At 40.1% G+C, this 72,089-nt stretch overlaps 1 protein-coding gene across 1 annotated transcript; it reads right to left on the reverse strand.

Moving 5' to 3' along the window:
* Positions 1–7,932: 7,932 nt before the first annotated feature.
* Positions 7,933–51,886, reverse strand: CT55 (cancer/testis antigen 55). Its single transcript, XM_053580123.1, has 7 exons — positions 51,827–51,886; positions 20,069–20,218; positions 18,379–18,563; positions 11,435–11,579; positions 9,360–9,472; positions 8,508–8,692; positions 7,933–8,223 (listed from the first exon to the last, which is right to left on the reverse strand). The coding sequence occupies exons 2-7, from the start codon at positions 20,160–20,162 to the stop codon at positions 8,184–8,186; spliced, it is 762 nt and encodes a 253-aa protein (XP_053436098.1). The 5' UTR covers positions 20,163–20,218; positions 51,827–51,886; the 3' UTR covers positions 7,933–8,183.
* Between the last annotated feature and the right edge of the window lie 20,203 nt (positions 51,887–72,089).

The following is a 72,089-nucleotide window of genomic DNA, read 5'->3' on the forward strand; positions in this document are numbered from 1 at the left end:
AGGATCGATCCAACACTGCCAAGGGAGTGTTGAAATCTCCAACGATTATGGAGCTGGAGGAAATCAAGTTACTCATGTCTGTTAGAGTTTCTCTTATAAATTGAGGTGCATTCTGGTTGGGTGCATAGATATTAATAATTGAGATCTCGTCATATTGAGTATTACCCTTAACAAATATGAAGTGACCATTCTTGTCCTTTCTTACTTTTGATGGTTTAAAGCCTACTGTATCTGCAAATAAAATTGCAACACCTGCCTTTTTCTGATTACCATTTGCCTGAAATATGGATGACCATCCTTTCACCCTGAGTCTGTATTTGTCTTTTAAGTTGAGATGTGACTCTTGTATGCAACAAATATCTGGCTTGAGTTTTTGTATCCAGTCAGCTAACCTATGCCTCTTTAGAGGACAGTTTAAGCCATTCACATTAATGGAGAGTATTGATAAGTCTGGTGGAATTTTGGGTATCGAGTTTTTCAAAGGTCCAGTGGACATTTTTAATCCTTTCGCCATTGTGGAAGTTGGAGTTTGATCCGAAGTTTCTGAGTGAGTTTACTTTTGTGGTATAGGATTGGGTTGGTCATTGTGGAGGATAGGTCTGAGAACATCCTGAAGAGCTGGTTTACTTATGGCAAATTTTTTCAACATATGAATGTCATTGAAGTATTTAATTTCTCCATCATAGATGAAACTCAGTTTAGCTGGATACAAGATCCTGGGTTGAAAGTTTTTTTGCTTTAGGAGATTAAAAGTTGATGACCAGCCTCTTCTTGCTTGAAAAGTTTCAGCAGAGAGATCTGCAGTTATTCTAATATTCTTACCTTTGTACGTTATAGTTTTCTTTCGCCGGGCTGCTTTGAGAATCTTCTCTTTCATGTTAACTTTAGTGAAGCTAATTATGATATGTCTGGGAGATGGCTTATTGGGGTTGAATCGTGCTGGGGTTCTGAAGCTGTCTGCTATCTGAATTTCAGATTCTCTAGGCATGTCTGGAAAATTTTCTTTCATAATTTCATGTAGAAGGGCCTCTGTGTCCTTGGCAGCCACTTCATCATTCTCCGATATTCCTATAACCCTTATGTTGTTTTTTTTTCGAATTATCTGAGAGCTCTCTGAGTGAGTGATCCGTTTTTGCTCTCCATTTCTCTTCCTCTTTGAGAGATTGGGAGCGTTCGAAGACTTTATCTTCAATGTCAGAAATCCTTTCTTCTGCTTGCTCCATTCTGTTACTGAGGGATTCTACTGTATTTTTCATATCTTTGAGTGCTGTAAGTTCTTGTTTCAGTGTGTCTAAGTCTTTGGTGGTTTTGTCTTTAAATTCGTTAAATTCTTGAGACAATTTTTGAATTTCTCCTCGAATTCCTAATTCCATTTTATTAATCTTGTCTGCAAACCAAATTCTGAATTCGACTTCTGACATCTCAGCCAGTTGTTTATGAATGGGATCTTCGATCACATCTGCCGTATCTTTTCTTGGGGGGGTTGATCTATTCTGGTTATTCATGTTACCAGAGTTTTTCCGCTGATTCCGCCCCATGGTTTACTCCTTTTGGTTTTTCCCCTGGGGTTTTATCGAGGGCCCGTACAGTGTTGTGGCCTGAGAAACTGGGGCCCTGTCTGGTGTGGTGGAGCAAAGTGGTTCTGTCTTGTTTTCAGCTGGTTTCTGTTCGATCCTATTGCAACTTCTACTCTGGCTTGAAGTCTCAGCTGTGTGGAAAAATCAGCAATTAAGTCACCCCGCCTGCCCACCTCTGGCCCCAGTTGGAAAAGGAGAATCAAACCTTCCTACAATCGCACACCCAGGGCACCGCCTGAAGAGTCCTCAGTCTATTAGCCCAGTTCAAAAGGTCCGAATCAACTGTCTCAATTGGCACTTGTCTCGGGTGGAAGGGTTCAAGAGGTCTCTGGGAACTGGATCACAGGGGCCTGGTGACTCCTCTGACACAGCTCACCCCAGTGCAGCGTGGAGTCAGGAGGAGCCACCCAGCAAACAGAGCAGTCTGGGAAGGTTGACGTCTCCTTCCCCACTTTGCCCCTCCGTCGGACCCAGTCACTGGTATCTCTGCAGATGGCTAACCCAGTTGCCTGCAGTGAACAGACACTCCAGGAGTTTGCACCTGCCTGAATCGCAAGGAAGTCTGCCAGGCCCCCGCAGACTGCCGCTATCTAGCAGGAGGAGATGGGGCCTGACATCTTTGAGTGTTTGATGCAGGTGATGGGAAGGAGGTGTTCACTCAGGCTTAGCCCCGTCCCTGATGCATGCTGCTAACAGAACAGAACAGAACAGACAACTTTGTGAGGTTCTGTCTCTGTTCCTGTCGTCGCCTACAGGAGACGGGCTGTTTTGAGTTCAAACGTCTTTGCTGCTGGAGAATTGCGTCTGAACACCTCTCTGGGTCGGCCCCGCCCTGGAGGCTTCCGGGTTTGTGAGCCGCGTCACCGGTGGCCTCCTCTGGTTGCCCAGGGAGACAGGGGGTGTGGCCTCAGAATATCCAGAAGTGAGCGTTCTGCCGTTAAAGAAAAAACGGCTGTTGATCTACCTCCAGGGAACTGCTGCTCTGGTGTGGGCACTCAGGCGACCCTTTTCTCCTCTGTCCCGCGCCCCAGAGTCAGCACTGAGCGGCCGCAGTTTGTGCTGGGTCCACACCCCTTAAGAGATCCCCCAAGAATCAGAACTCTTGGGGGATGGGCCCCCAGACCCCGATTGGGAGTGGGGCGGGGGGAAGCTAGAGTTTCATTCAGTTTCACGCAATACTACGGTCCGGGAGGGCTCCTGCACTGCACCGCAGGGAAGTGCCGCCAAGGCTTGATTTCCCCTCAGCAGAGTGCCCTCTCCTCACTCACGTATCCCAGAGTCGGCGCTGACCTGACGCAGCTCAGGCACAGTGCACTCCCCTCGAGAAATCACCCAAGGAGCCGAACTCCTGGGGGATAGGCCCTCAGACCCCGAGTGAGAGCAGGGGTTCTCAGCTCTCAGCGGGGAGGCCAGAGTCTGATTCAGTCTTGGGCCCCTTATGCCCGGGGAGGGTTGGTGCACTGCACCGCAGGGAAGTGCCGCGAGGCGTGACTCCCCCTCAGCCCGGTGCCCTCTCCTCACTCGGCGCGCCCCAGAGTCAATGCTGACCAGTCGCAACTCGGGGACTGTCCACTCCCCTTGAGAAATCACCCAAGGATCCGAAGTCCTGGGGGACAGGCCTCCAGACCTCAGTGGGCGGGAGGGGAGCGGCGGGGATTCAGGGTTGCCGGCAAAGGATTCCCAAAGTTTTATTCAGCCCTATGTCCGGCAGGAGAACGCCACGGCACCCCAGTAGGGGAGGTAGGTCCAGTTTTTAGAAGGTCTCTCCCGTGGAGTGTAGTGGGAGGGCCTTTAATTTCTGCCCGCTTGTTCAATTGTGGGGCTCTTGAGCCGGTCTCATGGGGGAGGGGGACTCCCGTCCGCTTGGTGGTGGATTTTGTACCTTTTGTTTGCGTCCTTGTGATCACAACTTGCCTCAGCGGTGTTGATGTGCGTTCTTCAGCCTTCTCTCTTGGTGAGGCTCAAGTCCACCAGGATACTTACTAAATTCCTGTCCCTTAACTCTCCTTCTGGACGGGAGCCTTTGTTGAAAGCTGGCTTCAGTCCGCCATCTTGTCTCCCTGTCCTCTCGAGACTAATATTTTGTCAGAAAATGTCAGTGTTAGCTTTTCACCTGCTGTCTTAGCTTGGGGTGCTATAACAAAATACCATAGTATAGGGGTAGTTTAAATAACAGACATTTTTATCTCACAGTTCTGAAGGCTGGAAAATCCAAGATCAAAGTGCTATCTGATTTGGTTCTGGTAATAACACTCTTTCTGGCTTGTAGATGACTCACCTTCTGTCTTCAGATTCAATAGAGAGAACAAATTCTGGCCTCTCTTCCTCTCCTTATAAGGAAACTAATCCCATCATGGCGGTTTCACTCTCATGACTTCATCTAAACCTAATAATATTCCCAAAGCTCCCCTTCCACATATGATCACACTGGGGATTAAGGCTTCAAGATAGGAATTTTAGAGAACCATAGGCATTCAGTTCCTAACCACTATGAAGTATGACCTTTACACTGTCAAAATAACTTTTGACACAAAGTATCTTTTGTGTAGTTTCCCTGGAATTTCCAAAATTAGATTATTCTTTTCACTATTTATATACACAGTAGTCTCTAAGAACACAGAGTAGTTGGGGAATGAAGTTTATAATCGTCATTTATGGTTAATTGGGACAATGCTCTTATAAAGTGAAACCACTCTAGGATGAGGGCCACCCCAGCAAAGTAAACTATCCTCCTTTCTTTCATGAGATCAAAATGATTGCTAACCAATCTGAGTCCTCAGTTGAGGATGTTTAGACCTATAACCCTTGACCAACCTCAAAATTTTACCATCAGCTCTGATGTCAGCTTAAATGCAAAGATGCTCGTGAAGAAAAAACGTCTATGCTCTCCTGAGCAACTATTATGATGTGATGTAGATAATATAAATCAAAGCTTTAAAGGAGTTCAAAAACCAACAGAGAGCCCTTTCTCTCTATCTAGGGGGCAGGGCACCAACAGTAGGAAGCCCTGCCTAGAAATGGTTTCAAGGAGGCCTCCTGGAAGCCAGGATCCATGAGAAGAGAGACTTAGAATATAATGAGAAGGCTGCCTGCAGTGTGACAGTATATATAGCAGGTTATACAAATAAGTAAATATACTGAAGATGAGCTTTGGTGGGTTCTTTCATAGCTGCAAAGAAAGCAGTAAATATGGAAAGGTGGAAAGAGGAAAATCGAATAAACTCTGTTCTTGGACTGTTACTGGGGGTATGAGTGTAAACTCAAGTTTTTAGATAGATTAAGAATAAAGAGCTTGGTTTCTAAACACTATGTTGTACAACACAAAGGAGCAAGAATCTATCTTAGCAAGAATCTAAACTACTATCCTTAGTAGTTATGGCTAATGAAATAGAATTTACATTTCTAATAAAATAAAGAACCACATGTTAAACATGACAAAGAGGAATTGTTCACACTCATGAAACATATCCCTTAGGAAGATGCACAAACTTGTATGCATCTTATAACAGCACTGAAATAACAAACTAGAACCATTTAAAAATATAAGTAGCACTAGATGAAACCACAGTCATGATACCTCTATTATTAACAGCATTCGGAATCATGACAAGAACACTAGGTACAATTGATTGGGGCCTGATTAGGTTCCAGGTATCATAATGGAACTTCATTTTTTAACAATCATTTCAGACAGTAGGCCACAATTGGCCTAAGGGCTAGAGTTTACCAAGCCCTATTCAAGGTCATTGTCATATTTCCTTTTTTACATTTCATGTATCTCTAAATGAGCTGAGAAACATCTGGTATCAGTACATCTGCAACCCTTTCACAGGATGCCTATTGGAAGCTCTACAGAAGGACACTGGAGCTGCAGAAACTCATGGTGGCAGGTCTTTTTATTTTCATACCATTTCTGTCCCACCTACAGAAAACACATTTCTGACAGAGCCCACTACTTCCTAATAGCTGAATCCTTGTGCCAGGATTGTCATCCATTTAAGGAGAGAGATATGTTAATTTGACAAGGGTGAGATGGTAAATAACACTTCCTAAATTGTGGCAGAGACCTGGAGTTGACATATCCCTGGGGCAAGATATTCAAAGTGTACCACTCCCTGCTGGACCTGCCCTATGTTTTTTTTTTTTTTAGAGACAGTCTCATTTTGTCGCCCTCACATCTCACAGCAACCTCCAGCTCTTGGGCTTAGGCAATTCTCTTGCCTCAGTCTCCCACGTAGCTGAACTACAGGTGCCGGCCACAACACCTCGCAATTTTTTTGTTGCAGTTTGGCCAGGCTGGGTTGAAACCCACCACCCTCAGTATATGGGACCAGCACCCTACTCACTGAGCCACAGGCACCACCCCTGCCATATGAAATCAAAGACATTCTGGGGTTTGCCATTTGAAAGGAATGAAGAAAATATATTCACCCCACAAGTGTATCATCCCAAGTGATTATGTGATTTATGTGGTCCAGTGAGGATGCTGGTCAAACAGTGGCTATGATTTCATCACCACCTGATTAAGCTTCCGATAAGCCTCTGTTACTCTCAAAGAACATTCTTTCACATCAACCAAACTAGGAAATTAAATGGGGAGGTGGTAGAATCCATGGCCCAGGCATCTCTCAAGTCCAATGGTGGACTTGAATTCCCACAAGGTGTGGGGCTACTGTTGAATGATGACTTTCACAGGGACCTGGGACTGTAATACCTCTGACTTGCCCCTTTCTATGCTAAGAGCTACTGCTGCATGGGTCAGGAAGTCATGGGGCAGGGGATGAACAAAATGCAAGTTCCTATTAGGGCTCAAAATTTTGTCTTTTCAAGGTTATAAACTTCACTGTCTAGAACAATGCCTGGCATCAAAAGGGATTCAGTGAGTATTTCTGGAGTGAACCATTGAGTGAAATTCTAAACTCTGTAACAGTGATTTTCATCCAATGTGCCAGTGTACTGTGAGAGGATTTTAGGTTGTGCAGTGAAAGTTTTTAAAGATAGTTATTTTTGAAAGAAGTTCAAAGCAAAGTATATTCTTTTTTTGCTCATTTTTATTGATCAACATAATTTATGTGTGCCGCAGAAATTTAACTATAGGTTCAAATGTGCTATGAAACAGAAAAGGTTAAAAAACACTGTCCTAGGGCGGCACCTGTGGCTCAAAGGAGTAGGGCGCCAGCCCCATATGCTGGAGGTGGCGGGTTCAAACCCAGCCCCGGCCAAAAACTGCAAAAAAAAAAAAAACTGTCCTACAGGATGCTCACTCCTCCTATGTTGCTCTAAAGTGGAAAATTAATCACTGGATGATTGGTAGCTTTCACTGGACCTATAAAGCAAACTGAGGACTCAACTCTATTTATTACAGGAAGGGGAGTTATGGTATATTTATGAATCCGGGGACTGGGGGTGAACTCACACCCGCTTTCCGGTGATTCCCAAAGATCTGAATATGTCCCTTCCCCTAGGCCTGTGGTCCCTAAGCCCTGGGCCACAGATGGGTACTTGTCTGTGGTATGTTAGGAACTGGGCCACACAGTAGGAGGTGAGTGATGAGCAAGTGAGCAAAGTGTCATGTTTTTACAGCTGCCCCTGTTACTTACATCACCACCTGAACTCTGCCTGTCACATCAGCAGTGACATTAGTTCTAAGAGGAGCTCAAACCCTACTGTAAACTACACATGTGAGGGATCTATGCTGTGTGGTCCTTCTGAGAGTCTAATGCAGCGGTTCTCAACCTGTGGGTCACGACCCCGTTGTAACAATGAAAATACATCACTACATCACGGCATTAGGAAGATTGAGAACCACTGTGCCTGGTGATGTGAGATGGAGCAGAGGTGGTGATGCTAACACTGGAGAGCGGCTGCAAATACAGATTATCATTAGCAGAGAGGTTTGACTGCACACAGACCATAATAAATCAATTGCTCACAAATTCATATCAAAACCACTCCCCCACCCAGTCCGGTGAGAAAAATTGTCTTCCCTAACACTGGTCCCTGGTGCCAAAAAGGTTGGGGACTGCTACCTTAGCTCAGTTATTTGGTTAAATACTCTGTTAGAGCAAAGCCAGAAGTTTCACGGGTGTACTCCTGAAATTTTAGTACCATCTGTCCCAGTGGATAAGAAGCTTCCCCTTCCTTTGAGGGTTACTATGTTTGACCCTTGTTCATTCTGCAGATGGGCTGCACCTCTCCAACAAAGTGGGTCAAAGAGGCCTATGTATAGCAGATTCGGAGTCTTTGTTTTAATAATTAACTGAAGTGTTAATGAGTTGCCCAACATTTACTCCTAGGGAATGAGTGATCAACAAACCACAGCTAAACATCATTGCTGCTCTGATCATTTATTGAACTGATTAACATTTATTCTTCCCCTAGGATGTGATGGGCACTATTTCAAGTGCATGGTGATGCATTAATGACAAAAAATAGAACAAAAGACATCCTGCTACCTTGGAGATGACATTCAAACATGAGGAAGAATAGTTAAATAATAAACATAACAAATACTGTAGGTAATGCAAACTGTAACTTTAAATCAGTGTCTTTAACATGCTGGTCGTGCTGCCTCCTCAGGTAAATGCTTTGCCTCTGAGGGTCACTCTAAGGACGACCCAGGCCACTGCCATCCCGGAAGCCACTCCTGGGAATGAAAAACAAGGAATTTAAATTAATTTGCAGTGCTGCTTCCAAGAACTCCTCCCTACAGTAACTAGCCAGCTGTAGCATATTTTTTAACTGACAACACACTTTCCTAAAGTGTCTTCATGGTCCCAAGTGAACTAGAGAGTATCTTGATTGGATTTACCAGATAAGTCATATTTAAAATATTGCTTAGGCTTACCAAGCTAAGTTTTGCAATTAAACGAGCCCCTTCAGTGCCCACAGAAGAAAAGATGAACAGAGAATGAAAATGTTCGTTATTACCTTTGCACGGGAGTGACAGAAACTGCTCTCCAAATAAAGCAAGACTGTATGCTCTCCACCATGACTACATTGACAAAGTCTAATCTTTGAGGTACATATCCACAGGGAAGTTTCACAGAATCCAGGGTGAAAAAGATGGTATCATCGATCACCCCATTTCTTCCTTGTAGATTGGTGATACAGACCTATAAGCATAAATAATGATTATGCAATGAATAAATGATTATGAAAAAGCATCATAAAATGTGATAAGTGCTGCACCTACTAACTCTGGCTCCAACCTGGTTATTACATTCAAATTAATGAATCCCAACCTGGTGAGCACATTGGCAACACCAGGAGTGCTTTATAAGAATACCTATCCCCAGACCCCCACCTCAGACTAATTAAGTCAGATGCTCTAGGGATGTGGCCTAGGTCTCTGATGAGTAACTTTGCTATAAATATGGTGATGGACCCATAATTGTCCATTACCTTCTATTTCACTTAATTTCCTATGTATTATGGGACTCAGATACGTAAATAAATAGCCAGTTTGTGGTGGTAAGCTCAAGTCCCACATTTTTCTAGCACTCAAATTGTTTTTCTTCCTATTGTTCTCAGAGCATTCTAATATCAAATCAAATACAAAATTTAGAATGTAATTATATGCTTGTTCTACATTATTTTCTAACTATTTCTTTTCAGAAGGCCTGCCTTTTCAATAAGAAATTAGGTTCCTTTGTGGCAAAGAATATATTTGTTTGTATTTTCTAGATTCCCTACCACTCAAGAGAATCCCAGACACGAAAACTATCACTAAGGGAATGTTTGGCAGAAACTAATGACAAATGCTTCACAGAAACAAATTACCTCATCCACGTGCTTACAGCTCACAGGCCTTACTGAGAATGGCTTGAGTTCTGAGGTATCAGGATCAATGGAACACTCAACTTCTAACCAGTCACCCTTGTAAGGCACAAAACCTAAAACCACCAGGGAGAAATTTGTGTATGATTATCATTTACACAAGTTACTTCGACATTGTAATACCTTAATATAGCTTGTGCTGCATCTAAGGTAAATTTTCAACATGTTTAAACAAATGCACTATAACTCTTTCTGTCAGAAAAGAAGTTTATATAATCTGTTAAGCATTGATGTTCCTCAACTGATTAACAAAGTCAAATGGGAAAAAGCGTCGACTATGCAACGTGGCCAATCTAAGAAAACACCAGCACAGGATTCATTAAATAATTGGTCATAATCACAACTCCTTAGGGTGGCAGTCAAGTGCATATGTAAGAATACAAGTTTGAACCTGGCTGCCTGCATTTAAACCCTGACTCTGCCACTTGCTCATTCCACAATCTTGGTCAAAGTGCTTGTCCTCTCTGTGACTTTGCTTCTTCACCTATAAAATGAGAAGCACAATAAAAGTCTTTGTGATATAGAGTTTCCGTGAGAATTAATTGATGTGTAAAACTCACAGAATAAGGACTATCACAGAATAACCACCACATAAATGTTGACTAGCATTAGTGATAGCAGCAGCACCAGGAAATACTGCTATTCTAAGAATGAATCACTTTCCCCAGGTGTTGTAGTCAGCTGATGGATGCTTAAATATACACCTTACATTTCATGGTTATAAACACAGAGTTTCAAAGGGAATTATACAATAAGCAACAAGTAAGTCATAGGATAACAAAGTTACCTGAACGGATCTGGAGCAACCGGAAATCTCAAACACTCCAAGTGGGAATGTAAATTTGTATGACCACTCCAAACAACTGGCAGTATCAACAAAGTGAAACATTTCTATGCCCTAGGACTCAGCATTGTAGAATGACACAAGACACAGTGCTAGATCTCTTCCCTCTGTGTGTTTATGTGCATGCATTTCTTTGGCGTGGGTCTAGAGCATATCTATGGGCTGATAACTCAGAAATGTGCATACCTCCAGCTCTAACCAATGTCAGATTCAATTATCCACATGTCTACAGCAATTTAACATATATAAAGCTGAGTAACCGCTATTCTTCTCATTCATCACGTAGTGCTTATCTCAGTCATCTACATGTGAAATTGGTAATGCCAGCCCTGGTATTGCTGCTCAAATCAAAACCATTGGGGTTATCTTTTCACTTATCTTTCCTTCACACCAAAGGTCCAATATCTCAGGCACTACTTTCATCTCTTACTTCAAAATACATCAAGGGTATAAAATCAATCCCAAGATCCTCCACTTCTAAAACTTAATTCAAATCTCCATCAGCTCCCACCAGGGATATTACAATGTTCTCCGACCTGAGTTCCTGACTACACCCTTGCCCCACAAAATCTCTTCAAACAGAGTGAACATCTTAAAACAAAAATCATGTCAGAGTTCTGGTTTTACACTCAAGAAAATTAAAAAGCAAGCTGTGTGGTGGAGCTTTAGCTTATCGCCCCTTTTGTAATTGTAATCAAGCTATATGCCAGCTACAATAGATCAAAATAGTAAAAACAAAGTTTGTCTTAGGTACAACTAAGTGTAGGAACATATTTGCTGAATACAAATAAAATTCAGCAATAAAAACACACACAAAGAGAAAGGTACAAGGCTATCTCCCATCTTAATTTTGAAACATTAGGAGTATATAAAACATAATATCCCTGTATACATGTAGGATCTTTTCATTGATTAAAAATCAAAAACTTACATGAACAAAAAACATGACCAGACATTACTGACTTCATTTAACAAATTAACTCATAATAAATGATAGACATTTTGGTAAGCATTACCTATTTGTCACAATATTATATATCATTTTCAATTCTGAAAGCCCACCTCTAATATTGATGAGTCATTGACTGGATCCAAGTACATGATAAGAGCAGCCCTAGTACTAAAATCCCCTCAAAAATTAAGAATTACATTTTTCTGAGAATGCAAATCATACCTTCAGCAACAATGTTAATAGGGAATTCGATGTTCTTATTAAGGTGAATAGTATCTTTCTTTATGCAAGTAACATAACCGATTATAATTCTGGTCTCTGGGTCTGATGAGCTAACTCCACCATGATGATCCGACATAACATCCACCTGGAAGATGAACAAACTGTTACTTCAAAAACAATACAAATTATAAAATGGAAATGTATATGATTAAGTCATTGGTGTTCGAAAAGTCTTTTAAACAACTATTATTACATTAGAAATAGAAATATAAGTCACATGCCAAATGGATGGTAGAGATGAGATAATTGTAAAAATTATGCCTGTTTCCTATATTGTTAAAATGTATTTAAAACATTAATTGTGTACTGAAGTTTAATCCACTAGCAGTATTGGGTTCAAAGATAAAAATATATATATTGTCCTTGTCCTCTAGTAATAAACAATTAAGTGAGAATAAATAAAAAAGGTATCTAGTCATAATCAAGTTGTGATAAAGAATATGTAAACATTTCAAAAATGGTATTTGCAAATCACAGGAGGGAGAAAATTTCAAACTTGGAGAAAATAGGAGCATGACCTGAAAGAAGTCAGACTTGAGGTGGGCTGTGAAATAAGAGAAAGATTTAACCAAGCAAAGGATGGAGGGGTGGGGCAAGATCAGAAAGACAGAAAATGTAACACATGTTAAGAGAACAGAGAACAAAATCGTAACACTGAAAATACAGGCCTGAAGGACAGAAGCATAACACAATGCTTAAAAAAATAGCCTCAACTGAGGTAGGGTTTCTAAAAATACCAAGTCAATTAGGGCTTTAATTTATCTACAATAGAGAGGCATACAAACCTTTTTGCTCACTGGAAGTGTAATATTCCCAATTTTATATATTTTTTTAAATTACACAAATAATATGCATGTTCATTACAGTAAAAGTACCAAAGGAAAAGCACCAAAGCAAAAAGCGAATACCCCTAATTCACATTCCATCACCTCGACACCACCTTGACTACATTTGAGTATTAACCCTGATCCTAAGTTTTTTTCTATGCACAAATTTAAAATAGGTGCCCTATTTTAAAATCAAATTAACATTGCCTTTAGTATTAAAGTTATCACATAATAAATGTGAACATTTTAAATAAATGAGAGATCACTGAAAAAGTAATATGGCATCCCAATGAATGAATATGCCTCAATTTATAGAAAGTTAGCTTATATCCTAACATATTGCCTACTTGCCTATAAGAATAAACACCTAAGATTAGAATTTGTTCTTCAAAGATTTCTGCTGAAAACTTGAGTCACTGAGTTGTAAAGTATTTTTCATGATTTTTTCTTTTGTTTTTGGCCTGAACTGGTGCAGGATTTATTTTATTTTACTTTTGGAGCCACTCATTCTATTTTATTTTATTATTATTACTTTTTGCTTTGCCAATGTATTCAAACCCTAATATTTCTCCTCCATAGTATTTTATTTATCTTTTAATTTTTTTTAATTTCAGAATATTAGGAGGTACACGTTTTGTTTACATACTTTGTTTTTGCACAGATCGAGTCAAAGTTATACGTGTGCCTTTCACTAAGATAGTGTGCACTGTACCTAATAGGTGGTTTTCTAAATAGCTGAGTTCACTGCTATTCCCATTTCTCAACTGGTGTCTTTGCAGTTGATACCAATCTCATGTTTATTTCCTTCTCATTTACTGACATACATGAATGAACACCAACCTCTCATCTGTGTATCTATCACCACTTCTGTCAGTATACAAGTGATAACCCATTGCACCCTCTGATCTGTTTGACTCCTCACTAGCTCACACACATACTGCAGGATAAATCTTTGCCCACTGTTTCCTATCAAACTCCCACTCTCTGATTTTGTTTTTCTTTCTTGTACAAATACCACCACCCAATAACAAGTGAAGACAGATTCCATGCTTGTATGATAGACATAGCATTTCAATACAATAGAAGCAAAGTGGATTATCCAATTAATGGTAAGAGACAACTGGACAGCCATGAATGAAACAAGATATGGATCCTTCTCTCAAGTCTGCACACCTAAATCAAACCCAGGCTGCTTGTTTAGATGTAAGTAAACCAGTAACTTTCAAAAAAGCTAAATGAATAGTATATGTGTATGTAGTAAATTATATATTGGAATTACCTTCTCTAAGGAGTCTTTCTGAACCCAAAAGCCACATGGACAAGATGGGCATATTTATAGTATATAAATATTAAACAGATGGAGAAGGAAATGAGCAAGATGGTGGAACAGGACTTTCATGTGACCATTCCCCCAGCAAAAACATCAATTCGAATAACTATACTTCATAAAAATACTTTCATGAGCCAAAAAAACCAGGTTAGAGTTCACAGTATCTGGTTACAGCACAATAATAAGAAAAGATGCTTTGAAGAGGGTAGAAAGGACAGTTTTCCATAATCCACATCACTCCTCCCTAACCCCCAGCAGCGCAGCAGGGGGAAAGACACCATCCACCCGGAGAAATGACAGAGAAGTTAAATAATAGCCTGAGAACACAATATTTGGCATGTCATTTCAAAACCCAGCACTGCACAAATGCCCGTAACTCCTACCTACAGGAAGGTACCTGTGGACTGAACCTCTAGATTCCTCATGGCACCAGACAGGAATCTTCAGACACAGTTAATAGGACTCGATTCTGGCCCTCATCTGTACTGGGTGGCTCCAGCGGCCTAGTGCTCAGAATAACCACAGTGACAGCAAAACTGATTGATGGGGGGTTGGATTCCAGCCTGGCAAGGTGTCAGTCAGCCTCAATAGCTATGTGATGCAGCATTTGCTGTTGCAATCCTGTGCTTACAGCACCCCCTAGTGCTGCAATGGCTACAGTGTTCACAGGCTTATGGACCACAAAAAAAGACTTTCTTGCCAGGTTTACTGCTGAAGGAGTAAGAAATCAAAACACAGTATTAGAGAAAAATTGTTAACTACAATGAAAGATAGTAAGAGACGAAGAAAGGAAAGGAAGATCTACCAAATAAGTAGAAAACAATTAATGAAATGACGATAATAAACCCTTACCTGTCACTAAATACCTTGAATATAAATGGAGTCAATTCTCTAAAATACAGTGGTTGAATAGATAAGAAAACAAGACCTAGCTTTAAGGTGCCCATAAGAGACAGACTACACCCTAAAGGACACTCATGACTACAGGTGAAGGGGAGAAAAGAGATAGTCCATGTAAATGGAAACCAAAAGAGAAAAGAAATAGGTATATTTACAACACATTTTGCCACATATAATGCGCAGTTTGGGGGTCTGGACTTTTGAGGGAAAAATAAAAATGTGCAGTTTCCATGGGTAGTACTAATTCCCTATCTATATAAATGTTTTTAATTCTTTTATTTATGCTTATGTGTTAAAAATGTAACTCTAGAAAGCAATAATGATATCTGTATGCAAAATAATACCTTGGAATATGTATTTTGTATTGCTGAACTTACAATTAACTTGCAATGAAAACATTTTCAGCCAATGTAGAACAATGTAGTTCTCTTTGTACACTTTAGGTGGGAACTAGCAATCTAATTTATAAAAATTATTGGGAAATCCCTTGGAAAATGTCAAAATGATTTTCATATACTGAAGGCAACAGGTGGAAAAGGTTCTTCAGATGCCACGACAGAAGAAGGCAATGACAGGAAACCTCCAAAGTGGCTGGAGGTGGTGCAGGAAGTGAAGACCTGGATTCTTGAGCAACATCAAACTGGGATCTCTGTTTTGACCAAGATGATAGAAGAAGTGGGTAAAAGGATTGCAGGAGAAAAAGCACTAGAAGAAAAAGTACCGTAAGAAAAAATATTGTTGAAATTTCCATACTCCTAACTTGACCTACAGATTTAATGCAATCCCTATCAAGATACCAATGACATTCTTCACAGAAATAGAAAAAAAACTAAAATTTGTATAAAACCACAGAGATTCCAATTAGACAAAGTAACATTCAGTAAAAAGAACAAAGCTGGAAACATCACACTATCTGACTTCAAATTATACTACAAGGCTATTAACAGCAGACTATTGGAATAAAAACAGACACACCAACCAATGGACGAAAACAGAGAGCCCAGAAATACTCCACGTATTTACAATTGACTGATTTTCAACAAAGGGACCCAGAATACACAATGGGGGAAGAACAGTCTCTTTAATAAACAATGTCAGGATAACTGGATATTCAAATGCAGAAGAATGAAATTAGACCTTTAATCTTTCACTGTATGTCTAATTGGCTCAAAGTGATTTATTGTCTTAAATGTAAGTCCCCGAAGTATGAAACTACTAGAAGTAAACATGGGGGGAAAGCCCTATGGCATTGTTCTGGGCAGTAAGTTTTTGGATGTGACCTCAAAAGGAAAGGTGACAAAAGTAAAAATAGACAAATGAGGGCAGCTCCTGCAGCTCAAGGAGTAGGGCACCAGCCCCGTGTACGGGGGTGGTGGGTTCGAGCCCGGCCCGGACAAAAGTGAAAAAAATAGACAAATGAGACTACATCCAACTAAAAAGCTTCTGCGCAGCAAAGGAAACAAAAAAGTGATGAGAAAAGCTGCAAAGTGGGAGAAAAAGTTTGGAGACCATCTATCCGACAAGTAATTAATATTCAAATATGTAAGGAATTCAAACAATTCAATAGCCAGAAAACTAATAACCCTATAAAAAATAGACAAAAGACCTAAATAGACATTTTTCAAAGAAGACCTAGAAATGTCCAAAATGCATATTAAAAACATGCTTACTATCACTAATCACCAAGGAAATGCAAATCGAAACCACATTGAGATACCATTTCACACCTGTTAGAATAGATACTGTTAAAAACACCAAAGATGACAAGTTTTGATGAAGACAAGTTTTGACGAAGATGTAGAGCGAAGGAAACCCTTATACACTGTTGGTGGGAATGTAAATGTGTACAGACATTATGCAAAACAGCACGGAGGTTCCTCAAAATTTTAAGAAATGAACTATCATATTATCCAGCAATCTTACTACTGAGGATTTATCCAAGGGGAATTAAATCAGTATGTCAAAGAGATACCTGCACTCCCATGCTTATTGCAGGGCTATTCACAATGTCCAAGATATGGAATCAACCTATGTGTCCCTCAACTGATGAATGGATACAGAAAATAAGGTATACATACACAATTGAATATGATTCAGCCATTAAAAAGAACAAAATCCTGTCATTTGCAACAACATGGACAAACTTAGCAAACATTATGTTAAGTGAAATAAGCCAGGCACATAAGAAAAATACTGTATGATCTCACTCCTATGTGGAATCAAAAAGTATTGATCTCATGAATTGACTGGTGGCTACCAGAAGCTTGGGTGTTTAGGGAGGAAAAAAGAGGTAGGGAGATGTCGGTTAAAGGATATATAATTATAGTTAGATAGGAAGAATATTTTTTAAGATGTCCAGAACATGGAAATACAAAGGCAGAAATAGGTAAGTCATTCATTATCTGGGGCTAGGTGGGGACCCTTGGAAGGGCAGGTAGGGGAGAGGAAAGAAATCACAAATGACTACTAATGGTCGTGGAGCTTCCTTTTGCGGGGATGAAAATGTTCTAAAATTGTTCATGGTAGGGCAGCGCCTGTGGCTCAGTCGGTAAGGCGCCGGCCCCATATACCGAGGGTGGCGGGTTCAAACCCGGCCCCGGCCAAACTGCAACCAAAAAATAGCCGGGCGTTGTGGCGGGCGCCTGTAGTCCCAGCTACTCGGGAGGCTGAGGCAAGAGAATCGCTTAAGCCCAGGAGTTGGAGGTTGCTGTGAGCTGTGTGAGGCCACGGCACTCTACCAAGGGCCATAAAGTGAGACTCTGTCTCTACAAAAAAAATAAATAAATAAATAAAATTGTTCATGGTAATGGTTGCACAACTCTGAACAAACTAGAAATCATAGGACTGTACTTGTCAAATGGGTGAACTGCAGAGTAGGCAAATTAAATCTAAATAAAACTGCAAAATCATTAAACAGAAAAATAAAAAGATGGTATTAGAGAAGATAATACAAGGAGTTCCTATACTGATTTTCTTAAGAAAGATCTAAGTTTACTAACATAGTAATAGCTGTAATGTCCCTATTGTATAAATAGCTCAAAGACGGACAATTGTTGTCATCTCATTAAGACTTAAAGAAGCTCCAAATAAAATCAGGAGATTGCTTTTCAATACTAATATTTGTCAAAATTTCAGACTAATAATATTCCTACCCTTGACAATATGGGCAAACAAGCAGGCTCACAGCCCACCGTGGATAGAATCTAGTACAATATAGCTAAAGAATAATTTGATAATAGCTATTGAAATGTAAATACTTGCTTTGAAGTGATATTTATATGACTCTTTAAATGTACAAAAAGTTACTGAATTGTCTCTTAAAGGAATTTTTGGCATATAAATTATATCTCACAAAACCAATTTTTAAAATGCTTAAAATGTAATAGCCCAGACTTCTTCACTACAAAATTCACCTTGTACCTTCTAAACCTATTAAAATTTTTAAAAAGGAAAAAGGGATAAAATGCACATAAAATAAAATGTTTAAAATGCATGTTGCTTGACATAGTAATTCCACTGCTATGAATGCATACGAAAGAAAATATTTTCTAACCTGAAGAAAAGAAATATATGATTATATAGAGCCTAATAATTATCAGTTTAAATCACACTGTATAAATACTAAAACGAGATAATTTTTATATTTTAAAACAGAAATCACTACATATATTTGAACAGAAGAATCTACAGCTTCAGAAAAGTGGTACATCATATTCCAGTTTACATTCACCTGCAGGTCACATTAGAGGTGTTGGATTAATACAAGAGAGGAAAGAGTGAAAGCCCATGAGGATAAGAGACAATCCCCAAATTCATGCAAATCTTACTCTGAGCGCTTTCAGTGAATGAGACGTTTTGACTTCTTCAACCACTGCCATAACTTTCTGCCCAACCGTTATAGGCATATTGTGAGTCACAACATCAGTACTGAAATAGATGGACTCATTAATGAAGCCATAATCAGTAAAAAAACTTGTCACAACTCCTTGCATGGTTTTCAACTCCATTTCATCTATGAGATAAGTAAACAAAGGTCACATTAGTTAATCTCACATGCAAATATTCATTACAAATTGAGTCCTACACTGACCATGTGTGTGGGCATATTTATTAACTTCTCTGACCCTGTTTTCAGCTGTTAATCAAGGATTAAAATTTCTGCCTAATAGGTTTGTTGTGAATATTAACAGACACAAATGGCAACTGTCCAAAGCTGTGAGTGCATTACACAATTAGAGTGTAAATGTTAGCAGCGATTCTCATATCTACATATTCAGAGTCCTTAAGTTCCACTGTTATATCCCTTCATCATTACTACTAATCTAACCAGTAGGTTCTACAGATTTTATATATATATATATATATATATACACACACACATTATTATATTGTGTATAATTATGTAATATATATTATTTATATAAAAATATTATAAACTTATATAATATAAATTTTATAAATGATATAAATATATAATATTAACATATAATATTAAGATATATTTATATAAAATATATAATATATACGATATAAATTATATAAATATAATAAAAATATATTTTTTATATTTATATAATTTATATTATACAATATGTTATAAATAAATATTAAATAATATAACTATTATAAACATATAAACATATATTATTTATATATTATATATATCTTTTTTTTTGAGACAGAATCTCGCTCTGTTGCCTAGGCTGGAGTGCAGTGATGTCACTATAGCTCACTGCCTCCTCAAACTCCTGGGCTCAAGTGATTCTCCCTGCCTCAGCCTCCCAAGCCGCTGGAAATAAAAAGGACACACCACCATTTCCAGCAATTTGGGGGTGGGTGGTAAGAGATGAGGCCTCCCTATGCTTCTCAAACCTCTGGCTTCCAGCCATCCTCCCACCTAAGCTTCCCAAAGTGCCAGGATTCCAGGCGCGAGTTACGGCGCCCGGTCAGATGCTTAAACCTCTCATCAGAAAAAGCACAAAAACGTTATCTGTAAATTTAAAGCTACCCTGAAACTGCATCCACTTTTCTTTCCTTAAGTTCCGCACAAGGATCTGACCGTGGCAGTGTGCCTGCACAACCGGTTCCCTGCTCACCTACGAGACCAGATAATAACTCTTCCCCCTTGGCTTCAAACACATGCCCGTTTGTGATAGAAGACCAAATTGTCCCTCAAATTGCGGAGTTCCAGGCCTACTGGAAAAATGAATAGGGATCTGTACAGCTTCTGTGTTTCTCCACGACCTTCTGTGGAAACACAGAGGCACTACAGCCCTCAGAACCTTCTTGGTCAGCACCTCCCTGCTTGAAACAGACATTAGAGTTCGGGGTTTGGGTCCACACAAGCCTAGCTCGGGGACTCAGGGACTCAAGATATTCTCCCCTGAACACACAAGATGGAGGCAAGCCACTAGGTAGTATTTGCCTGAATCCCCACCTCCCGCCAAGGATGAGGAGAGCCCCTGTGGGGAGGTATCTTGCTTGGGGTGGGGGTGCAAAGGGACACACAGAGGGTACCTTCCAAGAACTCCAGTTGTGGCAGGCATCGGGTCTGAGCACGGCTTGCCCTCCTCCTGAAGAAGGATAAAATGTGGCCTAGAAACCTCAACATGGTTCCGTCACCGCTGGAGTGGGCACCTCGTGTATCAGACGAAGCACAGGCCTCCCCTGTAGGGAAACCTTAAGGTCAAAGAGGCCCCTCAGTAACTCGCCTCCTGTGTCTCTTCCTCAAACTGTGCTATGAGACCCAATGGCTAGTGAGCAGCCTCACGAGCGCCAACGACGCCCTGGCTGCCCATCTTACCCAGTGCCCCCCTCAACTTCCACTTCTAAGCACGGGCTTGTGCAGGCCCCGCCCCCTCCATCCAGCCAATGACTGTGCAGTGGGCAGGCACGTGGGCTACGGTGGCCAATAGGAGGTAGTGGGTGGAGATGTCATGGCTCCTCCCATCAAGGCTCAGAACCTTCTAGAAAGGCCTCGGGAAAATAGCTTGAGGGATGGGGTTCTGCGCGTGCTCAGGGGTTCCATGGAAACACAGACAGTGCAAACAAAACATTCAGCACCAAAACACAGACAGTGCAAACAAAACATTCAGCCAGCATCAGGACTGGCCTCAGGCCAGTCAGTAGTTATTCCACCCAGGGATTAATTTTGTGTATGAAAGAGGGAAGTTCCTGGGAGTACGTGATGTTTTAGTGATGGCGAGCGCGTGTCTTCTGTATTGACTCCCTTTTTGAGCCCAGTGGTGATTTATTACAGAATTCTTTGATAATCATCACTACCACTTACTCATTGCTTATTTTTGCCAGTTATTCTGCCATACATATTACATTTATTCATTCATTTACTAAATATTTTTAGTATTAGAAATGAGCCAGACACTTTTCTGGACACTTGTAATTAGTGGATGAAAGAGTCAAGTATCGTGACCCTGTAGAGGTAATTTTTTTTTTTTTTGTGCAGTTTTTGGCCAGGGCTGGGTTTGAACCCACCACTTCCAGCATATGGGGCCAGCGCTCTACTCCTTTGAGCCATGGGCGCTGCGCCTGTAGAGATAATTTTTTCACAGCAAGAGGAAAAGGGAGGCAATAAACATAAAACATAATAAAATACATAATGTGCTGAAAGGTAATAAATGCTATGGAAAAGTATAGCAGGGAAAGAGAATGGATTGCATTTTTAAATAGGAAGGTCAGCGTAAGCCTTATTGGAAATTAATAGTTGAGCAAATCTAGAAGGATATATTAAAGTTAATCAGTCAGATTTTTGTGGAGGAGCCATCCAGAAACATGGAACAGCCTGCACAGATTTGTGAGGCAAGAGTGTGGCCAATGTACTTAACTAGACTGTTTATCGCAGCTCAATTTACAATCGCCAAAACGTGGAAACAGCCTAAATGCCCACCAACCCAGGAATGGATTAACAAGCTGTGGTATATGTGGTATATGGAATACTATTCAGCTATTAAAAAAAATGGAGACTTTACATCCTTCGTATTAACCTGGATGGACGTGGAAGACATTATTCTCAGTAAAGCATCACAAGAATGGAGAAGCATGAATCCTATGTACTCAATTTTGATATGAGGACAATTAATGACAATTAAGGTTATGGGGGGAGCAGAAAGAGGGACGGAGGGAGGGGGGTGGGGCCTTGGTGTGTGTCACACTTTATGGGGGCAAGACGTGATTGCAAGAGGGACTTTACCTAACAATTGCAATCAGTGTAACCTGGCTTATTGTACCCTCAATGAATCCCCAACAATAAAAGAAAAAAGAAAAGAAAAGAAAAGCGATTAGAGCAGAAGTGAGAGAGAGAATAGCAGGAAATGGTCACAGAGATAATAAGAATTCAGGCTGTGTGCGGACTTGTAGGGCACTGTAAGTTCTTTGGCTTTTACTGTACATGATGTATGAAGTCCCCTGAAGGGTTTGGAGCCTTCATGGGATCCCTCTAGCTGCTCTTCTGCGCACAGATGTAGGGGGCCACAGCATGAAGCAGGGACATCAGTTAGGAGGGGACTGCAGTAATCCATGGGCACTGTGGTTGACACCTATATATCCTCTCGGTCCTGCAAAGAGAACTGGCAAGAGAGCTACAAAAGACAATTATCCGGGCGGTGCCTGTGGCTCAAAGGAGTAGGGCACCAGCCCCATATACCGGAGGTGACAGGTTTGAACCCGGCCCCAGCCAAAAACTGCAAAAAAAGACAATTATCTGGTTGAGGATATGGGTAGGGAGAGATCCAAACCAAGTAGGAGTAGTACTGTGGCATCAAGGGGATGGCCACAAGGAGAAGGATAGGAGTGTCCACTGCAGTGGGCTGGAAGTGTTCACTGGGCTTAGGAAATCATCAGGCATTGTGGGAATGGATTGGGGCAGCAATAAGTCATAAAGGCATTATAGAGAGTGTGGTCTGTCCTTTCAACAAGTATCAGTGTGAAAAACATTAGAAGGGGGAGGGATGTTAAAGGCAAGGCTCTTCTTTGTGGTGTTGGTGATAGCTAAGACTTATAGAGGGTGTACTCTGTGATGGCCATTGTTCAGAGTCCATTATGTGTGACAACTGATTCTATCCTCAAAGCTTTGCAAGACAGGGATTATTAGCTGGGCACAGTGGCTCATGCCTGTAACCCTAGCACTCTTGGAGGCCAAGGTGGGTGGATCCCTTGAGCCAAGGATTTCGAGACCAGCCTGAGCAAGAGTGGGACCCATCTCTACTAAAAATAGAAAAATTAGCTGGGCATGATGGCAGGCACCTGTAGTTCCAGCTACTTGGGAGACGGAGGAGGGAGGATAGCTTGAACCCAAGCGTTTGAGGCTGCTGTGAGCTATGATGACACCAGGGCACTTTACCCAGGGTGACAGAGTGAGACTCTGTCTCAAAACAAACAAACAAAACAAAACAAAAAGACAGGGATTATTATTGCCAATTTTTAGATGAAGGACCTGAGGGAAAAGAAGTTGAATTACTTCCTGAGGATCCCAAGCCAAGGAGAAATGGGAGTTGAATTCAAGATTCCTGGTTCTGTCATTGGTGCCTGTAAGCATAGTGTCCCACTTAGCAACCTGACACTGGTTAACTGCTGAATGAAGGATACGCATGATCATACTCCTTCCTCCCTTCACTCAAGAAACATTCACTAATGAGAAATAAACAGAGAGAGGAGTTGGTTGACTGATTAGGGTTAAGTCAATGTGTGTGTGTGCGTGCGCACGCGCGCCCAGCATGTGCATCTGCAGTAGCCAGCTTCTTTTCCTGTCCTTGAGGTACTTGTAAGACGTGATTCTCTCTCTTTGCCTTTCTCTCCAAATATTGGAGCAGCAGTTTGCCCTGTGACAACAATTCTCTAAAGATCCTGCAAAAAGTCATTGATTTTCAGTTTGTTCATCTTTTTTTCTCTTCATGAGGATAAGCGTGATGGCTTTCAATCTGCTCACGTGTTGGACCACAAATTTGGTGTTGTATTTATGTAGGATAATGCTCTGCTTTTTAGGAAATACATGCTGAAAACTTGGGGGTTAAAGGGTTCTGGAAGTTGGAATATGTCTTTGCAAAAGCTCATCACACTCTTCAGTTAGAGGATACAGCAAGAAGGCACCATCCCCGAACCACAGAGCAGGTCCTCCAGATACTGAATCTGCCAGTACCTTGATCTTGGACTTCCTAGTTTCCAGAAGTATTTAAATAGTCAAGTAAAATCAAGCTGGGTAATTGTGGCAGAAGGTGGATTCAACCCCTGTGAATGTGTTTGCTCTAGTGAACATGCAATGAGAAGGCTGATCAGCCTGTTCGGGCAGTCCCAGTCCTACTGTACAGACACAGAATGTTTTTAGGAATTACCAAGACCCTCTGGTGATAATGGCATTAGTGTTACTATGATTGTGATGGCCTGGATGGTTATTGCAGTGATCTTAGTCTTACTAAGGCCTCCTAATCTAAGAGGATCCAACCCATCAGGAAAGCCAACCAGGGCTAATCATGGGCAAGACCCACCAGCTCCTCTGCGAACTAACTTTGTGATATTGGAAGTGAAAATAATTAACACCTTGCACGACCAAACACACACAGATGACAAGGGTACTCTTAACCCCATTACGACTGTTTTTTCCTTTTGCATCTGCAATATGGGATAGTATTGTTGTCACGAGCTTCTAGAAATTCAACTTGCAAGCTTATTTTTGCTTCCTGTGTTATAACCATTCCTATTTACAGTATATTTGAGTAAATTATTATATTTTTAAAAGTTACATGAAGTTTTTTTGGTTATCCTAAACTTAAACATTCCACTCATTATGTTTGTAACTGTGCTCATCATTTTTTTTTAATGATTTCTGGCCTGATTGAAGGATATTTGGAGCTCTTTATTTAAATATTTTAAATGGTTTTGATAGCTTTTAAAATTGCTTTTTAAAACAAGGTATTTATAAAGTTATTTGGGGTTATCTGAGATTGTATGAAAGAAAATTAGAACCACACTGTATTTACCTTTACTTTGGAGTTTCTTTGTGGATGGCAGTTTTCTCTAGTTCTTGGGACTGTGCCAACTCTTAGAATATTTTACAAATTTACAGTTAAAATCTATATCATCTATTATAGCTGACTCATGTGGCTAGAATAGGTGGAAAGAAGAAATGAAATGGCTGTTTACCAATTTTTCTACTTCTATTAAAAATGTCTAATGTAATGAAAACTTGGAATAAACCTGACTGATCAATATGGTGGATGATTTACAGTCCGTTATCTGACCTCTGTAAGCCACTGTGCACTAGGCTTACACGGTTTATGAGAGGTGGAAAAAATTCTTTCTGCCTTTGTCCAGTATAATCTATATAGTAATAATTTAAGCTATAATTTATTTTTAAAATGAGTGCCTCTTGGGAATCTTCTTTTCTGTTCTGACACTTCCCTGTCTTAAAGCTATCTCAGGGCCTGTTAGTAACGTTACTGACATTTGGATGCCTGTTTACTTCATTTTTTTATTTGAAGAAAAATTTTGAGGCTTTTGTTATGCATCTGACTTATAAAAATTTTTAGTAAATTCTCAGTTTGTTCCAAGGGAAAATGAGGAATATGTGAAACAATCAAGGATCTTTTTCTCACCCCTTATCTCATTCCTGTTTGGTATGGGAAGGAATATTAACGTAAGTGACATTTTCAAATGTATAAAAAAGTAAAAAGTTGCACTGTTTTGCTTATTTTGAAAAAAAAAAAAGTGATGGTGTGGTCCCAAAGTTGCACTGTTTTGCTCATTTTGAATAAAAATGATGGTGTGGTCCCACCTTATGGGCACAATGTAAGGGTATATGGCACACCTCCTGGGTGCAGGACACAACAACAGGGACCTTACCTTACCTAACATTGTAACCTTAACATTTATACCCTCATATTAATCTGAAAATTTTTTAAAGTGAATACAAATAGCATTTAAAATCTGCATGAAAATGTGTCAAATGATCTATGAACCAAGTGTATGGTGCCCCCTGATCATATTAATGTACACAGCTATGATTTAATAAAAATAAAAAAAAGGAAAAAAAAATCTGCATGACCTATATGGTTATGGAATTTTTTCCTAGCAAGTGATTGCAAATGATTTGGGGAAACTAGAAGATATTTTCCTAGCAATGTAAGGATCTTCTTTTCCCTTAGGTGAGCCTAGCTTTTCACTGCATAGATCTGATAAATTACTTACATAAATTTAATAAACTTCTCTGTGTCATTGTACTGTTTAACAGCCTCTTATGCAATTGTGTGACACTCATAGGCTATATTTTCTCTCTCTTTTTTTTTTTTTCTTTTTTGTTGTAGAGACAGAGTCTCACTTTATGGCCCTCAGTAGAGTGCAGTGGCCTCACACAGCTCACAGCAACCTCCAACTCCTGGGCTTAAGGGATTCTCTTGCCTCAGCCTCCCGAGTAGCTGGGACTACAGGCGCCCACCACAACACCTGGCTATTTTTTGGTTGCAGTTTGGCCGGGGCCGGGTTTGAACCCGCCACCCTCGGTATATGGGGCTGGCGCCTTACCGACTGAGCCACAGGCGCCGCCCTATATTTTCTCTTTATTATGATCACATTCTAGGCCAAACATTGCTAAGGCATCATTTCATTAGATATTCCAATATTGACCACTTGAATTTCTCCTTGGCTTTGTGTTCAACTTCTTGAAATAATATAAGCAACTCTTAATTACTTATGCTAATAGAAGGGTCATATAACACAGGTAAGTTATATCCTGGATAAACATATACCACAGAGTAAGGGTTTTTTATTTTACTGAAGTTGGAAGGCTTCCTAGCTCTATGTCTGGTAAAGTATTAAAAGCAGAAAACTCCCCAACACCATAAGATGGAGCTAAATCCCTATAGCATTCCTTTTTCTATCCTTGCTCCTTGAACTTTGAAGGTGTGCCCTTGTATCCTAACAATCTGTTGTTATCTGAGCTGCTGGAAAGCCAATCCCTGGCAGAGATACTGATGTAGTCATTGAACTTATGACCCACAAAAAATTGAGAATGGCTTTGGTTGAAGAAGTAGCCAAAACATGAATACAGAATGTCTAGTATTAGACACTTGAGCATCTTAGTTCTTATTACTAGTTCTTTCTGTCACGTACACTTAATTGGCATATATGTGCCTTTCCATATATGAACCATCTATTTAGTTAGAAACAAATGTTCCTAGCGAAATATTCAGTCCTGGGGGGTTTTTTGCTTGTAAAATTACTCTGCATTCCTGAGACAGTGTACAACACATAAAGTATTCTTGTTAACCTAACTAGTAATTTCTATTTATTCTGCTTAATTTTTAAAGTTTCCACATGTGGCCTTTTTATTGAGTACACTCTGAAATCACTGCTTGACTTATAAATATCCACCCAAACTGTAGCTACAATTTAAAAAACAAATAATCTGGAGAAAATAAAAATAAAGCTTACATTTTCAGGGTTTTTTGTTTTTTGTTTTTTTTTTTGGCTGGGGCTGGGTTTGAACCCGCCACCTCCAGCATATGGGGCCGGCGCCCTACTCCTTTGAGCCACAGGTGCCACCCTAAAGCTTACATTTTCAACACTTTGGGCTCTTAGATATTCCACAAATGCTATTAAGAGTTTATTTTGTTTTAGAGTCACTTAATGTTTTTTTTAATGCAAAATGATAATGGGCTTTCGTTTTTTGATTTTGCTTTCCATATGGAAAAGGAGATTAACACTGTAAATGTTTACCATGTTACCTATCTAAGCTCTATCCTATAGTCAGTATGTTATGTTTTATACCTTGCAGAGATTTTTCTGAATTACATGTTGAATACAGCTATTCCATGGTTACTTTTAGTGTCTTTGTGGGATATGATGTAATAGTGTTTCTGGAATTACTAATATCTTAAATTTTCAAAGGTACCTTGGAAGTCTATCACTTTAAATGAACGTCTGTCACCCAAAATGATTACGTGCTCAAATTCGACCAGCTCAGTTTAAGGACACAAAACAGCAACCTGAAGAAGGATAAAGAGAGTTTATAGCTAATGGGTTAAATTTTTGTTGTTGCAATAGTAAGTTCAGTCTTATGGTATTTCAAAATGAAAAATCATGTATTTGTTACCATGTCTGATGATAACTTTGTTAAAAGCAAAAGTGGTCATGTGATATACTAAATGATAATTGCTGTTTTTTAAACCATGCCAAACAAATCATGTCTGTGCCATCCAGGGATTATTGTTAATCTTTTACTGACTACTTGGATTGGGATAAAGGGCTTGTACTATGCACTTTTTATTAATGAATAAATAGAAAACATTAGTAACAAAAAAAGAAAAAGAAGAAAAGGTTCATCACAATGTTCATCGCTATATGTTAATAATAATCTGAATCTATGTGGTGGATATTTGGGTTTTTATGATACTATTCTTTTAGCTTTTCTGTACATTTAAAAGTTTACTAGATATCATTTTGAATTTTAAAAATAGAAAGGAAAACAAGAATATAATCAAGGAGGGAGCATGAAAGTAAATTTTCTCTTGAGGGAAAACATTACCCTGGTGAATTTTGATGTCTTTATCTGACAAGGTGGAAGAAACCAGAGTTAAACAACAGAGAAATTTTAACCCCATCAGCAACAGGGTAGGCCCTGAGGTTATTAACACATAACAGTCTACAGGAATAGAAATGGACTTAATAGTGGGTAGAATTATATCTTAATTTCAAACATCCTGGGTTGGGTAGTAGACATGAAGTTTTGCACTTAGTTTTCTTGGATCCCATCTAATAATGACATAAGGCATCTGGAAGAAGCAAAATGAAAATCCTCTCTGGAGTAAGATACTTTCATTCTAGGGCTCGAATTATTCTTACTAACATATTTCTAAACGCTACAGAAAGCAGAAGTATAATGATACCTATGCAAGGAAATAAACAAGACTCTATCATTGAAAACCAGCAGAAACAGCATACCACTGAAATAAACCACCCAAGAATTCAAATATTAGAATTACCAGACAAAGACATAGCACAAGTATTCTTACTATGTAATGGTTAATTTTATGTGTCATCTTCACTGGGCTAAGGAATGGCCTAAGAACTGGTAAACATTAATTCTGGGTATGTCTGTGTAGGTGTTTCCAGAAGAGATTAGCATTTGAATTGGTAGACTGAGTAAGGAAAATTATCTTTACCAGTAGGAGTGGGTATCATCCAATTTGTTGAGGGCCCAAATAAAACAAAAAATGAGAAGAGTGAATCAGCTCTCCCTTCCTGAGGCATCTATCTTCTGCCCTCAAGCATCAAAGCTCCTGGTTCTCAGGCTTTTGGACTCTGAGACTTATACCAGCAGCTCAGCCAGTCTCAGGCCTTGGACTTTCACTAGAAATTACACTATATGCTCCCCTCAATCTGAGGCCTTTGAACATGGACCAAATTATACCACAGGCTTTTCTAATTCTCCAGTGTGCTGATGGCAGCTTCTAGGACTTCTTGCCTTCAATAATTGTGTTAGCCAATTCCTGTAATAAGTCTCTCTCGTGTATATAAATGGATATTTATTATGTGTGTACTCTTCATTTTATCAAGGTGTACATAATGAAAATATCTATAGAAGTTATGCAGAAGAAAATGGGAAACAAATCAATGGAAAGCAAATAAGTACAAAATCAATGCAACAGTAAAAAGAAACGAGTAATAACATAGCTAGAAGAAATGAAGTAAGAGTGACTTCATTTCTTTCAGAAATTACATTAAATATAAATGTTCTAGAGAATCTTCACGATTTTCTCTTCTAGCAAGCTTCAATCTGAGCAGCAGTATTTCTTCTATCTCTTATGGCTCTTTTTAGTATAAGGATAAATTGAATATACCAGAAATTGATAGTAACCAAAGCAGCATGGTGCTGATGTAAAAAGACATATGGATCTGGGTGGTGCCTGTAGCTCAAAGGAGTGGGGCACCAGCCCCATATGCTGGAGGTGGCGGGTTCAAACCCAGCCCTGGCCAAAAACTGCAAACAAATAAATAAATAAGACATATGGATCAATGGAACGGAATAGACAGCCCAGAAATAAATCCACATATCTACAGTCAACTGATTTTTAACAAGAAAGCCAATAACTCATAGCTGTAAATGACAGTATTTTCAATACATGGCACTGGGAAAGTTGTATATCCTCATGCAGAAGGAGGAAACTAAACCCCTATATCTCAACATCTCAGCAAAAAGTAAACTAAAATTGGATTAAAGACTTAACTGTAAGACCCAAAACTATGAAACTACTGGAAGAAAACATAGGAAAACTGCTTGATATTAGTCTGCACGAGGATTTTTTAAATAAGATCTCAAAAGCACAAACAACAAAAGCAAAAATAGACAGTGGGATTACATCAAACTAAGAGGTCTGTACAACAGAAGAAACAATCAACTGAGTGAAGAGAAAACCTACAGAATGGGAGAAAATATTTGCAAACTGTACACTGGACAAGGTATTAATATCTAAAATACATAAGAAACTAAACTCCATAGCAAATAATAATAATAACAGTAATCTGTTATTATTATTGAATATTTTTTGAAATATCTATTCAAAAGTTTTGAATAGATATTTTTTGAAAGAAAAGATACAATGGCCAACAGATATATGAAAACAATGGTGAACATCACTAATCACTAGAAAAATGCAAATAAAAATAGCAAGCATTGGGATATCACCTTATTCTAATCAGAACAGCTATTATAAAAAGACAAAAGATAAATGTTTGCAAGGATGTGGAGCAAAGGAAATCCTTGCACTCTGTGCGAGAATGTAAATATGTATAGCCATTATGGAAAACAATATGGAAGTTTTCCCAAAAAATTAAAAATAGGACTACCATATAATCCAGCAATCCCACCACTGAGTATATATTTAAAAGAAATGAAATCAGGATGTTGAAGAGGTATCTGCACTCCCATGTTTATTGCAGCCCTATTTACAGTAGCCAAGATATGGAATTAAGCTAAGTGTCCATCAATGGATAAACGGATAAAGTAAATGTGTTATATGTAGGCAGTGAAATTCTATTCTGACATAAAAAATCAAAATTGTGCTATTTGCCAAAGCAGGGGTGAACCTACAGGACACTACACTAAGTGAAATAAGCCAGACAAAGAGAGGAAAATGCTGCATGATCTCATTCATGTGTGGAATCTAAAACAAAAGTTGATATCAGACAAGTAGAGAGCAGAAAGTTGTTACCAGAGACTGGGGAGAGGAGGAGCCAGAAGTAATAAGGAGAGGTTGGTCAACGGGTAGAAATTTACAATTGGATAGGAGGAATAAGACCTGTTGTTATTATCACAGTAGGGTGAATGTAGAAGAGAAGATTTTGAATGTTGTTACCATAAACAAATGATAAATATTTAAAGAGATGGATATAATGATGACCCTGATTTGATCATTACAGGATATATACATACATTGAAACAAAATGTTGTACCAAATAAATATATATTATTACTTATCAATTGCAAATAAAATAAAACTTAACAGAAACTACAATAACAAACTAAACATAAAGCATGTGGAAGGAAAGAGATACCAAAGACAAGTGTGAAAATATAGAAAATAGAGTTTAGGGGCTGGGTGCAGTGCCTGTCATCCCAGCACTTAGGAAGGCCTAGGAGGGGGGATTGCTTAAGGGCAAGAGTGGAAGATCAGCCTGGGCAACATGGTGAGACCCCTGTCTCTACAAAAATAAATAAAAATAAATAAACTAAGTGTGGTGGCACGTGCCTGTAGTCCTAGCCACATAGGAGGCTGATACAGGAGGATATTTTGAGTCCAGAAGTTTGAGGCTGCAGTGAGCTATGATCAAGTCACTGTACTTCAGCCGGGGCAATGGAACAAGACCCCATTTCTCTAAAAGAATTAGGAAACCAATGAAAATAGGATAGGAATAAAACCAAAATGTGATTCTTTGAAGGGTCGACAATATTGAAGGGTCAATGAATCATTAAATACAATGATTAAGAAAATAAGAGACAGGCTTGCCGCCAGTAGCACAGTGGTTATGGCGCCAGCCACATGCACCAAGGATGGAGGGTTCGAGCCTAGCCCTGGCCAGCTAAACAACAATGACAACTGCAACAAGGAAATAGCCCAGCATTGTGGCAGGCACCTGTAGTCCCAACTACTTGGGAGGCTGAGGCAAAAGAATCACTTAAGCCCAAGAGTTTGAGGTTGCTGTGAGCTGCGACACCATGGTACTCTCTACCAAGGGCGACATAGTGAAACTCTATCTCAAAAAAAAAAAAAAAGAAAGAAAGAAAATAAGAGATGACTCAAATTTCTAAAATTCAGAAAAAACACAACTAAGTATGGCATTGGTAAGTGTTAATCTAATGGTACATTTTATCTCACTTTCTTATATTAAAAAATGTCTGCATGATTATATTTTATTTCCTTTGTAATTCACATTTCAAAAATAATGTATTAGTATATGGATACCAAGATTGAAGATGAAGTGTAAAGAACCCAAGTGTTTATAAGTATTATAGTTTTGTATAGTATATATAAGAATGGGAATATGTACACGTAAGATTTTGTACAGAGAATTTTTAATTTTCTCACCTGTATATGAAAATGTAAATCTTTAAAAATGTACATAAAAATACTGTAGTGTTTACATTGCCCAGTGCCTAGTCCACCCTGCAAAGCACTTTTTCTAGGGTGCAGAGCTGGCATTGATCCACAGCTTCCCAAAGGGAGTACTTCGAAAGTGACTGTAGTGATATTCAGCAATTAGGTATGTAGCACTTTTTCTAGGATGAGTTCCAGAACTTAATTGTCCAACTTCATAAATCAGAATCATGTGAAAATTTTAAATTGTACCTTCTCTTTGCTGAGGACAGAGTCTCAAGGACTCAAGTCCCACATGCAGATTGCAGCCAATGGAGAACGGGTTCCTTAGAGAGGAAAGTGGACTCCTGAGGAGGAAAGACTGCGATCCTAAATGCAAAGCAAATTACAAGCAGTCATCAAATAATTCTGAGAAGTCCAGTGTGACAGAGGGCCCACAATAGCAGTGGCATTCACTCCTCAGATGCTCATGTCAGTCAGCTGAGGATGTCAGCTCCAGACTCAGAGACTTAAGGAGATGGGAGGGATGAGAAAGGAGAGGAAGGCCAGGCCCATTTCCCAGTAGGTTGGTGGGAAAGGTAAGCAGAGGAAGGATGATGCTATTTCAAAGTTTCAAGGTACAGAAGCTCTGAGAGGTGGAAGACCTACTGTCGTGTGAGACAGGCATGAGAGGCAAGAAGAAGGGTCCCTGATGCCACAGGGCCCAGAGTGAGAAGGACTGGGAGGGACAAGGATACAGGAGCTAAGGGAGAAGCAACAGTCATTCCAGGTGGGGTCAGGCACCTCTGCAGAAAGAGGTCGCAAACGGACCTGTTCCTCCGTCTGAGAATGTCCCTTCCCCTTCCTGTTCTGTGGTTCCTTCTGTCTCCAGATTTCTGCATAGGACAGCTGGTCTCAGACTTGTCCCTGAGGTCTGGGGTAAAAAGGACTCTGGGCATCTGGGGCAGCAGGAGGGCTCTGTAACCCTGGGGACATTGGTACCAAAGATGCCAGGAAGCCCTACAATCACAAATACATGTTTCTTTTACTTAGCTCATCTCATCTTAATTTGTCTTTTGGCCCGGGGAGCCTTCACTCCTGTAATAGCTGATGAAGTGTTGTTAAAGTACCGTTTCATGAAGTTCTGCTACAGAGTAAGAAAAATGTCTCAATGGACTGTCAGTATTTGGACACCACTTGGAAATTCTGTAAATGTTCTAGCAGATTTGTCATTTCAAGTAACAACTGAGCTGCTCAGAAACGTGACTGTCCTACAACTAGCCCCACCTATTCCTAACCTCTCATTTCTACTGGTGGAAGAAATCACCAAACGCTGCCTCTTTGGGCAGACTCAACCCTTCTGGCCCCCTCACTTTTTTTCCTGAGTGCCCCCCTCCCCCTCTCTCTTCTGCCTCTCACTCTTCATCCCCTCATCTTCCTCCCGAGAAGGTGCCTGCAATGAGGAGGATGGGCCCGACCCCTCCCTCCTCTCATCTCTCCTGGTGTTTGGGTGTTTGGCTGTTTGCCATTACCCTGCACCTTCAGTGGATACACCAGACTCTTCCTCACCCTTGGCACATACCACCATCTGAACCTGGTATCTCTGGTTGCTCTCCAGCATGGCCTGGTGGAGAGCTGCACATTTGTGCCATCCTCTTCCAAATCCAAGGCCTTCTCTTGGTGACCAGTCCTCCCAGCACCTCTATGGAGTCCTTTTCTGGGGCCTGCAGCTGGAACTCATCCATACTGCAAATGAGCCATGGAGAAACTGAGAGCAGCGCCTCAGGGCCTCTCTTCCCAAAATGCAAGGCTGTCACTTCTGACCTCCTCTTGCCTCCCCCTATTGGTGTGGGGTCACTGAGGGCAGGTCTTCCTCCCAGAGCCCCAGATAGGATGTGAGGCCAGGTGCCTTCCTGCTCTGGGATTCCTGGCCCTTCACGTTTCCTGGCCCCATCCTCTCCCCTTCTTTTCCAAGCCCCTCTCTAGGGTCACTGCCCACAGCACTCAGGTTGTGCACTCTGCCATAAAGATAGACAACTCTAAGGGGGTACAATGTCCTCCCAGGGAACAGACATCAGCATTTATGTCCTATCCATAGCCAAAAAATTTGGAGTTGAAAGAAAAATAAGGTTAAAATTCAAAAGTCCTATTGACATGCTGTGTTAAGAAGAGATATAATGAAGTCCTCTATCCACCTGGAGCCAACAGACTTAAACACCAGTTCAGGCCCCCCCAAATTGTGCTCTGAACCACTTCCCATACTTATCACCCAGTGAAAGTGCTGTGCTGAACACTGGGCACCATAGCAGCTGAGCAATGATAAGGAGAACACGAAGATGATCCAAACAAGAAGAAACAAATTCAGAGTTAGAGTAAATCCTCACACAGTTACAATTCACTTTATGTAGTTGGTACATGAAAACAAAACTATGTGTCACAGGTGCTTTGACCGACTAATAATATCATACACAGGTCTTGTTTTATGTTTATGAGACTATCCCACACTTCTTTCATGAGTATTTCCTACATATAGAAAAGTACTAAAAATTGAAGAATGAATACCTATATACCAGCGGTTTTCAACCTTCCTAATGTCGTGGCCTTTAATACAGTTCCTGTGGGTCACAACCCACAGGTTGAGAACCGCTTGTATATGCCCCCCTTCACGATTCCATGAATAATTATTGGTCCTATTTTATAGGCAGGCTTTTTAATTTTGGCACGATAATTTATCAAGTTCTATTTAATTTAGAGAATCTTGCTGTTTGGGATATATTCCTTGGCTCTGTTTCCAAAACATATGTAGACATGCTTGATGTCAATCTCTGAGCACACAGGCCCTCCTTCCTGACTCGATGGCTCATGCCTGTAATCCTAGCACTCAAGGAAGCCAAGGTGGGTAGATTGCTTGAGCTTGGGAGTTTGAGACCAGCCTGAGCGAGAGTGAGATCTCATCTATACTAAAAATAGAAAAACTAGCTGTAAGTGCTAAAAAAAAACTAGCTGTAAGTGCCCAAGTAGCCAGGCATTGTGATGGGTGCCTTTCATCCCAGCTATTCAGGAGGCTGAGGTAAGAAGACCTCTTGAGCCCAGATATTTGAGATTGCCATGACACTCTACCCACAGTGACAGAGTGAGACTTTGGAAAAAAACAAAACAACAACAACAACAAAAAAAAAAACATAGGGTCATAGCAAGGGACCTGCAGCAGTCCTTTCCTGCTGCTTTATTGAGCCCCAAGCCTCCAAGCATGCATGTCCCCTCCCACTACAGAAAAGGACCTCACTTTCCACCCGTGTCAACCCCTTGCCCCCAGGGTTATCTTTCAACTAGGAACACTAGCAAAGGATATACTACCACAGCAAGCTCCCAGCCTGGGAAGTTTCCCTTTCCCACCAGGGATGAGATTGCCCTTCCCACACAAAGACACCAAGAGGCCAAAGTGCAGCAGAAAAGGGAAGTCCATCACGGCCCAGTGCCTGGCCCAGGACTCTGCTTCTTTGCAGCTCCAGGAACTATGCTCTCCTGACAGAGACACTTTGTTGCTGAATCAGGCCACAAGTACCAGGCTGGGAAAATGGTTCCCACCCCCACTGGTCAGGGCATCCTGTGTCCAGAAGATCCCAACACTGGAAGCATTCCCCTCTCCAAAGGCAGCAGAATCCATGCCACCACCCAGCAACACAAGGAGGCCTGCCCTAGAGAAGCTCCTTCCACTCCCTCAAGACGAATCCACACGGACCAGGGGAAGGCCCAGCACATAACATAAACCAAGCACAGCAAAATGGCACCACCCAGCTCTGAAAATTATACTGTCATTAGAACCACAACCCACAACAGTATGGCATGGCCTGTGTGTCAGACTCAAATAAGAGGATCGTCTGCCAAAATTAAAATTTTACATAGTATCCAGTGTCTCTCAACGTAAGACCCCAAATATCCAAGACATAATGGAAAATCATCCCTCATATGAAAGACCAGGGAAGTCACAAGTTCGAGAAAAGATAATCAACAACTACATGGAATAGATGTCAGAATTACCTGACAAGGATTCTAAAGCATCCATAAGAAAATAATTCAACAAGCAGTTGGATGTTCATTCAGCTCATTGGTCATAACTCAAAGCTGCAAGCAACTGATACGTCCTCACTGGGTGAACGGTTCAATAAGGGTTTCTCCACACCACAGAATATTACTCGATGGTGAAAGGAATGGATATTGCCACGTGGAAGATCTTGGGTGACTCTCCAGAGAATGATGCTTAGTAAGAAAAAAAAAAAAAAAGCCAGTCCCAGAAGGTTACATATTTTAAAAATGCATTTATGAGATAGTCTTGAAATGACAGAATTATAGAAATGGAGCACAGGTAAGTGGGTGCCAGCAGTGAGGAATGGACAGGAGAGAGACAGGAGATAGGATACAGGCAACGCCGCGAAAAAGCAAAAGGAGGGTTCCCAGTGATGACGGGTTCTTCTGTATCTGGACTATATTCATGTCACTATCCTGCTTGTGACAGTGTACTTTAGTTTTGCAAGATGTTGCAAACTGGGGGAAAGGGACCTCTCTTTCAACTGCATGGTAATCACAAAAATGTTAAGATTAAAAGTCTCTTGGGTTCTACTCACCAAATAAAGGCAAACCACCATTTCTGGGGTCTTTCACCCTGATTCAAGGACCTTGACTTGAATTCTCTCTTCTTAGCAGCTGTGCCCCCCTTTTGCTGGTGTCAGAGAAGAAATTCTAAAGCCCCCTTTCTTCCCAGCTGCCCGGTATGTGCTCCTAGCCCCTCTCCTTTATGGCTTGGGGGTCTCCTTTAAAGCTGAGACCTAGCAGCTAATGCAGCCTGGGGCCAGGGCTTCTCTCAGTGTTCACAGACTCCAGTTAGAAACTCAGTGACTTTCATGCTGTCGCCTAAGGCATATGCTCTTCCAAAAGCACTTCCCAGGCCATGATTGGTGATCTAAGAAAATGTTTTTCTGAACTCTTATTTTTGAAAAAATGAATAAAGGACAAATTTATATTGGCCTTAAATAAATAAAATATGCATTTTGTAATGCCTAGGGTAAACTCTAAAATAAAAAATGAGAACATATGAATAATAAATTAATTGAAAAGGAAAATGGAACAATAAATTAATAATTTACAAAAATGTCAAGAAAAAAAGAATTTTGAATATAGAATGTAAAGGACAATTTTTTTTTTTTTTTTTAGAGATAGTCTCACTCTATTGCCTTCAGTAGAGTGCCATGGTGTCACAGCTCACAGCAACCTCCAACTCCTGGGCTTAGGCAATTCTCTTGCCTCAGCCTCCCAAGTAGCTGGGACTACGGGTGCTCACCACAATGCCCAACTATTTTTTTGTTGCAGTTTGGACGGGGCCAGGTTTGAACCTGTCACCCTCAGTATATGGGGCCGGCACCCTACCACTGAGCCACAGGCACTGCCCATAAAGGACAAATTTTTTTTAAAGTAATAAAGTAGTATATTTTAAAATTGAATATATAGTAAATTACATTAAAGGCAGTGGAACTAATTCAAATAATAAAGATGACCTGGTTAAAACAGAATCACCTAAATAGGTAACTACATATAAATAGATAATGATAGAGAAATACAGCAAATGGCTAACATGTTAACTCTTTTCAGCTTAATGTAAAGCCTTTTCATTGTTAGATTAAGATGTTATCATTTTATAAATATAACAAATTTAATTCAACCAATATGTAGATATTTCTCTCCACCATCACTTACTCTCACAGCAATGACCAATTAGAAAGGAAAATTATTACAGAAGTCTCTAGGCAAACTTTCCACAAAAAAAAACAGCCTGTCCCTTTGGACTGAAGAAAACAGAGGAATGGCTTGAACTCTAGGTATTTTGATGCCATGTCCATGAGTGAATGTGTGTATGTGATTGTGTGGGGAGGGTCCCATTTCAGGAAACACGTGTCCCACATAGGCCTACTGATCCTCCCCCACCTTCTGCAGATGCTCCTGTTCCTCATGACTAGATAAGCTAACTTGGGCAACCCTGGGGGCAGTGACCTCAAGGCTCATTGCCAAACCATTTTTTCAGTTTCCATTTAACTAAGACCCAGCTCTGCAGAGACTTGACTGTGGTCCCTAACATAACAATTCACAGTCTCAAGCACTGTGTGCCAGCAGTGTGATCAACACGTACAGGCTGCTCTCCCTTTAACCTCCCTAACAACCCCAGAAGGCACTTTTACCACTGCCATTTTTCCAACAGGGAAACTGGGGCTGAGGGAGAGAGTCCTTTGCTCAAAGTGCCTTAGCACTCAGGAAGCAGAGCCAGGAGGTGAAAGCTGCCTTTCAGCTAACCCCACAGTCAACACTAACTGTGACACCCACACCGCCTCCCTGTGGAAGCCAGACCAATACTACACTCTACACTGCACACTTTGGGGGAAGCCTGGCCTGGAGCCAACCACACTGCAGCTGGAAATGACAAAGATTCCATCCTTGTCTCAACTTAACCAGACTCCCTGAGCCCTCTTCTCAACTAAGTTTCAGCCTTGCCTATGGAAACAGCAGGCTCTCAGCACAAATAACCAACTGCATCCTCCTCCCTCTCCCAATGTTAAAACACTTAAACACTAACATCATTTATAACCGGTCAAAGCCACACCCCTAGGATGACCTTAAATCCCCTTAGAATACCTACCTGGGAAAGTTCAGATTCTCCAAAGAGAAGTTTCTGTTATTCCATCCAACACAAACTAGAGGCCCTGAACATCCTTCTCAGAGCATTTCCTAATAAGGGCTTACAGTTGTTGACTCCTTCCCCTGTGCCCTTGGATCTCCTATAACTCAGGCATGTCTTTCTCAAGGACCTGACTGTCATTACGATAAAAGGTACTCATCAGGAAGAAAGGGCCTCTGTCTGTATGTCTTGGTGGAAGGACATAACACTGACTTGCACAATTGCCAGCTAGCAGACACAGGCAGCCTCCCCATGTTGATGCTGACCAACCCTTTGGACTTTCTCACTTCCCTTACTCTCCTGAACCCAGCTCCCTTCTCCCAGTACCTTCGTTCTGTCATTAAATTTCCCCTTTGCCTCTAGACAGACCAACAAGGCACACTGCTATTCACTTTCCACGCAATTGAGTCCACACAGAAAATATTGTGAAGGAGATGCTCTGATAACTTTTATATAACAGATTGTCAGGGTCACAGAGTTGATAGGTTATCACACCTACATCAGTCTGCCTCTGAAGTCAGCCTACCTTCATGGTAAAGGGTGATATGGGGACAGAGTGTCAATTTTGGTAAACCAGGTGGGAAAAGAGTCATAAGCATTTCTATTTCCTTGAATCCCCTCCAGAGAAGAGGGCAGTTACATGAGTTTTCTAAGCAAATGTACAGAAAGAGGACCCATGGAACGCAGCAGGTACAGGTCTTGAGACCTGTGGAGACATGTATGTGACTGCCTTTGTGACCTCAGAGATCGCACTAAGAACATTTTGATATTTATAGAAACTCAAATCACAGGAGAATATGTATAGATTTTAATCTCATCATCATTTCCCTCTGGCATTGACCAAGTGACCTTAGTCAAATTCTTTGATCCCCTTAAGCCTCAAACCTCAGTTCCCTCGTTTGTATCCTGGGGATAATACCAGTACCCAGATCCTGACCTTGGATGAGAGTTAAATAAACTAATACATGCTAATATATGTAGAATGGTTAGAACAATACCCAGCCCTCAGCATGAACTTGAGAAATATCCTTCTTCATAAATGCAGAGCAAATTCCTGAGGGTCTCCCTGTTGCAGTGTATTTTCATAAGAGAGTCACTTGCACTTCTTTTACAGGAGGAAGGAGGAGGGGAAGTCAGAGTGGTGCTAGAAAAATTACACGTATCCCATGATGAAAAAAGAATGAGAGATTGATGGTTTGCTGCCCTTGCAAAGCATGACTCCAGCTGAGGTCCCTTTGGGTGAAGGCTTCTAAGGGTGATTTTAAAGCTAGGAGGACTTTCATGGTTATTCCTCATCTATTTCCTTTGTGGCCTTCATGTATCATATATAGAAGCCCACTGCCCATAGCAGCCTAGTAGTGGGATCTCAGGTCAGCACATCTATAGGAGGGAAGGTGTTCTTTGTCTGGAGTCTGTGGAATTCTAGAGCCAAGCCTTCCAGTACAGCTCTCTGCAATGGTGGCTATTTTGCATCTGAAATGTGGTTAGGTGAGTTTTTAATTCTAATGAATTTTGACTTAAACGGCCACATGGGGCTATTGGCTATCATACCGGACAGCACACTTCTAAAGGGTCTGCACATGTGTGTGGACATTTTGTAAACCTTCTGGACATTGCATGCTAAGTTGGATGTGTATGTGCATTTTTCTAGGAAATGAGTCCAAGACCACATAGGGATAAGACTCAGACCCCTCATCCCTAACCATGAAAGTCAGCATAAGTAAACCTAATTAACTACAAAGAGATAAAACAAATAGTTTCCCAACCTCCGGAATTCAGCCCATACCCATATAAGGGAAGAGCTAAATAAACGATCTGTCTTGCGAGTAATGTTTTTCAAGACCCTGAAACAAGCTGATAAGGCTGTAAAGAAACCAGACCTATCCGGATCTAACTGCCTCAAGCCAGAGTAGACCCGCATATTGACACTACCTTGACTTTATACTCATCATAATTCATTTTAATGCTAAAAATCATGCTCATGTTAGAGCAGTGTTTTTCAACCTTTTTTTATCTTACGGCACACTTGAATCTATAGTTAAACCTCCGCCACATACTTAAATTATTTTCATCAAAAAAAAAAGTAAAAAAAGAATATGCCTACTGTGCTTTGCACTTTTTTCAAAAATAATTTCATTAATGATCTTTAAAATTTTTCGAGGCACACCTAAGATCCTCTGTGTTAGAGATTTAACACGACAATGAGACATACAGTACATGAAGAAATATGTCATAGAACTAATTACGTAAGAAAATCTCCACTTCTTCATGTGCACACATCACACCTTTCCCATAAGTCTGTTTTAAACTCTCCCTGAAACCCCCTCGGGGAGCCAGCCAGGAGTCCTTCCTCTGCTGACTGCCTCCTACTCGAGCATAAGCCCCAACAGAGCCTTGTCTGGGAAAACTTGTTTGGCTTCTTGATCATTTCCGTTACACAGAGAGCCTAAGAAGCCATGGTTAGTAACACATTTTGTGGCACCCTAGGAAGAACCACAATATGAGAGGAACATTTTCTCTGCCCCTTAGGGGTTGAGGGTCAGCTGGACTGCCAGACAGGGTTCCCTCGTACCTAATGAGCAGCAACCTGAACCTTTGATTCAGAGCCATCGTGACTGGTGAGCTGTCCTCTGGCCTCCCGGGGCTCCTCACCTGCCCTCAGACAATGTTTTCCTCTCCCTTCCTATCTTCTTTTGTTCCTTCTAGTGCCCCTTTTCTTTTCCTCACTTTCTCCTGGTTTTTCTTTTCAGAGTCTCCTTAAAAGACATTCCTGAGGGATGCACTGATAGTGCCAACTCCTGGTTTTACGGCTTCAGTCACTTTAATAGACATCTGCGTGGGACAGATTGACGTAATTGATTCCCTGGGACTGACCACCCCAGCAGACAGCAGGACGGGTTGCACCTCTCCCTTGGCCTCTGGTGGAGAAACTTTCTGGCACCCTGCCTCTCAGTTCTGTATGTTTTTAAAAACCCCTGATTACTTTACTTCCCTTTGTCACATTTTGTAGGGAAGCGAGGGCTGTGACCATTTTTATTGCTTTTGTGTTCAGGTGTGTACTCCTGAAGATTGTCTTTGTGATAAAAAGAATCAATAGACGTGGGTCCAACCTTAGAGTAAATCTTGGCCTGATCCATTTTCTCTTTTTGTACATCAAGAAAAATTCAGAGTTCAAATGATCGATCTGCCTTTATAGATTGTGGGATCTGTTAAGCTATTTTCTTTTCTGCTTACTTTGGCTCTACTATTGGTAAGTTACTAATGTTGAGATAAAACTCACCTCTCTGTCACTAGTATGGTATCACTAACTCAAAAGTTATTTGAAGCAGCCAGATCGAGCTACAAGGTAAACATTAAAAACTCATTTAAAACCAAAGGAAAAGGAGAGTAAAAGAGCATTATTTTAAACTCAAAATGCCAAGGAAGCCGCTTTATCCAAAACTTTGGTCCATAGCTTTCATTATGTTGCCTATTGAGAAAACTAAAGTCCAGCCATGTGATCAAGTTCCAATTTTATCCAAAACAATTTGGATTGAACCATTTTTTGCAAACTGGTGAGTTTATGCTTTTATCTCATGACTGGAATTTGAAGGTAAGAACTATTAGATCTTTGTGTATGTGTGTGTTTAAATGTGTTCATGTGTATGTACATACATGTATTATGTGTTGTGTGTACGTGGCAATTCAGTGACTTATAAAGGCATGCTCACAAATTAAGTAAACAAATGCTTTTCAAGTTCATGTGAAAATAGTAAATCTTTAATAAATAAACTGGGATTAAAAAAGGAAAAATTCTTAAAAAAATAAAAATACCTCCAAAACTGTCTGCAGGTATTTTTGCCTGGGTTTACTGGCCACTTTTATTTCTTGCCTCTGCTAGATGATTTAATGTGTCAAGGTTTAATGCAAAGATTATAAAACTATAAACCCAAGCAAAAAAAAAAAAAAAGTGTTTGTGTAATTTTTTCTTTTTTTTTTGGTTGGGGAGTCATTGAGGGTACAAAGAACCAGGTTACACTGATTGCATTTGTTAGGTAAAGTCCCTCTTATAATTGTGTCCTGTCCCCAAGGTGTGTCACACCCCATGATCCCCCACCCCTTTCCTCCTTCCCTCTCCCTGCACTTGTGTTTGTGTAATTTTTTAATAAATAAGACTAATTTAATATTTACGGTTTAGTGAAAACAACTGAATCATCATAGTTATTACACAAAATACCCATGTGTTTAACTTTAAGCTTCTTGCTTAGTGAATATGTCTAAAAATGATTAACAGAGAAATAACTTAAATTGATAACTAGCTTTGCCTAATAGCTCAATTATCATAAATAATCTAGACAAACTGCTAAAAATGAATTGAGCAAATTTTAAATGAGGTTAATACTTATAGATAAACTTTTCATGTAATTTGAAATCTTAAAGTTTTATTAAATTAAAAAACACTCATTAAGTGTCTGAATCATTTACAATTAACAATAAATTATGTTATAAAGGGATTTTTTCTAAAAAATTAGAGAAATGATTCTTACCTAAGAAATACTAATATATGACAGAATTCCATATCCCCTGATTCTTAAGCTTTCGCTAAAATTTGAGGCTACTAAATATAAGAATTCTAGTCAATATATGTGATTCTATGAATAAAATATACCAACGAATGTGTTTTTAATAGAAAAATTCTGAACTCTGAATGTGTTTATTGAGAAATAGTATAATTTTGTCTACTTTAAAGGTTATTTAAAAGTTGTTCATAAAAAGTAAAAACTAGTAAATAGGATAGATATGGAAAAATTATAAATATGAAGATGTATTTTTGATAATGAAGGTTAATAAGAAAGGTTAAAAAGAAAAGAGAATAATTTGGTATGACAAGGAATCTTGTATGGTAAATTTTTGTGCTAAAATAAAATGACTGATTATTTAGAAAAGGAAAAATTTAGGACAAAGCAGAAAGTCCAATTTTTTTTGCATAGATAGTCTGTGCAAGTTGTGATAAGGTTTGTGAAAAGAAATTTATGAAAGAATTTTGTATGTAATAAATTGACTATAATTAAAAGAAAACATTTTTGGTGAAAACAAGATTTTCTTATAGTATTGATTTGCTCTTAAGAAAATTGCAAAAAGTTCTGATGCTAATTCTACAATTTGCTTCTTTTGAAACTTCCTCAGTTTTATATCCCAGAAGTTCAACTTTTCCTGACTTGCGGTTTTCAGCTTTTTCTCCCCTTGAGAAGGTCTGAGATAGTAACTCTGTCCTTCAGCCTTTTTCATCAGCTCCTGGAACTTTTTCCTCTCTGGATGTAAGTCTGTTTTTATAGCCTGATGCTAAAATATTTCTCGTAAAAGTTTAGAAAAGCAGCATTTTCCTTCAGTATACTCGACTTTCCTTGATATTTGAATCGTTCAACATGGTCAAAACACTTTTCATGCTAATACTAAGAGTCATTTGGCCTTCTGCTCAAGATACTAATTTTTCTTATTCACATCCTTCTGTAATATATTGTATACTCATCATCCTGAACACTCTTTCTGTGTCTAATTAACTCAAGTAACCTTTTCATCAGGTTTGATTTCCAAATTGTCTAAATGGGTTTCACATAAAAAAAATAATAATCAATCACACTATGGAAGGTTTTTCTTTATCTTTTAGGTACTGCTCTAAAACTATAGATCCAAACACTCAGATAATGGCATTACACCATGTAGGGTACCAGTTCAGCACTGGATACGGATTTCCCCTAAAGACCTCTGGCTAATACAGGATATAGGAGGTGAGCCTGTTGACTGTTTTATCCATATAGGGGCCACTTACTCTAATCTTTAACCTGATGATAGAATAATTTTCATAACCCCCCAAATGATGTTCCTAGAAATCTTCAAAGAAAAAAGGGGGATGGAAGACTTAAAATATCTTGACTGGATCAAAATTAAGAGAGTCTGGACAGTAAGATATGTAAAACCTAAAAAGCACACTATTCAAGTCTTTACAAATGAAATCCAGCCTTTAAGCCATCACCATACGAAAAGAGTAATTGGATCGATAGTAGGAGTAGTTGCTCTGCTTGGCTCACTGCTCAGCTGGGCAAGGGGGTTTATCTGTAATACCACATCTGTCTACAACCTTACTTCTTCCTTTACAATAGTAGCCAGGAAAATTGGAGATGATTTCCAGCTCCTCCAAAACCCCTTAGATTCCCTAGCCAAACTTACACTAGAATAACCAAATAGGCCTAGATTATTTATCAACCAAACAGGGAGGGGTTTGTGCTGTGAAAAATACTTTTGCTACATATATGTAAACACCAATGGATAGATTTAAAAGAAACACAAATAGGATTCTAGACCAAGCCAAATGGCTACTCAATCTTAATAACTTCACTGCTCAAAACATATAAGACTCCATTAGGCGTTACCTCATTGCTGTTACCTGATTCCTACCCTTACTGAGTAATGATCCTATTCCAATTACTTTTTGGTCTTTGCCTTTTTAATCTCTCAGTACACTTTGTGCCGTCCAGGCTCCAACAGTTCTACGTCAAACTGCTGGTGCCACAAGGAATCCAAACTGTGCCATCAGTTAAGAACCTGTGTTCTTATAAATTATTAGATCAGTCAGTGAGAGATTTTTACCATCTCCAAAAAAGGATAGAGACAACAACCCTATTCAACAGAAAGCAACTCCAGGAGATGAAATCTTTGGCCCTTCTCCTTAAGAATTAACAGGGGGCACTGAGACAGCACAGGGACAGGACGACTTGGGCCCCTGATCCCTGACCATGGAAGTCAACATAACCCTGCCTAATTAACTACAAAAGAGCTAAAGTAAATAGTTTCTTAACCTCCGGAATTCAGCCCATACCCATATAAGGAAAGGGCTAAATAAACTGTCTTGTGAGTAATGTTTTTCAAGATGACTAAAACAAGACACTGACACAAGCTGATAAGGCACCTGGCTGCACAGAAACCAGGCCTATCCGGATCTAACTGCCTCAAGCCGGAGGAGGCCCCCATACTGACCTTACCCTGACTTTTCCCTCATTAGATGTAATCTTATTTTAATGCTAAAAATCATGCTCAGGGGTAGATATTTAACTTGCTAATGAGACATTATGACACACGAAGAGGCATGCAATAGAACTTGACTGTGCAAGAAAATCTCCACCTCTACACTTGTACATATCACCCTTTTCCCACCTAAGCCTCTTTAAAACTTTCACTTAACTCCCCTCAGGGAGCCAGCCAAGGAATTCTTTCTCCTATGCTGACTCCCTTATGCTCCCAATAAAGCTTTGTCTGAGAAAACTTGCTTGGCCTCTTGTCAATTCCCATTGCATGGAGAGCCTAAGAACCCATGCTTGGTAAAAAGAACACATCTTTGATTAGATTTTCTGCAAAAAAAAAAGATTATGAACTGCTTCTTTGAGACTCCAGTGACAAGTAAACTAGTTAAGGGTGATAAGTATGCACTCTTGTCACCAGCCATGACCCCTCCTTTCTCATGTTTTCTTGTCCTCAGTTATAGGTGGTTCCTCCATGCCCCATGATTACAGAGAGAAACAAATTGGAATCTGAGCCTTTAAGCCCTAGAAAAACCAAACTGCTAGATAGGGGTGATGCCTGTGGCCCTGGGTTGTGCAATCCAGGCCTCCTGGAATCAAGGCTCCATGTTTCAAGAGTATGATACTGATTGTGAAGTCTTCCGTCAGTGCTTCAGGCAGTTAGTTCCAGTACAGAGAAGCAGCCGGACCTCACGAAGCTTTCGACACACTCTGGGAGCTTTGATGTCAATGGCTGAAGCCAAAGATGGGCTCTAAGGAACAAATCCTGGAGCTGCTATACAGTATTGGAGCAATTCCTAACTATCCTGCCCACAGAGATAGAGACCTGGGTGAGGGAACACTGTCCAGAGCATAGAGGAAGAGTTGTATCACTAATAGAAGACTTACAGAGAGAACTTGAGGTCCCGGAGAAGCAAGAGAGAAAGTAGTTTGGGATCTTGTAACTGACCAAATGAAGGGCTGAGACAGTTAGGACTAGATGAGGTATTTTGTCTCCGTGTAGTTCCCCAGTCTTAAGATTTTCCAACAGTCCTTTTTGTTTTCTTCTCTGCTGGAATCCATAGATGGGTCAGATGGGTTGTAACCTGTCAGACCCAATTCCTCTTTTATAACAAACAGTATGTCTCCTGTACTATTCTTAGATGAAATTCCAAGATAATGTAACCTACCTACATGTAACAAACAAAAACATTAATACATTCTTCTTAGTAAAGTATTGCAAGAATGGAAAGATGAATATCCCATGTACTCCATACTCATATGAAATCAATATATAAACAATTACATGTTCCTAAGAATAAAACACTATTATAGTCCGGTTCGGGGGTAGAGAGAAGCGGGAGGGGGAAGGGGGAAGGGGGAGGACGTATGGCAGAGGGAGGGAGGGCATGAGGTGGGTGGAATCTCACCTAATATGCACATTGTGAGGGTATATAACACGCCTCCTGGGTGAGAGGCTCTTCTACAAAGGGAATTTTGTCCTGGAAGTGAGAACAATGTAACCTAAATTTTATACTCTCATATTAATTTGAATAAAGTTTTAAAAAATATATTGCTCTATGGCCTGCAGGCTTAATCTGGCCATGGCCTGTTTTAGTATGCCTCATGATTTTAACTTCATTCAAGTGTTGTTTGAAGAAAAAAAAAGAATTGGAGTGGGAAACGAAATGTGGCTCATGAAGGGTAAAATTATTTACTATCTGGCTCTTTATAGAAAATTTGCCAACCTTGAGTCATGTAGAGTCTAGAATAAGTATAAAAGAAAAGGAATAGAGAAATTTATTATAATCTGGTATGAATGTCAGCATATATGTGTCTGAACTTCATTGCAACAGAAGATGTCATGAAGTTGTCAGACGATTATATCTATGCATAGAATCATTCACTGTGAATGGGACAGCCGGAAATCAGGCTGGCTGAGAGATCATTGCAATATTCTTCAATATGATAGCCAGTAGCTACATATAAACACTGAGCACTTAAAAATGTGGCTGGCAAGACTGATAAACTAAATTTTAATCCATCTTAATGTTAAGTAATTTTTATTCAATTTAATCTTAAGTAATCTAAAACGTTTAAATGGCCACATGTATTTAACTGGCCACGTGTCTGGAGAGTCCTTAAAGAACTAAATATAGACCTTCCATTTGATCCTGCAATCTCATTACTAGGAATCTACCCAAAAGAAAAAAAAAAAAGTCAGTTTACCATAAGGACCTTTGCACTTGAATGTTTATAGCAGCCCAATTCACAATTGCAAAGATTTGGAAATAACCCAAGTGCCCACGAATGCATTAATAAATTGTGCTATATGTATAAAATGTAATACTACTTAGCCATAAAAAGAGGGAGATTTCTTACCTTTGTTACAACTTGGATGGAATTGGAGAAAACTCTCCTAAGTAAAGTATCACAAGAATGGAAAATCAAACATCCCATTGAAGGGATCAGGGCAAAACTTGCCCTTTTTCCCTAGATTGGTTCGCTGAAAAGATCAACTCACAGTTACGGTAGATTAATAATAGAAAGGTTTATTTCCAAATACCATGCACATGGGAGGAACCATGAGAATAATTTCCCAAAGTCTCAACAATAGTCAGTGGCTTTTAAAGATGTCTTTTAGACGGGAGGGGGAGAGAAACTGGAAAGTATATGTGTAGCAAGTGGTTGCTGGGGGAGACAGGTAGATGGAGGGAAACATTGATTTGTAAACTCTGTTCTGTTTGAAGTTGGGTTAGCAATACTCATGGACATGATAGCTTTTTAATTAAAGTCCTGGAAGTTTGTTTCTAGTCTAATGTATTTAATCTATAAAGTCATAGCCAGTTACAAAAACACTTTGAGATGAATTAAAATTATTACTAATATACACTAAGACAGATTAATACTTTATAATACTGGAACATATGTATAAGCATAATTTACACAAAATTAACACCATTTCATATTTGACAATATTTCCTATACAGTTTTTTAGTATACTAAATAAGCATAATGTTATTCTTAGATTTTTAGTGGTTTTGATATTTCAAAAAGATCAAATTTAGAGTTTTGATTTTGGAAGGTTTGTCAAATATCAAAGGCATAAAACATTTGTTTAAACAAGATTATAGGCTAAAAGATTCTAAGGGCAATACTGAATAGTTAACTGGATCACATGCAAATTCCTTTATAAATTCCTTTTATGAATCTTATTCAATCTTGCACAGACAATTTACAAACATTTTAAATCTTCTGGATTGCCCTATTACTTTCTTAAATAACTATTCTGTTTGAGGATGAAATTTACCACACAAGATTTTTTTCTTACACAATGCCATTTTCCTTTCTATCTAATTTCTCTTATTTAAAAAAAAAAAAAAAAAAAATTTTCACAAAACGGTTTACTATAAAGTTAATTATTCACTTGGCTAAACTGATGATTAGAAGGTTTAAAAGGCAAGAATCTGCTCCACAGGTGTGGTCCCACCATTAACCCTCCCTCTATCGAACCACCCCCTTTCCTTCCCATCCCCCTTCCCTTCCTTCATTCATCCTGGGCTATAGTCGTGATTCATCTATTGCAAAGGTACAAGTCAAATCTACGAAATAAAGAACACAAACCTCTTAACAATGTGATTAAGTAAATGAGGTGAAAGCTATGTTAATTAGTAGGATGTAAGCACTCCAATTTGTACAAATAATCAACACATTGAATCCCACAAAGGCATAAATGTATTCATGATCTATGTATAATGACTTAATAAAAAAATAAATAAAAGGTAAGAATCTCATTCTTTGATAAAGACTCAGTTTCCCAAACAATTTAGACAACCAAATTATTACATTTTACAAATAAGAGACATTTTATGGAATATAACATTGATACTGAATTTTCCCACTCAGGGCTAGTCAGGGACTCCTCAATTTTTTTTTTTTTTTTAATGCACAAACAGGTTGTCTTCTCTAGGCCACACCTCCTGGACTCTAGTAAGGTTATGAATAAAGTGGTTTGAAACATTCCTGGGAGGTTTTACCTTGAATAGGGAGTACATATTTTAATTCTTGGTGGGGGGTACTGCAAAGACCTAACAATCTTTCCTAAGGGAGGGGCTGCATTTATTTATTTGCTAAAACACTTATTAAGTTCTACTAAGTCCTGACCAAAATTTCCCTTAGGTCTCTTCCCCCTTGCCAGAAGTTCTGGCACCTTCCATTCCCTCTGCATGCCCCTCTGTCCAACAAAATTCCATTTTATTACTGATCTGTGACCCATGGGCTCACTTCTTGAATCCCCCAGACTAAAGATTCTCCAAAGAAACAAATTCCGGTAACAAAACTACAATACTGGCATCCTTTCTGATGTCTTTTCATTGTTTCCCTAAGTCTCATGTGGCCACAAAGGACAGGACCTATGTCTTTAATTCATTTACTAGGCATGGACTTTAAGGCAGAAAGTAGAAAACCAGAACATTCAGTTTTTCTTAGAATAGTCAGAGGGCAAAGTTGTAGGAGGGAAGAAGTGACCACGTGGGCTAGACTGTGCCTAGCAGGTGAATGGAGAATTTGCCCTTAGGCCTCATCAAATTCAGAGGCGTAAAATCAACAAATAGAACCTTACAATAGAATCTAGTAAATTTAGAAATATTACAGAGGTGGCAGTTTTATAATTTTTGAATATTTGAACTTTAATAACAGGTTTAAAACTAATTTTATCTCAAAGAATACCACAGATGCCTGAACAATAAGGCATTTGAGTTATTTCTGCACATACCAAGTTCTCAATCTGTCTGGAGACGTAGTTACCGAGTACAGGTATACTCTCCTGTACCCTTTCTTAAAATGCTAAAAGCACAGTTCCCAATGGGGTGGGTTTACCACGTGTGTTCTTATTTCTTTCTCTCAGACAAACCACAGACACATTACAGATGGAGTGAATGGGGCCACAGATAGAGTAAAAACAACAGGGATACACAGAGGGACCACTCACACAATTATTTTGCCTTGTGAAGGTGGGGAACTGAGGCCCTGCCTATTGTCTAAGGATCTTCTGGAGGATCGGGGACAGGTAATTGAGGATAGAAAGGAGAATAAGTTGGAGGGGGTTTTAAGGTGAAGACAGATTTTAACTTTTGTTCTAATTCATATTTCTGCTCATTAATTTTGGGGGGAGTAGTTTTTAAGACTAGCTATAATACCGATGTTTTTCTTTCAATTTGATCTTCCCATAATCTTATTTAGGATGAGAGTTCTCTAAAATTTTCTTAAATTAAGGAGCTTTTCTAGTTTAAAGGATCCATCTTCTGGGCACTTATAGTTAGAATTTTCTATAGTATATTTGTTCTAAAAGTGACTTAATCCGATGCCTTTTTGTAAGGCCCAATGTCTCTTCATAGAAAAAGCTATTTCCAAGGTTCCCAAAAATTCATTCTCAGAAATACACTTATGTTAGAACAGACAATGATAGAACACTCACTCCTCAGAGCTTGACATGTTCGGTACACAGAGTGTGCTGCTTAGAATCTTCCCAGACTCACAGTCTTTCCAGACTGGCCACCTGATGTGTTCTCAGTAAAACATGCCCTCCGGATAGCGGAAACCAAGGAAAGAATTCCCACTCAGTCACAAAGCCAAGCTCAGAAATGGAAAACAGGACAAGATGGAAACCTCACACAAAACAAAAACAAGCGATGGACAACAATAACAATAAAAGCTATTTCTGAGAGGAGACGGAATCAAACAGTATGAATATTCATACACCACATGATACCTAAAAAAAAAATACCCATACCAGAGTCACTTACAAGACTAGTCACCAACAAAAACGTTTCTCTTATCAATCTTAAATATGGAAAGAACAAATATCTTTTACCATCTGCTCAACCAGAGCCCACAGAGAGGAAGACTGGGAGCCCGACTGGTAAGTAAAATATCTCACCACGTGCGGCTGGTGTCAGGGTTCCAATCCTCCTGCTGCGGCTTTCAGAACAACAGACTGGCTTTGAAGATCCTGCCAACTAGGGTAAACTGAAGGGATCAGGGTGAAACTTGCCCTTTTCCCCTAGATTGGTTGGCTGAAAAGATAAACTCACAGTTACGGTAGATTAATAAGAAAGGTTTTTTCCAAATACCATGCACATGGTGGGGAACCATAAGAAAGCCTCAGTGACAGCGAATGGCTTTTAAAGATGCCTTTTAGAAAGGAGGGGTGACAGAAACTGGAAAGTATACTGTGTAGCAAGTGGTTACTGGGGGAGATGAGTAGATGGAGGGAAACATTGATTTGTAAATTACCTGAGAGACAGGTATTGTGCTTCAAATGACCTTGAAGTTAGGTCTATTAGCATGTGATAAGGAGGCCAGCAGCCTTTTCTGATTCTAAATCAGGTTACTCGGGTTTTATAGAGAGGCCAGTGCTTTCCGATCAAAATGGCCTTTAATTTAAAATATTCTTTATACCAAGGAATCATATTTTGGGGTGAAATTTCCTTAGCTCCTTCACCATGTGTTCAGTACTAAGTTGAAACTTGTAGATTAACCACGTTATTTAAGTCCCCACCTAATGAGTACAGTGTATGGGTAAATGGCACATTTCCTGAGTGAAAGTCACAACTACAACTCAGACTTTACCTTACCAATGCAAACAATGTAACATAATTATGTGTACCCTCATGTTAATCAGAAATGTTAAAAAATGGCCACAGGTGGCTAGTGACCACCTGATTGGACAGCACAGCTCTAGAGAAAAAAGTTGAATGTGGTATAAAACAAGCAGAGGCCAAAACCAAATGTTTTTGTCCCACAACCCCTCCAAATGTCCAAACCACATCCCTTCCAATGGGTTCTTTCTTCTCTGCTCCCCAATATCAACCCCAAAATCAATGCTACAGTTTTTTTTTATTAGAATCAGATAATAAAATACCTTGGGTGACCTCAGTATTCCACCCAGTCAGTGTTCAGTAATTTGTCTGTCCTATCCAATATGATAATCACCAGTCTAATCTTTCAATGTCAAACCTTCAAGGGCCTTAAGGTATGATCTGGCCTTTCCATGTGGACTCAGAGAGCTCCTGGCCTATCCCCTTATGAAATCCCATTCACCCCAGGTCTGTTGAACATGGATGGGGTGGAAAGGAGGTCAGGTTCAGGAAACATCTCCCTTACCTGAACAGAGTTTAGCAGCTACTTAATTCTGACCTTCCTTCCTTGGTGGCTGCTTCCCTGCCTGCTTTGAGGACCACATCACTGGGCCTTGAGCCCCACAGTTCCCCGACATTTGGCCTCTATGCAGATCTCCTGAGAGAACTCCCTCTCCATTCTCTGCCACCCCAATTTTAAATTTATTTGTGGTTCCCACTTCTTCCACTGCCTCCCTCAGATTTCAGGGGAAACAAACCAAGACCTCTAAGTGGGCTCCTTGAAACCCTGTCCCCCTAGTAATTTGGGGGTATTGGGCATGTCCACTTGCATGCTCAGCCGAACTTCCAGCCTCACTAAACAGGCCCTCAGGACAGCAAATCCCCAGGCTTTGCAGTGTCGGGAAACATCCGTTCAAGGGTGAGCAGCCACAGTTCATATGCTTGTGGCCTGTGGGCAGCACATAGAAGGGTCAGAACTAAACATCTAATCAGAAACCAAGTAAAAACACAGGTTTCATGTTAACGGTTCTGTCAGGGGAAGGATTTATTGATCCACACCATTTTTCTGGATTTTTTCATAATCCCCAGGGGACAGAGGTGGGCAAACTGCATGGTGCTTTGGCAAAGGCCAACTCCAACCTGGTCTTGCCTGTGTCAGCATCCACAGCCACTCGGTGAGATGGGCTTCATTGCTGCACCTCCCCAGCTGTCTACCGAGTAACACACCCAGCACCGTCTGGCAGGCCAGGGTGGGTTTGAAGTATTCGTCCACCTTCCTCCTGATGCCTGGTATGGACATGTGGGGACCGCCCTCAGAGCATCCTTTAGCCATGGCTGACACCACAGGGGGCTTCAGGAAGAGAAAGCCTGTGAGAAGGAGAGTCCAGCATCACCTGACCCAGAAACACAAGCAGCCCCAGAAGCCCCTTGGCACATGCACTGCCCAGCACACACTCACACACTTGCACACACGTGGTCATAGGAGTCTCCTGTGACGCAACCTCTGATTGGCAATGTCAGCTTTAACACACCCTTGCATTCCACGGGGACGTGAGGATATTCCTAGAAGCTCTCCTTTGGTCCACTGCCACGTGTAGCCATTCCTGTCTTAATGGCTGGGCCTAGGGAGTGAGTTTTGGTGTCCATGGCGACAAGCTCTCTTGTGAAGAGAAGCCTTCACAGGGTTTCCTCCACATGATCTTCTCTGCTCTTTCAGTTCCACACACTCAAAATTCTGTTGTGATTTATGACTGGGATTATATTGAACTTATTGATAGATTTAGAGAAGAAATTGATACTACCTCAAAAACTGACTTTTGTTCCAGAAAAAAGAGTGTTTTAAAATATCATATAAAGGTGCATGTGTATTATCCTTATATTTGTATTGATTGTATTCTTAGGTGTTTTATAATTAGTGACCAGTGTGAATAGAGTATTTATTTCTACTATGTTCCCTAGTTATTAGAAGCATGTGAAATTTTTTTATGCATTTAACTTATATCAATGAAGCTTTCCCAGCCTAGATCCTAGGCAATTACCTTGGTTTCTAGGAAGGCAATCTGTGAAGAGGACAGTTTTCCACATTCATTTTTAAATAAAATACAGCAATAAGCTCTCTTCCCTCTTCAATTTGTTTTGGGCACTGAACCGGCATCAGTGTCTTAATCTGATTCCCTTGGGCAGGAGGAAACCTGGAGGTCTGAGTCTCACCTGTCACTTAAGAAAGGCAGAGTGAGATCTGGGCGGCTCTTACAGGCATCTGTGCATCAGTTTACTCAATTGTCACGTGAGACTGAGTGGAGCGGCCAGTGTGGCAGACGCCACATCTCATCATGCTCATTTTATTTCCTCAGGAGAGCTGCACTGTAATAAAAACACAAAGCCCTGTCCTCAGTGAATCCCTCTGACAGCCTGGAAAACTCCATTGCCTATCTCTACACAGTGCCAGCAAGGGCCACCTGGAATGTTCACAAGTTTGTTGTTCTAGTTCAGGGACTTGGATGGTGATGTGGCTTGAGAAGTATGACTACTCACACCTGAATTTCTGCAAATGAACACCCCATTTACATGAATTGCATGTTATGAAAATGCTGATTGCTGAGTCATCCCCAAGGCTGAATGCGGAGTTTGACAGATCAATAGAAAACTGTACCTGGAGCTAAGTTCCTGATGGGAACGTGAGACCCAAAATTGAACATTGGCCAGGGGACATGTTGTGATGGAATGAGTACTGTGAAGTCCTTACACTGGAGAAATGTTTTTTGTTGTTGTTGTTTTTTGGGGGTTTTTTTGGCCAGGGCTGGTTTGAACCCCCCACTTCCAACTTATGGGGCCAGCACCCTAACCCTTTGAGCCACAGGCGTCACCCTAGAGGGAGAAATGTTAAAGAAGGATTCTGCACAAGTCAGGGAAAAGCTCTGAGGCCAAGACACCTGTAAGTTCTACCCAGGGGTGGATGTGTGGCTGGTACCCAAGCATTCATGGGTAACAGCTGTCGCTTCTCCCAGCAATATCCACTCACCACTTTCAGCCCTGAACTGTAAGTAACCCCCAAGATGGTGGCCAGCAGGTGGAACTTTCAAATGAGCCCAGAATTCTAGGGGCCATTTTGAGTCACCCAAGTCATCATGACTCATCTCACTGCTTAACCAATCAGGCCCTGGGACACAGAGGAAGAGAGTGAGTCTTGGAGACGGAGTTATTCCTCTCGCTTCTTACCCTCTGGCCCAGACCTCCCTTTCTTCAGAGGAAACCTGAGCACTCTGAGAGGTTTGATATCCTGACATACCAAGGTAAGATTCCAAGGTTTTGTGCCATTACCCATCATCTGACTAATCTACCCCATAAGCCCCAACCCTGTTTGGTAATCACGGATATGGGAGAGTCATTTGTTCCAACTGACTCAGAGACGATCTACAGAGAAGCAGGTGGGAGCACAGGCTTCCTCAGCTCCACTGACCTCTGTGTAACCTTGACCAAGTCCTTCATCCCTCTCAGGAGCCCAAAACTGAGAACACCATGGGCATATATGTCCCTGGCCTTGGTGCCATATCAGATTCAAACGAAATACAACAAAGGCTCTAGGGGGGTGAGGCATAGTCAGGTATCCAAGGTGAGAATGGTCTTTAAACCATGGAAGTTAGGTTTCCAGGATGGGAGTCAACAGGTTGGGCATTGGAAGCAGGAAGTAAGTTACCTTTCTTATACAGAACTTTGGGGAGTAAGGCCCATAAATACTTCACCAGTGATTCCCTAGGAGGTAAATTCTACTTGAAGCTAAAGTGATATTAAAAGATTTTGAAATAGAAAAACAAATTAGAGCAGCCTACAAATTTTATAATGAAGAAATTCAAATGTAAAATAATGCACTTTGTACCTAATGGATTTAACAAAAGAGAATTACTCAACCTGTTTCACCCAATGAAAAATTTAGTTGAGGAGGAAACACATTTACCAGGGACAGAGAAAACTCAGAGGTGAGGAGAAGATAACTGGGCAAAAGAGCCATACCAATTCAAGTTGAGTTGACCAGTGAGCATTACCTCATAACTTGACTGCAACCTAACATGTCTGTGTGTAAGGTCATTACTGGAGTTATCCAAACAGCCTTGTGTTTCCATAGCATACCAGGTGACCTCACACTCTTACTCAGGGATGCTGTGGGGGCCCTGCTGTGTCCATCCACCTGTCTAATCTCCCAACAGCTCAGAACAGTGGAGCATGACACTTTCTTTCTGTAGGCCTGGGATGCAGGTGGTCTTTCAATGCTGTTAAAAATCTGATGTGTCAGGTGGACCTGTTCCTTCAGAAAATGCCCGAAACAACGACCTATTGGGTGCAATTCAGAGACCACCCCCCCCCACGCCTGGAAGTGCACTCATGAAGTCACTGTTGGCTCTGTATAAGGGGTCATAGATAATACCTGGGTACTTCCCATCGCTGTGTGGTACATACCCAGGGTCCCCCTACACACACAAACCCTTTTGATCTGTGCAGCACATATTGACATACTGACCTGCTGAGTTGCCTGGCGGTGTCCTGACCATTGTGAATGCAATGATGAGAGCAGACTTTCTGTTTCCACTTGGCCTCATTCTCATACCCTGCCTTGTTTCCCCCGATATTTCAGTGGCAGAAATCCTTGAAAGTACAATCTCAGAGACCCTTGCCAAGGAGGAATCAATCAGAGTCTGCACTGAGCGGATTTCCTGAGAGACTTGGAAAGCACAGGGGAGGCTGAGTTCATCATTTTTCTGGCAATGAGGGTGGCAGACTAGGGCAGGCTTGTCGGGGGAGGAAGTCTTAAGTTGCTTCTGAGGTCATCATTCTCCATCAGGCTCCAGTTCTGGCACTCAGGACAGATGTGGCCTTAGCACAGCTTCTTGCACTGTCCTGACTTCTCCGTGGCACCCACAGCCTTTAAACATTGCTCCTCCAGACCCATAGCCCGCAGGCGGTTCCTGCCACTGCATCTCTTCCTTCTTGAAGTTCTTGCCATGGTTTCTCCTTACCTCGGTTTCTGACAGACGCAGGGATGAAGGCCCTCTGCCCGTACCAAACTTCCTCGAAAGGGGACTATGGCCAAGGGAACAGGCAGTTCCCAAAGTGCATGAAGATTCTATCAGTCGGTTTGTCAGCTAGTGAGTGCAAATTGATGAGGTCCTACACATTTAGTAATTGAAACAAGAAATACACCAGTGAAACAGAATCAAGATTGTTAGACACAGACCCAGGTGTCTGGCAAAATGAAAGAAATGGTAATGTTGGCATTTCACAGCAGACAATGCCCCAAAGCAGTGTCCTATGACTACTGGTGGTAATACACATTGGGGGAGGGGAGTGTGAGGCCGGAGGTGGCAGTGGGCAGTGAATAAGAGGACCCTGGGTCTCCCTGATTACCTGAATTTCCTCATTATGTTTTTCAGGCTGTCTTTGTGAAGTCGTGTAGATTGATCAACCATGGATAAAGAACCCATTAATGTCACTCCCAAAGAACCCTCTGATGTTGCTCCCAAAGAGCCTGTACTGAGCATCAGGAGGATGTCGGGCAAATCCTGTGATCGCAAACACAAGCAGGCCACCAGAAACGTGATGCACTTTTTGATCAGTAGACAACTTGGAAAGCACAGATACGACGTGGACCTGGCGCAGTGGCTGTGGATGCTGACATAAACGACACCAGGGAACGAGAGGGAACTGACCGTTGCCAAAAGTCATGTGACTTTCATGCTTATATCTGCCCCCAATTTTAATATATATAAAAAATTAGAAGAACAACCTCCTCCACTAAATTTTTTAAGCCATTAAAATATAGAATCTGTAATTGAACTCCTTTCTGTCTGATGTGTATTTGCTGACTCAGCCTTCTTGGGTTACACTGGACAGGGGGTTCTTTTCATCCCACCTTTCCATGCAGGGGCTAAGACACAGGGGAGGTGAAATTATGAAGCACATCACATCTCCCCCACAAGCAATATGAAAAAAAAAAAAAAAACATTATAGTGGTAGTTTATAGTATTTGGTTCCCAGGACCAATGACTCTTCTACCCCGCCACGATGAAGGGACATCCACCATGATCCCTCTAAAACCTAAGGGCTCGGGTGGCACCTGTGGCTCAGCGGGAAGGGTGCCAGCCCCATATACCGAGGGTGGCAAGGCAGCAGGTGGGGCAAGAAGAAGCCACACCCGGAGGAGCAGAGACTGATATTAGGTGAACTCCTGCCCTCCATGGCCATTCAGGATACAAAATCTAGGACGGAGAGTTCCACATGGATAAATCCAGTCATAATATTGACGAAAAAACAAGTAGGAGGAAATTGCCCAGCAGGGCTTGTGCTATATATAGTGTGAATGCTCGCTCCCCCCACAAATACCTGTGTGGAAACCATAATTCCCAAGGCCATGGTGTTAGGAGGTGGAGGCTTTGGCAGGTGATTGGGTGATGAGGGGAGATGCTTTTGGGTGAGGGTAAGACTGGGAGGTTAAGCTCATACACAAACTTCAGTTGCCAAAAAATGGGTTATTGAGCAAAAATGATGTTTTGGGGAAAGCATAGTACTGGAAAGGTGTTCACAAGCCCAAGAATTTTAGCTCTCGTAGCAGGACCAATAAAGAGGAAGGTATTCTTGCACAAAGGACCAAGTGGGAGTCCCCGCATCTTCTGATCACCTCCCTTTCACTCCTTTGGTAAAGGAGGGATCCTCCACCCTCAATGACATAAGATGGCTGAGCATGTGTCACCCAACACTGGGTAGATGACATTGGCTGCCATTTATCACTCACATATACAGCCGTGGCACCCTGGGGAGGAGGAAAGGGCACACATGCAAGGCCACAGGGGGTTGCACTCAGGAGCAAAGCAAACCAGCAAGGGCTGTGGGAGGGAGGCTTTTTACTGACCAGAGGGTGAAGTACCTACTCCCTGGTCCCCATGCTGGGATGTCATTGGTGTATTTGAATCAGTTGGAGGAGGCAGAGAGCCGCAGCCCGGGTGGTTGAGGACCAGGGGCAGTGCAGCTGATGTGGCAGCTATGAGAACTAGCTGGGTAGGAGACTTTCCCCTTGGTCAGGGCGCCTGTCTGGGGCGCAGGGGAGATCACTGCCAGGCCTTTGAGGTCCTGTGAGGCTGAAAGTTGTCAAGGCTGCACATGGAGTTCCAGGTCTTGCAGTAGAAATCACTGGGGACAGTGAATGAACTGAGAAGAGGAGAGAGCCGGCAAAGAACTGTGGACAAGGCAGAGATTTGAAGGATGTGCTCGACAGCTGACAGCAATACGGGACTGGGGAAGAGTGAGAGGTGGGGGTAGACTACAAGACACTGTGGGAAATAGCTGGATGTTCAAAATTAAATAATTTGGCCGGGCACAGTGGCTCATGCCTGTAATCCTAGCACTCTGGGAGGCCAAGGCAGGAAGATTTCTTGAGCTCAGGAGTTTAGATCAGCCTTAGCAAGAGTGAGACTCTGTCTCTACTAAAAATAGAAAAATTAGCTGAGTGTTGTGGCAGATGCCTATAGTACCAGCTACTTGAGAGGCTGAGGCAGGAGGATCACTTGATCCCAGGAGTTTGAGGTTGCTGTGATCTATTATGGTGCCAGTTTACTCTACCCAGGGAGATATCATGAGAACTTATCTCAAAGCAAAATAAATGTATTCCTTAACAAAATTAATGTTTATTAACAAATTATTACAAACAAAATTAATAAAATAGAACACATAATATTCTTATACTGCAATCTACCAAAATATATTCCAGAGGAATGAAAGAGGCTTTAGAATCTTCCTAACTCTGGCTATTTAATAATGGTGTGCCAGAAAATCTAGACTAAGTGGGGGGGGGGAGGAAAATAAAACTTCCATGTGGAAAGTTGTTTTACACAGCATGATTTAAGGTATCAAAGATAAGAAAAAGTAAATATTTTATAATATGTGAAGGAAATATGAGGATATTTTCTCTCACGAAGTTACATCTGAAATGTAACTAAGCAATAATGACAACTGAAGCATTGTCAGCTAAGCAATAATGACAACTGAAATGTGGGTTGATATGCAGTCATGAAAATGACCACAGTCACTGACCATTCTGTTCAACAGATTCCTTTTCTCTGATACCTGCCCTCTCTGCATACACATCCTTCAGTTCAATGTGTCAGTGAGTCCCCTGGTCATAGTTACTTGATTTGACACTTCTCATTTCACCTTAGTTGAGCAGTTCAGGTATTTTTCTTGATAGTTTTGAAGTTTGGAATGAGACTCCAAAACTCTATGATTTTCTGCTATGTCTCATCACCACCACTTAAACCATGCAGTAAGCACCATACAGTAAACATTTATTTACATCTACTCTTGAGATACGCTCATTTCTGTTCCTGTAAGCATGTATGTTGCTTAGTTTTTTTTTTTAGTTTTGTAAAGTACTTACGTCCTTCAAACTAATTTATGTGTTGTAAAAGCGCCCTTATTGTATTATATGCAATGAACACAAGCATCATCAAGGATGCTTGTGGTTCTGCAACATACATTTTCATGTGTACCAGAGCAGAGCTCTGAATAATATAATCTGGTGACTCAAGTCTACAAGTTTTTCTCCCTTGTAAAGGGAAGAATGGTAGTAGGTACTGTAAATGCTCCCTATGAGAAGTGGTCCTTTTGGCCACTATGTGAGATTGCAGACACATTTGGAGGGAAATCTACTGAAACTTTTTTTTTCTCCTGGGCTGGGTTTGAACCCACCACATCTGGTATATGGGGACGGTGCCTTACTCCTTTGAGCCACAGGTGCCACCCCCTACTGAAACTTTTAAGGATAAGCCAGAGGTGAGAAGACCAACGTGGTCCTGCAGAGTAACAGTTCAGAAGTCATGAGGACCTGAAATGACGTAATGGGAACACAATTAATTCCTGGTCAAGCCTGTAGAATTTTGGTCCCTTAGTCAGAGGTGTTTTTCATTGCACCACAGTGCCTGCCTTTCAAAGGCCAGAATCAAAATAAATAAGCCAGCTCAAGGATCTTTTTGGCATTGTCTGTTCTAAGTATGTCTATATTCCACCTTTTTTTGTTTGTTTGTTTTGTTTTTTGAGACAGAGTCTCACTATGCCATCCTCAGTAGAGTGCTGTGCTGGTGTAGCTCACAGCAACCTCAAACTCTTGGCCTTAAGTGATTCTCTTGTCTCAATCTCCCAAGTAGCTTTGACTACAGGCATCCACCACAACACCCAGCTATTTTTTGGTTGCATTTGTCATTGTTGTCTAGCAGGCCTGGGCAGGGTTTGAATCTGCCAGCCCCGGTGTATGTGGCTAGTGTCCCAAACACTGAGCAATGGGCGCTGAGCTCCTTTGTTTATTGTTCTATAGGTTACTTGAAACTTCAATAGACATTTGTCATTATTGTCAAATATATGTCAAATATGACATATATCATAGAAAAGAATATGGTTTCAGAACTGTAAAAGAGAATCTTATATATATATTTTGAAACAGAGTCTTACTTTGTCACCCTCAGTAGAATGCCATAGCATCACAGTTCATGTCAACCTCAAACTCTTGGGCTTAAGCCATTCTCTTGCCTCAGCCTCCCAAGTAGCTGGGACTACAGGTGCCCACCAGTACCCCTGGTTATTTTTTTTTTTTTATTAATGTTGTCATTGTTGTTTAGCTGGCCCAGGCCGGGTTCAAACCCGCCAGCCTTGGTGTATGTGGCTGGTGCCGTAACCACTATGCTACGAGTGCCAAGCCAAAAGAGAATCTTTGAATCAAGAAAATCCAGTATGTGCACCTAATCCACACTAACTGGACTTTATAACAGAAGGTCCTAAATTCTTAAGACTTCTATTCATTTTTTTTTTTTTTATTGTTGGGGAGTTATTGAGGATACAGAGCACCAGGTTACACTAATTGCATTTGTTAGGTAAAGTCCCTCTTATAATTGTGTCCTGCCTCCAAGAGATGTGTCACTCACTGTGATCCCCCACACTCCTCCTTCCTTCCCTCTCTCCGGACCCCCATTTCCCCACCCACCACCATGTACTAGGTCATCCATGTCCTCATAACAGAATTGAGTACATAGGACTCTTGCTTCTCTATTCTTGTGATGCTTTACTAACAATAATGTGTTCCACTTCCATCCAGATTAATACGAAAGATGTAAAGTCTCCATCTTTTTTAGTGGCTGAATAGTATTCCATGGTAACATATACCACAGCTTGTTAATCCATTCCTGGATTGGTGGGCATTTAGGCTGTTTCCACAGTTTGCCAATTGTAAATTGAGCTGCAATAAACAGTCTAGTGCAAATGTCCTTATGATGAAATGATTTTTTTTCTTCTGGGTAGGTGCCCAGTAATGGGATTGCAGGATCAAATGGGAGGTCTAGTTTGAGTTCTTTGAGGATTCTCCATACATCCTTCCAAAAAAATGTTGTATTAGTTTCCAGTCCCATCAGCAGTGTAAAAGTGTTGCCCTCTCTCCACATTCGCACCAGTATCTGCAGCTTTGAGATTTTGTGATGTGAGCAATTCTCACTGGGGTTAGGTCATATCTCAGTGTGGTTTTGATTTAAATTTCTCTGATTATTAGGGATGAGGAGTATTTTTTTTGTATGTTTGTTAGCCATTCGTCTATCTTCTTTAGAGAAGGTTCTATTCATCTCTCTTGCCCATTGATATAAGGGATTGTTGGCTTTTTATTTTGATTAACTTGAGTTCTCAGTAGATCCTAGTTATAAAGCTTTTGTCTGATAATATGTAAATATCCTTTCCCATTGTGTAGGTTGTCTATTTGCTTTGGTTGTTGTCTCCTTAGCTTCACAGAAGCTATTCAGTTTAATTAAGTCCCATTTGTCCATTTTTGTTGTTGTTGCAATTGCCATGGAAGTCTTCTTCATAAAGTCTTTCCCCAGTATAATAACTTCAAGTGTTTTCCCTACAGTTTCTTCAAGGGATTTTATTGTTTCATGCCTTAGATTTAGATCTTTTATCCATCTTGAATCAATTTTAGTGAATGGAGAAAGATGCAAGTCTAGTTTCAGTCTTTTACGTGTGGATATCCACTTCTCCCAGCACCATTTATTGAATAGGGATTCTTTCTCCCAGTGTATGTTCTTGTTTGGTTTATCAAAGATTAGGTGGCTGTAAGATGTTAGTTTCATTTCATGGTTTTATATTCTGTTCCAGATGTCTGTCTCTATTTCTGTGCCAATACCATGCTGTTTTGATCACTATGGCCTGGTAGTATAGCCTTAAGTCTGGCATGCTGATGCCCCTGGCTTTGTTTTTATTACTGAGAATTGCCTTAGCTATATGGATTTTTTTCTGGTTCCATACAAAATGAATTATTTTTTTTTCAAATCTTGAAAGTATGATGTTGGTATATTAATGGGGATTGCATTGAATCTGTAGATTGCTTTGGGAAGTATAGACATTTTAACAATGTTGATTCTTCCCAACCATGAGCATGATATGTTCTTCCATTTCTTAATATCTTCTGCTATTTCTTTTCTTAGGGTTTTATAATTTTCTTTATAGAGGTCATTCATCTCTTTTGTTAGGTATATTCCTGGGTATTTCATTTTCTTTGACGCTACTATGAAGGAAATTGTGTCCTTGATTAGCTTCTCATCTTGGTTGTTATTGGCATATACAAGGGCTTCTGATCTGTGGACATTGATTTTGTATCCTGAGACATTACTGTATTTTTTGATCACTTCCAGGAGTCTTGTGGTTGAGTCTTGGGGTTCTCTAAGTATAGGATCATATCATTGGCAAAGAGAGAGAGTTTGACTTCCTCTGCCCCCATTTGGATGCCCTTTATTTCTTTCTCTTGCCTGATTGTACTGGTTAGAATTTCTAGTACTATGTTGAATAGTAATGGTGATAGACGACAGCCTTGTCTGGTTCCAGTTCTAAGTGGAACAGCTTTCACTTTTACTCCATTCATTATAATATAAGCTGTGGATTTGTCATAGATGGCTTCAATCAGTTTAAGAAATGTGTCACCTATGCCTATTTTCATCAGAGTTCTAATTATAAAAGGATGCTGAATTTTATCAAATGCTTTTTCTGCATCTATTGAGAGGATCATATGGTCTTTGTTTTTGCTTCTATTGATATGGTGAATTATGTTTACGGACTTGTGTATGTTAAACCAGCCTTGCATCCCTGGAGTGAAACCTACTTGATCGTGATAAATTACTTTTTTAATGGGTAGCTGTAATCTTTTGGCTAGGATTTTATTGAGAATTTTTTGCATCTGTATTCATTAGGGAAATTGGTCTGAAATTCTCCTTTTTAGTTGGGTCTTTTCCTGGTTTGGGTATCAGGATAATGTTGGCTTCATAGAATGTGTTGCTGAAGATTCCTTCCTTCTCAATGTTTTGGAAAGTTTCTGTGGTATGGGTATGAGCTCTTATTTGAAGGTTTGATAGAATTCTGGTGTGAAGCCATCTGGACCAGGGAAATTTTTTGTTGGGAGATTTTATTTGTTTGTTTGTTTCTTCAATCTTGGTGCTTGAAATCAGTCTGTTCAAGAGACCTATTTCTTCTTAATTAAATCTAGGGAGAGGGTGTGATTCCAGGTATTGATCCATTTGCTCTGCATTGTCAAATTTCTGGGCATAGAGTTTCTTATAGTACTCAGAGATGATCTCTTGTATCTCTGTGGCATCTGTTGTTATTTCCCTTTTATCATTCTGATTGAGGTTATTAGAGATTTTACTTTTCTGTTTCTAGTTAATCTGGCCAAAAGTTTATCAATTTTTTTTTTAAAAACCAACTCTTTGTTTCATTAATTTTCTGAATGATTCTTTTGTTTGTGATATCATTCACCTCTGATTTAATTCCAGCTATTTCTTTTCTTCTACTGAGTTGGGGATTAGATTGTTCTTCTTTTTCCAGTTCCATAAGATGGTTCACGAGTTTGTTGATGCACTCTCTTTCAGTTTTTCGAATGTAGGCATCTAATGAGATAAATTTCTCTGTTAAGACTGCTTTTGTTGTATCCCACAGGTTTTGATAACTTGTGTCTTCATTGTTGCTATGTTTGAGGAATTTAATGATTTCTTCTTTTATCTCTTCCTGAACCCAACTATCATTCAGCATAAGGTTGTTTAATTTCCAAGTCTTTGTATAGAGATGAATGTTTTTGTTGGAGTTGAATTCCAACTTTATTGCCTTATGGTCTGAGAAGATACAAGGTGTAATATCTATTCTTTTATTTTTTTATGAGGTTTGCTTTGATCCTAGGATGTGGTTGTTGTTAGAGTATGACATACCATGAGCTAATGAGAAAAATGAATATTCCTTAGCTTTGGGATGGTGTGTTCTGTACATGTCTATTAAGCCCATTTGTTCTAGGGTCACATTTAAGTCCTTTGCATCTTTGTTTAGTTTTTGTTTAGAGGATCTGTCTAATTCTGTCAGAGGGGTGTTAAAGTCCCTCACTATTATTGTGTCATGGGATAACATATTGCTCAGACCCATCAAGATCTGTTTCATAAATCTGGGAGCCTTTAAGTTGAGTGCATAAATATTTAAAATTGAAATGTCTTCTTGTTGAATTGTTCCTTTGACTAGTATAAAGTGTCTATCTTTGTCTTAACTTTGGTTCCTTTAATTTTTTTTCTTTTTTTTTTTTTAGTAGAGACAGAGTCTCATTGTACCACCCTCGGTAGAGTGCCGTGGCATCACACGACTCACAGCAACCTCCAGCTCTTGGGCTTACATGATTCTCTTGCCTCAGCCTCCCAAGCAGCTGGGACTACAGGTGCCCACCACAATGCCCGGCTATTTTTTTGTTGCATTTTGGCCAGTGCTGGGTTTGAACCCGCCACCCTCGGTATATGGGGCTGGTGCCCTACTCACTGAGCCACAGGTTCCTTTAATTTTTTATAGAATTTTCTTATTAAGTCATATATACATAGATCATGAATACATTTATGCCTTTGTGAGATTCAATGTGTTGATTATTTGTACAAATTAGAGTGCTTACATCCTACTAATTAACATATCTTTCACCTCATTTACTTAACCACAGTGTTAAGACATTTGTGTTCAATACTTGATAGATTTGACTTGTACCCTTGCAATATGCACCATAGGTTTGGTCCCACCATTAACCCTCCCTCTATCGAACTACCCCCCTCCCCATGTCCCACTCCTTCCCTCCTTCATCCTGGGCTATAGTTGTGATTCATCTCTCATATGAAAATGTGAGTGATTATAAATTTGTTTTATGGTAGTACTGAGTACATTGTATATTTTTTTCCATTCCTGAGATACTTTACTAAGAAGAATATTTTTCAGCTCCATCCACATAAACATAAAAGAGGTAAAGTCTCCATCTTCTTTTAATGTTGCATAGTATTCCATGGTATACATATACCATAATTTATTAATCCATTCATGTGTTGATGGGCACTTGGGCTTCTTCCAAATCTTGGCAATTATGAATTGAGCTGCAATGAACAATATGGTGCAAATATCTTTGTTGCCAAGTGACTTTTGGTCTTTTGGATATACACCCAGTAGAGGAATTGCAGGATCAAATGGCAGGTCTACATTTAGATCCCTGAGTGTTCTCCAAACTTCTTTCCAAAAGGCACATACTAGCTTGCATTCCCACCAGCAGTGCAGAAATGTTCCCTTTTCTCCACATCCACGCCAACATCTGTAGTTTTGGGGTTTTGTGATATGGGCTACTCTCACTGGAGTCAGATGATATCTCAAAGTAGTTTTGATTTGCATTTCTCTGATGATTAAAGATGATGAGCATTTTTTCATATGTCTGTAGACTGTGCGCCTGTCTTCTTCAGAGGAGCTTCTGTTCATGTCTCTTGCCCACAATGAAATGGGATCACTTATTTTTTTCTTATTAATAAGTTTGAGTTCTCTGTGGATTCTGGTTATTAGACCTTTGATGGAAACATAACCTGCAAAAATCCTCTCCATCCACTTATATCTGAAAATAAGATTGCAACCCCTTCCTTCTTCTGATTTCCATTTTCTTGAAATACTATTTTCCATTACTTAATCCTGAGTCTTGATTTGTCCTTTAAGGCTTCAAGGCTGTCTTCTGGAGCCAGCATACGGATGGCTTGTGCTTTTTTATCCAATCAGCCAACCTGTGCATCTTCAGTGGTGAGTTTAGTCCAGTGACATTTATTGAGAGAATTGATAAGTGTGGTGGAGATCTATTCATCTTATTTTGTGAAGAAGCATTGTGTAGTTTTATCCTTTGTGCTATTGTGGAAGCTATGTCTTGACCTTTAGCTTCTGGGTATTTATTTTACTGGTGGTTGATTTTGGTGATCAGTGTTGAGAATAGGTCTAAGTATTTCCCGTAGAGCTGACCTTGTGGCAAATTTCCTCAGTGCTTGTATATTCACAAAAGATTTGATTTCTCCATCAATTGTGAAGCTTCATTTATCAGGATACAGAATTCTGGGCTGAAAATTGTTTTGTTTAAGAATGTTGAAGGTGGATGACCATGCTCTCTTCTGGCTTGAAGGTTTCACTTGAAAAGTCTACTGTCACCCTAATGGCTCTGCCTCTGTAGGTCAATTGGCACTTACCCCTGGCTGCTTTCGGAATGATTTCTTTCATCTTGACTTTAGACAGGTTCATTAAAATGTGTCTTGGAGAGGTTCTCTTTGAATTGAAATGATTCAGGGTTCAATATCCATCTGAAAGTAGTGTGTTGGGGTCTTTAGTAAAACTTGGGAAGTTTTCCTTTATCATGGTCTCCAGTGGGTCTTCCGTTTCTTTGGGACAAGCTTCTTCCCCTTCAGGAATCCCTATTATTCATATAATTGAATGCTTCATGGAGTCTCATAGTTCTCTAAGTGACTTGTCTGCTTTCTCCCTCTTCCTTTCTGCCTCTTTAACTACCTGGGTTAATTCCAAAACTGTCCTCTAGTTCTGAGGTTCTTTCTTTTCCATGATCTAAACTATTTTTGACACTTTCTACTGCATTTTTATATTCCCTGATTGTCTCCTTCATTTCCTTAAGCATTGACATATCCTTTCTTTTTTTTTAATTAATTTAGTTTTATTGTTAAATCATAGCTGTGTACATTAGTGCAATCAAGGGGTACAATGTGCGGGTTTCATATACAATCCGAAATATATTCTCATCAAACTGTTCAACGTAGCCTTCATGGCATTTTCTTAGGTACTGTATGTAGGCATTTGTATTCTGCATTTAGTAAGTTTTGCCTGTACCCATTCTAAGAGGCACCGTAGATGTGGCCCCACTCCACTACCCTCCCTCCACCAAAACCTCCCCCCTCCCTTACCCTTCCTTGGCCCTTTCCCCATAGTCTTGTGCTATAGTTGGGTTATAGCCTTCATGTGAAAGCTATAATTTAGCTTCATAAATACACTGGATACTTTTTCTTCCATTCCTGAGATATTTTGCTAAGAAGAATATGTTCCAGCTCCATCCATGTAAACATGAAAGAGGTAAAGTCTCCATCTTTCTTTAAGGCTGCATAATATTCCATGGTATATATATACCACAATTTGCTAGTCCATTCGTGGGTCAATGGACACTTGGGCTTCTTCCATGACTTAGCAATTATGAATTGGGCTGCAATAAACATTCTGGTACAGATGTCTTTGTTATACTGTGACTTTTGGTCTTCTGGGCATAAACCTAGTAAAGGAATTATAGGATCAAATGACAGGACTATTTTTAGGTCTCTAAGTATTCTCCAAACATCCTTCCAGAAGGAACATATTAGTGTGCATTCCCACCAGCAGTGTAGAAGTGTGCCCTTTTCTCCACATCCACGCCAACATCTCTGGTTTTGGGATTTTGTTATGTGGGCTACTCTTACTGGGGTTAGCTGATATCTCAAAGTAGTTTGACATATCCTTTCTATATTCTACATATTTCTTGTCTGACTTTTGGTTCGGTCTTTCCATTTTCTCCTCCATTCCTTTTATTATCTTTATCATCCGTATTTTAAAATCCCTTTCTTTCAAGTCCATTAATTCTTTATAGGTGAAGTCTTCTGCAGTATCTGCCCTATGATCCCTTGGGGGACTTCCTCTGTTTTGCTTTTTCATATTGCCTGAATTTTTCTGTTGATTCTTCCTCATGTTTTATTTCTTCTCGTTCACCTTCTTGTCCTCCTTTTTACTTTTCACTGCCTCCTTTGTTTTAAAAAGAAGTCCTTACTCTTGATGACAGTATGTTGCAGTGTGTTTCCAGGAAACCAGGTGGCACTGTGGTTTTTTTAGGAGACAGAGCATAGCCAGCAATCTCTATGGTCCTTATTCCAAACTAGTTGCCTTTGGTGATCACCTGATTATTTCTTCAGTATTCAGATTCTGCCAGGTTGGGACATTAAAGCTCATAAGAATCCTTCAGGGGGCTCTCTCTCTCCCCCCCACTTCTTCTGTCTATCTTTTCTCCTCTCTCTCTTCTTTTCTCCCCTCCTTGGTGCTGCTCTGCAGCATCCCTCCCTCGTCAATAAAAACCTTTCATACAAAAAAAAAAAAAATCCTTCAGGGGCAAATCTTGCAGTGACCCCCTGACTCCAGTTTCCATGGGGTGTGGGAATCCCTCAGTCTGCCCCAAGATTAGCATTCTGATCCCAGTAGGCAGAATTAAGATGGCCATGCTTTATGCCCCTGCCAAGACCTTCTCACAACCTTCCCACAATGGCAGCCTCCTGGCCACCAAGACCTTCCTCAGTATGGCTACCTTGCCAGCCACCAAACCTATACAAGTCAACTCCAACCGGCATTCAAATCTGGTTGCTGTATACTGTTTGAGGCTGCCCACTCTTCCAAACTTTCCACTCAATGCGCAGTTTTCCCCAACAACTGAAAACTCCGGTAAGGCTTCCTCCCATCCTGGGCCTCTGTGGGTGACCAGCTGATTCTAGCCATTTGCAATCAGTTGCCTAATTCATCAGATTTCCACTGGTCCGGATCATACACTATATCTAGCTCACCACCTCCTCATTGTGCTCCCTGAGCTATGACTCTGGGTATACCTTGTGTCAGGTATGGCTGGGTTCTCTCTTTTCCCCCAGTCATCAAGACTTCCATTCATTTTTAAGGCATATCATTAATTTAATAATGGAAATGTAAAGTACATACAGATTAACATTGCTCTTTTGATTTTAGAAATGTTACAATATAAAAAATTGACATCTTGAAATACAACAAAAACTGCTTATAGCCCTTATCCAAATTATCTGGTTCCTGTTTTATTAGCTATACACGAGCCTGACAATTAATTTGAAATATCTTTGATGATAAATATTCATCTGTATTATTTTTTCAGTCTTTGTACATTATTTTATTATTTATTATTTGTTATATACAAATATACAGATCTCAAATTGTAACATAAAAGCAAAAAATGCAAAAAAGTAGTTTTCTTCATGTAGAAAGAGACAGACCTTCTGTCAAATCCAGATTTTATGATTATTAAGACATAATGAGCAAAAGTACAGATTTTTCATGTATTACTAAATTCATGATTAATAAATTCCTTGGAAAATAGATGCAAGTATTATAGTCACCAAAAAGGCAAACAGGTGGTAAGGTAGATGGCCCTACGTACATTGTATAATATGAGTAAGAGACATAACAAGAGCTGCAAGAAACTGTTGTTAAATTTTTAGCAATAAAAGCAATATAGCTTCCCCAGACTCCTACCAATGATTGATTATATACCTGATATATAAATATCATCAAATGTAAAAGAGTATATAGTATGATTGCATCTGTTTCACAATGACAATTTTCCAATGCATTAATCTGATATATATTTTGTACTGGAATGATCTATAAAGAAATAAATGAGAAATCCTAAGACAATACTATTAGCTCCAAGACAACTTATATTAAAAGGTCTATGAAAAACAAACTGGAAAGAAAACCTTGGCTATGTGATAATTTTTATTTCTAAGAGTAATTCTAAATAATATCTTCTTGTCTTACAAAATGAAACAAAAAATATATAATCTCTCAAATTCAGATTAGTTAAACACACAGTAACAAAGTCAAAAGTGCAGTCTTAATCTGCACATTATTATTATTTTTTTTTTTGAGACAAAGTCTCACTATGTCACCCTCAATAGAGCGCTGTAGCGTCACAGCTCACAGCAACCTCAAACTCTTGGGCTTAAGTGAGTCTCTCACCTCAGCCTCCCAGGTAGCGCACATTAATTTGATAAATCAAACTGTATCTAAAAAAATACTGCATCTACTGTGGTACAGAACTGATGATGATTTCTTTCTAGTATATAAATGAAGAATCATTATACAGCTCTGTTTTTTTTTCTTTTAAAGAAAGATTATATACTAGGGAAGCCCAAAAGAATATGTTATTCATGAAATTCCACAAAAGCTACAAGGAAGCCAAGTGTTTAAGGATGGTAAGAGTTTGCATTTTTAATGCCTATGATGGGCTTTGTGCCACTACTTAAAAAAAAATGTTTTTTATCACAGATGAAATGATGAGGAAAGAAATGTTTTTCATCATAGATGAAATGATGAGGAAAGAAATACAGTATTATATCATATTCCAGCACAAAGCTACTATATTTG

Source organism: Nycticebus coucang, chromosome X, assembly GCF_027406575.1.
Source record: "Nycticebus coucang isolate mNycCou1 chromosome X, mNycCou1.pri, whole genome shotgun sequence".
NCBI classification, from domain to species: domain Eukaryota; kingdom Metazoa; phylum Chordata; class Mammalia; order Primates; family Lorisidae; genus Nycticebus; species Nycticebus coucang.

Bases quoted from the DNA above. Each gene is read 5' to 3' on its own strand.
- CT55 (XM_053580123.1), bottom strand. From the start codon at position 20,162: ATGTTGAGGTTTCTAGGCCACATTTTATCCTTCTTCAGGAGGAGGGCA. The intron at 8,693-9,359 runs GTAATTTGTTTC...TTATGCTTATAG, and splicing joins GCTGTAAGCACGTGGATGAG to GTCTGTATCACCAATCTACA. The intron at 8,224-8,507 runs GTAATAACGAAC...TTTCATTCCCAG, and splicing joins TCTGTCACTCCCGTGCAAAG to GAGTGGCTTCCGGGATGGCA.